Below are 72,089 nucleotides of genomic sequence, written 5' to 3'. Positions count from 1 at the left end.
TTCCTGCGTGGATAAAAATAAAAGGGGTGAGTTTGGGGAAACTCAGTGTGTAAGGAAAACCCATTCAAAGCCCAAGTCAGCTCAAGCCTATTGGGCTTAAGCCCATTCAGGTAATAGTGGTACTGGGCCAGAGCCCTTTTCAGATTACAATAAATTGGGCCTTAGCCCCTTATTCAGATAACAGTATGGCCCATAGGCCTATTTCAAAATACATGCAACATCAGTAAACATATGCAAGCCCATTTGGGGAGACTACTCAACCCACCAACCACTACACTCCACCCGTACCAGCCATACACTCCATGTGGGGAATAGCTCAACCCACCCAGCCCAACACTCCACAGTTGCAACCTTGCTGCTCAGTTAACAGTAAATTGAGGCAAAGCCTCCAGTACGTGGACAAGCCACTTTCAGTACTTCCTCAGTCAATATCCCAGTCCCATGCATCAGATAATAACAACATGGCATACAGTAAATAACAACAGTCAAACATGCATTTAGGTCAATTTAACCCTAGGGGTATTTCGGTAATTTATCTCCTAGGGGTAAAATTTTAAATTTTCCGCTTTTAAAGGTATTTCAGTAATTTATCTATTTTAGGGTTTTTCATGCATATTCCTACCCTTCACGTACTACAGAATCACATATCGAGTGTTCTTATCGAATTGGGCCCGTTGGCCCATCATTCCAATTTTAGCCCATTAAGCCCAAAAATATCGAGGGCACAGAAATCATGCACTTTGCAGTCCAAATATTGCAGCTTACCAAAAACATTAATCGATTTACCTCACGAGCATTCGCACACTCGCAAATCTACAAAATACCGATTTTCGGCATTTCGGCTTTTCGACTTTTGCCGATCCAGACTAAGAAAGAGGGTGTTAGTTACACACCTGTTTGCGACGATATGCTGACGAGATCCACACACGAACTGCCTACAATTGGATTACTAACACATTAATCTAACTATTCAAATACGAACTACGTATTAACCCCTTACAATATTCGGCCAACCAAACCTACAGATCATAGTAAGCTTATAAGAAAACAATAAGCAACTCATTAACAAATTTTTGTCAATGTTTACCACATAATCATAATTTCACTGCAAGCTGTCTTCCTGAGCAACAGTCACTAAATTATTTATAACTGGAGCTACAAAACTCCAAATCAAGTACCGTTAATTTTCCTTGAAAATAGACTCATATATCTTCTATCCATAAAATTTTAAGAATTTTTGGTTTAGCCAATCAATACCAGATTTTTCTCAAAGTTTCCCATGTTTCACTGTTTGACTAATCTGACCACTCTTCATTACGAATCAAATTTCTCATTTTACAGAATTCAAAATATGTTCTTGTTTATTTAATTAGAAACTAGACTGAATAAGCTTTAATTAAATAATTTATTCAGCTTCTAATTCATCTCCCACAATTTATGGTGATTTTCCAAAGTCACATTACTGCTGCTGTCCCAAGCAGATTTATTACCAAATCACTCTTTCATACACCTATCTTGCATGCATGTTATTTAAACATGTATATCACCAATCAATCATCACATATCGATGATTTTTACTTAAGCATAATCTCCATTTCATCATTTTAAAGCACAACATGTTAGCCGATTTTTCCCTTTAGCATCTAAGGCACATGCATGCTCATTTGTTTGGCTCAACTTCACATATCTTCCATTTTTCATCAAAAGAACATGAAACAACAACCATTTCCTTCATTTAATTCATGACCAAATGCTCACAACACAACCAAAAATCAAAATATACTTCAAGAGTTAAGGTAGAATCAAGAAGAACTCATGAACCTCAAAATAGAAGCCAACTACCATGAACTTACCTTCAATTTTCTTCCCCAAGTGACCGAACACTCAAGAGCTTTCTCCTCTCCTTTCTCTTCTCTAACTTTCAGCTATGATGAACAAAGATGGACAAAACTTTGTTCTTTTCACCCCTTTTTCTTTTAATAAAACTTCATATTTCATCCATTTAATTCTTTAATACAAAAGACATGAAATTCTTATCATGAAACATTTACCTAACCCATTATCATGAAACATTTACCTAACCCATTATCATGGAACATTTACCTAACCTATTATCATGGAACATTTACCTAACCTATTATCAATTTGTATCAATTTTTACCATAAATTATGGATATCAAGTGCACATTTTGTCTACAACAACATGATGGCTGGCCACTTCATGTAAAATGGGAGGTTTGTCATGCAAATCCTCTTATTTTGCACTCCTATTTATTTGGTCACTTCAATTTAGCCTATAGCATTTTCAAACATTTTCACATAGGTCCTATTTCATAATTTCACTCACAAATGACAAAATTAAAGCATGAAATTTTGCCAACATTCACAGAATTCCCGAAAATTGGGGCGTTACAGGTGCAAAATGGCCTCAAATTTTTTCAAAAAATGCAATTAAGCCCCTTTTTTTGCACTCATTTGGGTACTTGTTGTAACAGCCCGTTTTTTAGTCAAATCAGAACAGTAATTTCAGGACCAAAAATCTGACGTAAAAATTATTATTTTATTATTATTTTAATGTTTATAGTATGATATTATGTTGGTGTGAAAATTTCGTTAAGAAATTTCACTGTTTGAGTGCTCAATTCGATAAAAAGTACTAAATCGCATAAGGTGCAAAACTTGAGTTCTATAAGTTAAATGCACTAATTGGCTATAGAATGGAAATATATGAACACTTGCATGGTAATTAGACCATTCATATTGTAAGTGGACATTTATGTGCATGGTTAGGTGAATTTTAATGTTTTATTTACAAGGTTAAAATAGTAAATTAGAAATTAATGTTAAATTAAATAAAACAAACTTTAGTATCATCTTTCTTCTTCACTTTCTCAACTAAAAATAAGAAGAAAAGAACTCCATGGATGCTTGTTGATTCGATTAAGCTTGGTAGCTAAATTGGTGAGTGAATCTTGTTCTGATTTTAATGATTTTTATATTTTTGAGATCGTTGCAGCTGAGTCTAGCTAGCCTAGGGACTATTTTGCAAAACTGTTAAAGATTTTGAATGATGCCATTGTTGAAAACATGTGTATTTTGAAGTTTCTTGATAGATTATGAATGCTTGATAGATATACAAGTTTTGTTAAGTGTTTTTTAGTGAAAATGCAAAATAGGGATTAAATTGAGAAATGTTGAAACTTTATGGTTAAAATGTGAAATAAATGAAAAATATGGGCTTCTTGGGGCATATTGTTAATTCTAAAAGCATGGGTATATTTGTAATTTCATTAATTTGTGATTTTTTATGAAATAAGGACTAAATTGTAAAAATGTGAAAGTTTAGGGGCAAAAGTGTAAATGTGCCTTAAAGAGTGTTTTGGACTAAATTGAATGAATAGATGATTAAATAATTTAATTTTGAATATATTTAGATCAAGAAAGGAGGAATACGGACTTAGATCGGGGAAAAGATAAAGTACTCGATTAATCAAAAATTTCATTGTTTTTGAATCAAGGTAAGTTCATATGTAATAAGCATTGTTATAATTATGTTTTAAATGCTTTGATATTGCATAAATTGTGTTTACGAAACTACAGTCGTGTTTAATGATGATTCGGCAAATTATGGGCACTGCGTGTGCTAAATCAAGATAGCTTCGGCTATATAATTGCACTTAGTGTGCGAGATTGAGGTAGCTTCGGCTATATATATATATATTGGCACTTAGTGTGCGAGATTAATATAGCTTCGACTATTATTTAGCAATAAGTGTGCGGGTTTCCCAAGTATCCAAAAATATTATGAAAGATTCAACGGGTACATCAAAAATATGGATGTGTATGAATTGATACAGAATGGTACAAGTATGTATGTGAACCGTACAAGCATTGAAATAAGGAGACTATGAAAGGGATAAATAATTTTGTGATTGAAATTGGGATAGGATGATGATTTCATGTGATTTATATATTATGTTTTTCTTGTTTAAATTGTGTACATTTGATAAGTTGATTTTAAATGTTATACGAACTTACTAAGCTATAAAGCTTACTTTGTGTATTTCTCTATGTTTTATAGTGATTACAAAGCGAGCTCGGATTCAGGGATCGTCGGAGATCGTTTCAACTATCACCTATCACTTGGTACCTTTGAATTTTGGAATATTAAGTATATGGCATGTATAGGTATTTTGGTTCATTTTGGTTATAACTTGATAGTGATTTTGGCTATATGAATTGGCATTGTAAATTTTATGTTTGGTATGTGAATATTTGGCCATGGGTGATGGTTTATTTTGGTTTATTTGGTATGTTTGAACCTTGTACATATATATATGATTATGTCTTGTGAATTGAGTTGGTTGATGGTTGTGTGATGATTGATGATAATGGGCATTATGAATGTTAAATTGATGATTTGTGGATGTTGGTGTGCTAGTGAAAGTAGGCCAAATAATCCATATTTGTAAATGGTCATTTTGTTGATTTGGGAAGCTAATATTTGGTATGAATTTGCTTGGCATAATATGGTATAAGTTAAGCTTGATTGTAATTGAAATAGATGCCTATTGATGCTATGATTTGGTGTCATTTTTGGTTGTGCAGGTGAGCATAAGTTTGGGTGGAAAATTGGCTTGGTAAATAGCCTATTTATGTCCACACGGGCAAAAACACAGGCGTGTGTCTCAGTCGTGTGTGACACACGGTTATGTTACATGGCCATGTGTCCCCTGGTGTGGTTTTAGAAATCAAGCCACTATGCTCCACACAGCCTCACACACGGGTGTGTGACTTGGCTGTGTGGCATAAGTCAATATACCCTACAAGTTTGGCATGGCCTAGCACACGGTCTGGCACACGAGCGTGTGTGGCCACTTCAAAGGGCACACGGGCTAGACACATGGGTGTGTGGTTGGTTGTGTGACCCAAGTCAGTAAGCTCACTTGTTTGGACACGGGGTAGGACACGGGCTGGGACACGGTCATGTACTCTCATTCCGAATGTCCACACGGCCTGTGACACGGGGGTGTCTGGTGGTCGTGTGAGACACACGGCCTGGCCACACGGGCATGTGTCCCTTGTTTTGAGAAAATTTTTCCAAGTTTCGTAAAAGTTTTATAAGTTAATGGTTTAGTCCCGAACCACTCCCAAAGCATGTTTAAGGCATCATAGGCTCGTATTAGGGACAAAATGATTGAGATTGAATGATGAATACTTGAATTAAGAAAATGTTTATTAAGTGGATGTTTAATTGTTTTAAAAGTTCAGTAATGCTCCGTAACCCTATTCCGGCATTGAATACCGGTGAAGGTGTTACACTTGTACTTTCAAAATGCATAAAAAAGCCCTCAAACCTTTTCAAAAAAAAGCAATTAAGCCCCTACTTTTTTTTCACTCAATTGGGTACTTGAACTTTCAAAATGCATAAAAAAGACCTTCAAATTTTTTCAAACAAAAGTAATTAAGGCCCTACTTTTATTAAAAATTAAAAAAAATTAAAAATTAAAATCAATAAAAACTATAAATATTATTAAATTTGAATAAAAAAATTCAAAGGTTAACATTGTATTAACAATAGAAAAAATAAAAAATTGTAAAATTTTATAAAAATCGTAAAAAATAATAAATGTAACACCCTAAACCTAGCCTAGAAGTTTAGACCGAATCTCGGATGTTACATTGATCACCAAAGTGATCGTAGGTAAATTTTTACAAACAAGTTATCACGTCAAACCGAAACATTTAATCATTTAAATTCAGTCAGTAAAAGTTACAGTTAAGTTTATTATAAAACCAGATTTAAATGAACGAATAACAATTAAAGCAGGACTTGTACCACAATTTTATAAAACCTTACAATCCAAAACTAAATAACAGAATAGAAACTGAAAATACAAACTTATACTATGTTTTTCCCCAATACTGTCCGAGACCTCAGGATACAGAGTCCAGCATCAAAATTCGAAAAAGTTACCTGAAAGGAAACACAAAGAGGGAGTGAGCTACTCGAGCTCAGTGTGAGTCCGAATCAAGACTAAAAACACATTACAAAATTCAAATCATTATCGCATCAGATTTACAGATATTCACTGAGTCAGAAGGAAACTTGGAACTAACGTCCCAACATAACATAACACTCGTGCACACCAATTCGTTCTTACAGATAGATAGAGTACAGTCAAATAGTCAAACACCCAGAACAGATACAAATAGTTGTGTATGAAATGCAGTCAAATAAAACTCACCCATCCAGCCAACACACCTCTCTGTCCCCCGATCACACCCCATAAGAGCTGTTTAAGCTCATCCAACCGAAACACACCACATAGGACCTCGAGGGCCCATCCATCCCTACACACCATATATGTGGACTAAGCCACTCAGTTAATAATACGCAGCAGGGCTAGCGTATATTCTGTACAATGCAATGCGGTAGTCCGCTGTAGAGACGTGTTGTAGTTTAAACTGCCAGATCAGATAATAGTACGCAGCAAAGCTGACGCACATGTAGTACAGTGCGATAAATCGCTATATGTATAAGTTGCTGTAGAACTGTGATAAACCATAAATTATACATATTTTTACCCCGTGTTTAATGCATTTTATGGATGATTTCCCATTAGAATTGGTGAATTCAATGCTCTTAAAGCTTTAATTTCATGTTTTATACTTAGGAAAGTATAGAAAAGCGAAAGGAATGAGAAACGGGCCAAAAACAGAGAAAATGGGCCAAAGTACGAAATTAACACGGCCTGGACCTCCTCACGCAGGCAGACCACAAGGCCGAGTCAATTTGGCAGGCTCCAACACAGCCTGAAGTAATCGTACACGGGCGTGTCCTTGCTGAGCCCAAGTTGAGTCCAATTCAGAAAAGGCTAATTTTGAGGGTTTTTAGACATTCCAAAGCCTATAAATGCACCTTAGAGGAGGAGAAAAAGGGAGGCAAAAAAGAAGAAGTAAGAAATTACTCCTAGGAAGTTGATTGATCCATCTCAGAAACCGGATTCATCATCAAGACTGAAGATCTCTCCTCAATTTCCCTTCAGGAGTTTTGGGTTTTCTTTATGTTTTGTATTCTTTATTCTTCTGAGATGTTTTCTTATTTAGCTATGAACTAAAACCCCTAAATACCTAAGGGGAATGAAACCTAAGACGAATCTTATTATTATTTTCTGAATCGTATGATAAATATTTAACTTGTTCTTAATTATGTGTTCTTAATTCTTATTTTGATATCCCAGGATACTGATTCAAGACATGCTTTTATTCAGAGGAGGAATAGACCCTGTCTAAGAGTACATTTGTCATAATTAAGCGGAGTTGATTGCGTGCCTAGAAATAGGGTGATAAGATTTTGCTGGATTAGGGTGAAACCTAATAAGGGGATCCATAGATCGAGTTAATGCAACCCTAGAGTGTTAATTAGAGAAAAGTCTCGGTTATTCAATCTAGGGATTAGACGTTATTAGTCTTGAATAGGGATAATAACATAACTTAGGGATCTCTACGGAACAAGTTGAATGAATAAATTGTCCGGTTCAGAGCCAGAATAACAAGTAAAGTCTAGGTGGATTTTTCCTTAAGTATTGTCTTAATTTAATGGATTTTTCCCAAAATCAATTCCCCAATTCTTTTCTCTGTGCGTTCTTAGTTCAGATAATTAGTTAATTAAAACAAAACCTCTTTATTCTTAGGCTAGATAATAAAAAAACAGTCATACTAGTACTTTTAGTTCCTTTGGGTTCGACAATCCGGTCTTGCTAAAACTATACTACTGTTCAATAGGTACACTTTCCTACATCGCGATAATAGTTAGTTCAAGAATGAGTAATTATAAATTTTTAAAACCTATCACGAAATAACGCGATCAAACTGTCATATTAGATCAGAATCAGTCTCCCTTCTCTTTGCAAACCTACCAAAAACACTTTATACAAGTGCATGAATGCATTCAATCTCACAGAAATAAGGAACCCATCACAAACAATCAGACAGAAACAGGTAAGCACACATGCCCAACGGACCAAACTCAGAAACAAAAAATTCATTAAACAGTCGCAAAAACACATAAACAGTACACAAGGCCACGGCTATAGAAACTTAAATACCCCCAACCTAAGCCTAGCTAAGGGTCGAAATACACGGTCACATTTTCAGATCAAAACATGCACAAACTAAAAATTTTGTGACTTATCACTACACGGCCATGTGCTCTGGCCGTGTGGAAAATGCCTAGGTTGTATGGGAGGTCAAACGCCTATGTGAAGAGGGGCACACGGCCGTGTGACTGAGGCACACGCTCGTGTGAAGAGAAGTCCACAGCCATGTGACTGAGGCACACGTCCGTGTGGACCAGGAAGATGGCCGTCGGAACAAGCCATGTAACTCTTTGTCCATTTGCACTAAATTTAAGTACAGGGCTAACACGGTCATGTGAGTGTGCCCACCAGACATTGTCGTGTGTCCAAAACACACACCCATGTGGGACCCTAAATCCCCAAATCAGCTACATGGTCGTGTGGTCAGGCCGTGTGACACCAAATCACTTAAACTCTAATACCTAAACTCACATGCTCGTGTGCCCAGAGGACACGACCGTGTGAAAATCGACAAAATCCCCAAATCGACAGGATGTGTGGCACCAAATCTTGCCGAAAAACCTAATTCCTAAAAGCACACGGCCCTCTGAACTGGCACACGATTGTGTGGCAACCCCTGTGGCCACGAAACCACTTTGAAACAAGCCAAAATCATCGATTTAGCCATCAAAACAACCCCCATCCCTCGCAACGACAAAAGTATAACGAGATATGAAGTAATCCCCACAATATTTCAATTAATACCCAAACTGACAATTTAGAGAACACTCAAGAGAATGTCGAAACAATAATTCACAAAAATAGAAATAGTCAAGGTTTGAATCCCACACCTAATTCGTAATCAGAGACATTCAGATACTAACTTGACGAAAGAGGAATGAAATTCCCGAGATCAGCCCACAAAACCATTTTGTTTTGAGAGTTAATTAAAGGAAAAATTAGAAGAGAAACAAAAAGAGAGAAAGAAGAGGAGGAAACGTCCAGCAAAAAGAAAAATAAAAGATAAAAAACAATAAAACCAATTCTTAATTAAAACTTAAAAGTCAATTTACTACTTATCAAAATAAAGATATATTACTTAAAATGTACACCTAAAGACTCGAACCCAGAACCTAGAGGTTCACTAACACTATCAACCACCAGACCAGCAGGCCTATTCTGACACTTAAACACACGACTAAACATATTAGCACGCCCTTCTCCATGACTCTAACCACAAAACCCCAAAAATTCTAACCCCAAAATTCATGGTGTTACAGCTCTCCCCTCCTTAAAAAAATTTTGTCCCCAAAATTTCCAACGAATAGAACTACGGTACAACACAAGTTACACCACCACGCTCCTACTACGCACTCTAACCAAGCAAAACCAAATCAAACCTAAGACCTCATACACACACCCAGAACACTTAACCACTGAAGCAGATACACAGTAATCCTAACACACATAATTTTAATACTCTAATCTAAATGTTGAAACATTCACAATCTTACCTATCTCAAAAATGTTGAGGACACTCCCAGATCTGATGTTCTGTGGACCCGCATCGAAAACATGCTCCCGCCTTTCTCCAACAATTGCCCAGATGGCGTTTCTTACAGTGCTCACAAAATAGAATGTTCACACCACTACTAGCACCCTCTGCAGAACCGCTATTACCACTCAAATGCATTCTAACACGCTTCGCAGAATGAGGCTCCAACCTCGGAGGATTGCAATCTCTTTTCTTCCCACAATCTACATACCTACTTTGAAGCATTTCACTAGTCTCTCTTATCCTAGCCTTAAACACTCTCTCTAAAACATCCCTCACTACCCGAGTCAATGCCTCAATACCAAGCTTCGAGTTATCGCTACCTGAAATTGGCGGAATCACACTGACCTCCGACTCCTGAACAGACACATGCTCTAGAGAAGCAGACGACCCCTCACGATCTTGCCTACCTTTAGAATCCATATCAGTCTTGTCGCTAACTTAAAATATCTACATGTTCAGAAAGCAAACACAATTTAAATACAGAAATTTATATTTCTAATCTTACAGTTTCAAATTTCTACCTGGACCAGCATTGGAGTCTCAGACAGTTCCTTTCTGTAAAACTTTTCCTAAAACACAAATCGTTTCAGCTTACTGTGGTAAAGTTTTCTCAAAATTTCATTTTTAAAACAAACACATGTGCATACGGAAACATAAAGACACAGGCCGAGTTTTTGCAAACCTGGCTCTGATACCACTAAATGTAACAGCCCAAATCCAGCCTAGAAGTTTAGACCGAATCCCAGATGTTACATTAATCACCGAAGTGATTATAGGTAAATTTTTACAAACAAGTTATCACGTCAAACTGAAACATTTAATCGTTTAAATTAAGTCAGTAAAAGTTACAGTTAAGTTTATTATAAACCAGATGTAAATGAACAAATAACAATTAAAGCAGGATACCACAATTTTATAAAACCTTACAGTCCAAAACTAAATAACAAAACAAAAATTGAAAATTCAAACTTATACTATGTTTTTCCCCAAGGCTATCTGAGACCTCCGCACATCGAGTCCAGCGGCAAAATTCTGAAAAGGTACCTGAAAGAAAAAACACTAAGAGGGGGTGAGCTACTCGAGCTCAGTGTGAATCTGAATCAAGACTAAAAACACATTACAAAATTCAAATCATTATCGCATCAGATTTACAGATATTCACTGAGTCAGAAGGAAACTTGGAACTAACGTCCCAAAATAACATAACACTCGTGCACACTAATTCGTTCTTACAGAAAGACAGAATACAGTCAAATAGTCAAACACCCAGAACAGTTACAAATAGTTGCGTATGAAATACAGTCAAATAAAACCCACCCATCCAGCCAACACACCTCTCGTCCCCCGATCACACCCCATAAGAGTTGTTTAAGGTCATCCAACCGAAACACACCACATAGGTCCTTAAAAGGCTCATCCAACCCTACACACCGATTTTATATTTATTAAATATATAAAATTCTGTATAGTTTATATAAATGATATTTTGATATTTTCACATACACTAGAATTATATAGGAAATATTTAAATATTATTTCTTAAGAATTCATGAAACATGAAATCATATTGTCGAAACTTTTTTTTAAATTGACTTTTTATTTTAAAAAGAATCTAAATGGGAGTCACCACCAACCTTTTTTACGAGGTGTGATCGGATCACCTCGTAATTTGATCATTTTAATAGAAGTTTTGATTTATTAAAACAATTATTTTTGGTCTACAAAATCTAGGAAATGGGTTCGGGAGTCAATTACGTACGAGGAATGATTAACACCCTTGTGACTCCCAAAATTAGTACCTAGTTCATTATTTAATGTCTTAGTGTCGAGAATTGAAAATTTGAAGAGAATTTAAAACACAATCCCTTTTTGTATTAAGATATTACTTAGCTAAATTAAATTTAATAGAACAGGCTTTATTCCAAGTTAATTGAGAAGAAAGACCATGCCCCTTGAGTTAGGACACGATACTTCGAATTCTCGAAAATTAGAAAAAAATCGGCATTTAATCGCTTAAATCCTATGTGTTTCCATTTTAAATAAGATATTCAATTACTTAAGTTTAAGGAGAAAATCATACTCTGTAAGATGGGAGCACAATCTCTCGGATGCCCCAAATAAAGAATATTACCTCGGTTTTAAATTATTTCTTATGCGTTTGTGCAAAGAAACAGATGAACATATGTAGTAAATATTGAGAATACATGAGGATGACAAAATTATGACACTAACAAAATAAACAACATGAATAACAAAACAAAATGACAATCGTAACTCCTTGATTAATAGCTTATCCTTAGTGGGTTGGGTTATATTTTATCTTTAGTTAACTCATATCAGAATGAGCCTATTGGTTCAAGTGGTAAGGGGTTATTGTGTTGTAGATCCTATGTCCAAATCTCGATGTGAGCATGGGTGATATTTTTGCCTCGGTTGGCTGAGAGAGTTCGGATGGGATTTGAAGTCTGACTGAGTGGGTAGTTGAGATTGAGATGTTATTGGGGAGTTGGGATTTATCTAATTTGGTTTTTATTTTCTTTAATTTTTTTCTCTTTTCTCTCTTCTCAAGAAATCAGACATGAGTTTTCCCTTTCTCTGTATTTTTCTATCAATTGACAAATTCTTTTCCCTTGCTCTCTACTTTCTGTCACAATTTCATTATTCAATCTCAGTATTTCAGTTCTTCTGTGTTCTTGTGCGTTTTGGCAAGTGATGATAGAATGTTTTTGCTCGAGTTAGGGAGAATTTCCTCTAAATCCCTTTAGAATGATGTTGTTTTTCCTTTGGTATTGAATTTGTGTTTTGGCAGCAGAGAATCGGGAGCCGCGGGGTTCTTCTTTTGTGAAATCATAGTCGGAGTCGTTCGGGAAATTGGGTAACCTTTTTTAATTTCATTAGTTCAATTTAACTATGAGTTTAGATTGATTTTGGAAGATTTCTTGCATCGATTTTAGGTGCTAGTTGGCTTGGGAGTGATTTCGCATCAAACCGTACCATGTGTGTACTCCTAACATGAAAAACTAAGTTTTAGCAAATGATGAAAGTGTTGTATGTCGATGCCACACAGGCATGTACCTGGCCGTGTGGTTGGCCGGGTGCGAGACACGGCCATGTGGTTGACGAAGGTGTGGTCGTGCACAGGATACAGTCGTGTGATGGTGTGAGTGTAACTGTGCGGGCCACACGAGCTAGGCCAGATTAGGCGCGTCGGCCACACGGGTGTGTTGGCCCATACAAGTATGCCACATGGGCATGTGGGCCCATAATTCTGTAATTCTCCCTAGGGTTGCACGAGCCATTCTGATCGACCATGGGCCTACCGTAGGGTCGATAAAGGCTAACCAAATCCTATTTTATGTGATTTGAGATTTTGATAGACTGATCTGAGTAGGATACTGATACGTATGTCTGACTGTATTGTCTAAGTGTGTATTTATCTATATATGAGCATGTTAAGCACGTTACTCTAATGTATCTGCATCTGTATTTTGCATCTGTGTTTGGGGTGGAAATTGTATATACGGAGGAAGTGATCTGTATGGCAACTCTTCGCCTATATTCTGGCAACTTGACTGCATATTATTTGTTATGCGTCGCATCGACACTATATGGTGTGTAGGGATGGGTAGGTGTTTTTAACCCCACATGTGTGATGGGATGGTTAGAGATGGTGTGTAGAGGATGGGGGTAAGACTTTGTATATCTGTTCTATTTATCTAATTCTAATATATGTATCTGTTATGGACTTAAGTCCAAATCTGTATCTGATTGATCATGAAATTCTGTGTATGTTGCATGACTATTTATGTTGGGTTACACACTGAGTTTACGAAAATTCACATATGTTTGTCTGTTCTGTTCTCGTAATCCACAGACTTAGGTGGGCCAGTGCGACGGAAACTCAGCAGTGACCATTCGATTAAGGACTGGTTTTATTTAGTAATTAATGGTTAAATTTTAAAGTCTAGTTTTTCTTGAGAGTTTGTAATTTTTGGGACTCTCTGGATTGTTTGGAATTAACTTTTGGATTTGGATTTTGTTTTGCTACTTTTCCGCAACGCCAACAAAAACACTTAAATCAAACAAATGGTTTTTTCAAAAACACGAGCTTGGTTTTGATTTTAACGATTTTTCAAACTTCTGCTGCGAAATGATTTGGTTAACCTTGAAGGATAAAATGTAACGGTTTCAGTAATAAATATATAAATGAATACATTTTTTAACTTGGACGTTTTATCGAAGTATCATCGATTTTGAAACCCTTTTTCGTAACACACCCAGAATCGGCCATAACGTCTAGGCCAGGTTTGGGGTGTTACAACAATAATATAATGAGTGCAAATAAAAATAATGAAATAAATAAGAAAATATTCGATTAATAATATTCGTAATGATAATAATACTAATTGTGAAATAATATAAAAAAGTAATGTGATAATATAGTTATATTTATAAAATATTAATTCTTTGAGTAAATTCTAACAAAATTAATATTAATTAACAACAATGATTATTTAATAATGTTAATAATATTAATAATATTAATAATATCAATAATTAAAATAAAAAACCAAAATAAAATAATCAATAAATTCAAGAGCAAAAATGTAAATTAATGTGCTAGAAATTAAATAATAGTAAATTAAAGGTCTAAATTTAAGAAAAATAAATGACTAAATTAAAATTTAAAAATAAAAATAAAAATACAATTTGAATTGTAAAAAAAAATAAAGGACGAAAATATAATATGCGGAAAATAACAGGGGCCAAATAGGTAATTATGCCAAGCCCTGGGACACGTACCATCCTCTAAACAGCAGCAATTAATAAACACGTGGAAATAAAAAAATAAAAAAATAAACAATAGGATGAAAATGAAAAGTAGCAAAAAAAACGGAAGGGCCTAAGCAACAATTAGACCCCCTTTTAAAAAACACGCGGATCCTGCACTATTCGAGTCGAGTCATCGGGTCGGCTGTAACGACGTCGTTTCATGTACCCATTTCCTAAAATGTCCCATGGACCAAAATGAAAATAAAATTAAATTAAATGGAAAAATTAAAAAATAAAACAAGACTAAACTGAAACAAGCCGCAAAAGTGAAATGACCAAAGCACAAATAGACCCCTTATGCCAAAACGCGGGGATCATGCATGGTTCAGGGACTAAATTGAAAAAAAAAAACAAAACAAAAGGTGTGAAAATAAAAAAAATAATAATAGGATGAAATTGAAAAGCAGCAAAAAAAATGGAATGGCCTAAGCATCAATTAGACCCCCTTTAGAAAACACACGGATCCTGTACTGTGTAGGTTGGGTCTTCAGGTCAACTGAAACGATGTCGTTTCAGGTACCCATTTCCTAAAATGTCCCATGGACCAAAATGAAAATAAAATTAAATTAAATGGCAAAAAAAATAAAACAGGACTAAATTGAAACAAGCCGCAAAAGCGGAAGGACCAAAGGCACAAATAGACCCCTTATGCCAAAATGCGCGGATCCTACGTGATTCAGGTCAGGTCTTGGGTCGCGCCTCAAAACGATGCCATTTTGGGGCGTTTAGGCCCTGGACGAAACGTCACCATTTTACCAAGGCTATTTAAGTTAAAAAATTTTAAAAAATTTCATTTCAACCCCAGTTTAAAAAAGAAAACTGGAAAACACTTTTTTTCTCTGAAATAGTCTTTAAGCATGCGTTCAGGTCCGGCGAAACCCTACGACAGCCACTGGTCGCAAGCAATGTCGCCCACTGTATCCGGTGGCCAGAAAATTTCAAAAAATGGGTTTTTGTCCGTGCTTCCCGGGGAATCCGGACCTGAAGTCGAAATCCCTAGATCCGGTCAAAGTTCGATAACAACACAAATGACCTTTTTGGTTTCCAGTTGTCCTCGGTATGGCTCTTGGTGAACCTCCAAGGGTTCGTTAACCTTCTAGGCCAGACGAGTTTCCAGCAACGGTGATCGAGGTAAGACCCTTCATATTTTTACATATATCTATATATATAATATATTTAAAAAAATAAATATGTAAAAGAGAAAAATACCTTTGTTAAAAACTGTTGTGGGTTTTTTATATTTTTTTATTGTCAATGTCTGTGTAAAAAAATAAAATCTCTAATATCTAGCTTTTATAGCCGATTATACATATATTTTTCTTCTTTTCTGTTTTCTTTTATTGTTTCTGCCATCTTTATCATCTATTTTGTTGTTGTTTCTGTTGTCATTGTTTCTTTCTCTTTGCAGGTGGCGGTGCGCAGTCAACAGCGACGATGGGAGTTGCGCCTAGCCATTATGGTGCAAGGGCAGCAAGGGCGCGTCAGGCCTCAAGCGGCAAGCACGCTGAAGTGAAGTACGGCACAGAGGCTAGGGTTTTTTTTTCAATTTTCCTCAAAATAGTTTAGGTTATTGGGTCACTGGGCCATTAGGGATTTTTTATTTTGGGCCATTTGTAATTGGACTTGGACTTTATTAATGGATTCTGTTATTTTTTTATTTTTATTTTTATTTTTATTTTTATTTTTGGTTTCTGTTTGGGCCCAGGCAAAATTGGCCTGTTATAGCTGCCCCTCTTTGCTCGTTGACGTGTAACGGGAATGGATCAAAGACTTTAAGAAGGGCCAATTTTGTCTGGTCTTACCGAATCTCGACTTCTTTGGCGCTTCTCTTTTCCAAGTAGCCTCGTTCTAACCAACTGCAACTTCAGGGGTATAGGAATTTTAGTTTTAATCTACTCCACTACAACTTCAAGCAGATAAGACTTGTAGCTTTAATCTACTCCACTTCAACTTTAGGAAGATAAGATTTGTAACTTGTAGCTTTAATCTGTTCCACTGTAACTCTAGCGAAATAAGACTCGCTATGGTAGATTTAACCCGACCCACTACAATTTTAGAGGTATAGGATTTGTCGCTTCAATCTACTCTACTACAACTTCAGCAAGATAAGATTTGTAGCTTCAATCTACTCCATTGCAACTTCATGGAGATAAGATTTGTAGCTTCAATTTGTTCCACTACAACTTTAGGGATATAAGATTTGTGGCTTTAATCTGCTCCACTGTAACTTCAAGGAGATAAGATTTGTAGCTTCAATCTACTCCACTGCAACTTCAGGGAGATAAGATTTGCCATGATGACTTCAATCCATCCCACTGTAACTTCAGGGGTATAGGATTTGTGGTTTCACTGATCTGTTACACCGTTCTCTGGGGAACATGACCTGTAGAATCCATTTCATGGGCCTATATTTATGCTAAGATATTAGGATGTTATGATCAGAATGAATCAAATACTCTTAACTCAAAAACCCTCTTTTTTTCTCTAAAATATAATTAAAGCTAGCCTTCAGGTCTGACGAACCCCTACGACTGCCACCAGTGGCCAGCAACGATACCTACCATATTCGATAGCTGGAAAATTTCAAAAAAAGAGGGTTTTGTCCGTGCTTTCTAAGGAATTCGAATCTAGGGTCAAAATCCCTAGATCCGGTTAAAGTTCGACAATAATGCAAAAGGCTTTTTTGGTTTTCGGTTGTCCTCAACGCGGCTCTCGGTGAACCTTGAAGGGTTCAGCAGCCTTCTAGGCCAGAGGAGTCTCCGAAGACAGTGGGCGAGGTAAGACCCTTCGTATTTTTACATATATCTATATATATAATATTTAAAAAATAAATATGTAAAAGAGAAAAATACATTTGTTAAAAACTGTTGTGGGTTTTTTATATTTTTTTATTATATGTGTCTGTGTAAAAAAAATACAATCTCTAATCTCTAGCTTTTATAGCCGATTATACATATATTTTTCTTTTTCCTTTTGTTGTTTATGCCATCTTCATCATCTGTTTCGTTGTTGTTTTTGTTGTTCTTGTTTCTTTCTCTTTGCAGGTGGCGGTACGCGGTCAACAAATATGAGGCATGTGCAGGTGGCGGTGCCTGGCCACACGGCCATGTGGCTAATTTGGGGATTTAAGGATCCCACACAGGCATGTGTTTTGGACACACAATCATTTTTGGTGGACACACGGGCGTGTGAGACCCTCACACGACCATGTCATCCTTTTACTCTATTTTAGTACAAATGGACAATGAGTTACACGGCTTGTTCCCACGGCAATGCCCCTGGTTCACACAGGCGTGTTCCTCAATTATACGGCCGTGTGCCTCTCTCCACACAGGCGTGTGCCCCTCTTTACATAGGCGTTTGACCTCCCACACGGCCTAGGCATTTCCACACGGCTAGAGCACACTGGCGTGTGGGTCTAAGTTACTTGTTTTGGTTTTGTGTATGTTTTGATATGAAAGTGAGTCTGTGTATTCCGACCCTTGGCTAGACTTTAGTAAAGGTAGTTAAGTCACCGTATCTATGTCTATGTGATCATAGGTTATTTGTGACTGTTATGTGTGGGATGTTTGATTCTGAACCCGGTTAACTGGGTGTGTGTGCTTATTTGTTCTGTCTGACTGTCTATCAATATGTCATTGTTCTATGAGATTGTATGCATACATACACTTGCATAAAGTAAAGTTTTGGGTTAGTTGAGAAGAGAAGGGAGATGATTCTGATCTGATCTGGCAGTTTTACTGCAACTTATTCATACAGTGATTTATTGCACTATATTGCATATGCGTCAGCTTTGCTGTGTACTATTATCTGATCTGGCAGTTTAAACTATAACATATCTGTACAGCGGACTACTAGATTGCACTGTACTACATATACGCTAGCCCTGCTGCGTATTATTATTTGAGTGGGTTAAACCACATACATGGTGTGTAGGGTTGGATGGGTCTTTCGAGGTCCTATATGGTGTGTTTGGTTGGATGAGCTAAAATAGCTCTTTTAGGGTGTGATCGGGGGACGGAGAGGTGTTTTGGCTGGATGGGTGGGTTTTTATTACTTGTCTGCATTCATACGCATCTGATTGAGTGCTTTGGGTGTAAGATTATTTGATTGTGTTCTGCTGATCGAATAACACTTGTGATGGAGTGTGTGCGTGACATGATGTGTTTGGATTGTTACATTCTATTGGGACTTTGGTTCTTAGTTCACTTTCTGGTTCTGTGTATATCTGTAAGCTTGCTTTGCTTTTGAAATGTATTTTTGTAAACCTATTGTTATTCATTTGAACTTACACTGAGCTTATGTAGCTCACCCCCTTAGTGTTTCCCCTTTCAAGTACCTTTCTGAATTCTGACGTTGGACTCGGTATGCGGAGGTCTCGGACAGTCACGGTTAAAAAGAAAATAACTATTCTTCTTTTCAGTTCCTATTTTGTTATTCTGTTTCAAACTGTAAGATTTATAAAAACTGTGGTACAAGTTCGGTTTTTTATCTTTCTCGTAATCTTACTTTGCGCATAAACTAAACTTAACTGTAATATTTCTATTTGAAATCTAAAGGATTAAATGTTTTTGGTTCATAAAGAAATAAATATTTTTGGAAATGAAATTTAGGATGACTTTTTTTGTAAAATTTTCTCACGATCCCTTTGGTGATCAATGTAGCCTTCAAGATTTGGTCTAAACTTCTAGGCCGAGTTTGGGGCATTACATTCACTTTTTGAACCGAAGCTGAATCAACTTTAAGGGACGAATTTGTACTATCCCATATACTAGAGAGAGAGAAAATATTGCGTTGAGAGGTTTTTTGAGCGGGTTTGTAGCTCACGATTGTTTTGTTGGAGTAATTTATGGGCTAAAGCCAAAAAGGGTTTACTTTATCATGAAAAGAATCATGCTAATAAATGGTTCAAATGGAATTGTGGAAAGTGGGAAGGAAAAGGACCTTGGAAGGTAATTAAACCAAAAGTTGGAAGTAAAGAAAAAAAAAGAATGAAACATCATAATAGAAAGGTGATGCAGGAGGAAAGAAAAAAATAAAGAATTTATTAAATGCCAAAGGTAAAGTGTGTGTTCAATTGGTTGTAGCCACTAGGTATTTATACAGACTTTTAATGTTAAAATTTAGCTAGATTTTCCCTAAATATTATCACTAAATAATTCAAAATTTAAAAATCAAATTTAAACTAGAGATTAAATTTAAACTAATTACAAAGTTAAAACAATATAAAAAATCATTTAATCTTTATCCAACCACTTAAAAAAAATCTTCAACACTTCAATCTTTTTTCAATCATCTTTGAATCTTCAATCTTTCAATCAAGCCCTTCTCTTTGTTTTTTGTTCCAATTTAGTTACTTTTTGTAAGAGTTTGAATTTAGCACACCAACTTCATTCCTGATAAGAAAAATTCAAACTTAATAGTATTTTATTCGATAATTAGCCAAAAATAAATATATTAAAAATACGAATTTATCTTGCTATCAAATTCCCCCTACTTAGCCAATGTTTGTCCTCACCCATGATATCCACTAAAAATAATCTGCCAATCCTTTTCAAAATCAAAACCCTCTTTCCTAGTCAAGCATACTTCAAACAATTAGGTGAATAAAAAATAAACAATTGTTAAACTCAATCAATAAGTATTTTATAAAATCTTGAACATTATGTCAAATATAACTATTTCACTAAATTTAGGTTTAATCAAACATGCGAAATAATCATACCCAACATATACTTTTATCAATATTTTTTATTTTTTTTAATTTTTTAATTTTTTTCAAATGTAATGAAGTCTTTTGACGCGAAGTGAGATAACAACCTCACCCCAATTACTCAACCTGACACGTTCTCTTTATTTATTTTTAACGAATTCGAGACATAATCAAACCTTTTGACGCGAAACGAGATGACAACCCAAGCACCTCATCCCAATTACTCAATTTCATATGTCCCTAATCGATTTATTTCAAGGTAGCTCAGTTAGCGGAGTGTTACAAGCTTGGACTCATCACCAAACCTTTTGACGGAAATGAGATGACAACCCAAGCACCTCATCCCGGTTACTTAACTTGGTCACATTTCCGAATCTTCACTATTAACCAAGCTATTAGCAAACTTATTTATTTAAACAAGTCTTTCATCAGGCAAGTTCAACAAAACCAATAATTTTCATGAAATATTGACCAAGGGATCACATTTTCAATTCTACAAAATATTCATTGATCAAGCAAACAATAGTTATTCATGATTCACCCAGTTATTTAAGTAAACTAAACATAAGAATTAGAAGTTTATTTTTGAAACGAATTAAGAAATTATTCTTATCAAAACACATGCAAAGAAGAAAGTATGGCAAGATCCTCCTCCTTACTTAGCCCACATTGCCTTCAATGTGGAAATTAAAATAATAATAAATGGAAGGGTCAAGTGTACTCCTCGTGTATATTCAATGGGTCAGAGGAAGGTGGGAAGGATTTTTTTGTAGTATGTTAAGGATGCTTGAGATGTTTGCTACCATTGTTTTGGGGCAAGTTTCAATATGATGAAGCTGTTCATCTACAGTAGAAGGTGGTTGCTCCCCTTGTTTTCTAGTAGCTAGATCGTGTCTTCGTTTATTGCTTCGAGCGGTTCATGTACCTAAAATATAAAACAAGAAAATGGATTAAACAATATTTTATTTAATTCTCAAATTAGACTAGAATTCAAAATTAAATTAAATAAATAAAGATAAATATGGGTTGCCTCCTATAAAGTGATTTTGTTTAATGTCGTTAGCTCGACGACCTAAAAAATTTAATCGTTTGGCTCCTCGAAAAATAATTTCTCTACCACGTGTACTTAAAAAATCTTGTAAAAGGGTTTTAACCTTTGACCATTGACTTTAAAACACTTCCCGAATTCCTCTCTTTTAATTTCAACTGCACCATGAAGAAATATTTTAGTAATAACAAAAGGGCCAAGCCATTTAGTTCGGAGCTTACCTGAAAAAATTCTCATGTAGGATTGTAAAGTAACACTTTTTGGTCAACTGAAAATTGTTTACGAGATATTTTATAGACATGAAATGCCTTGGTTTTGTCTTTATAAATTTGGACATTTTCATATGCGTCTAGCTAGATCTCTTTGAGTTCTTGAATGTCTAAATTTTGATAATTACACATGACGTCCAATTCCATGTTTCATCTTTTCACCGCCCAAAATGCCTTATGTTCTAACTCTACCGAAAGGTGACATGATTTACCGAATATAAGTAGGTAATGGGACATTCCTATAGGTCCCTTATAAGCAGTACAGTATGCCCACAATACGTCGTTTAAACGTAATCTCCAGTCCTTCCTATTTGGTTTCACGGTCTTTTCCAAAATCGACTTTATTACGCAGTTTTGAAACTTCTGCTAGACCATTTGTTTGTGGGTGATAAGTTGTGGCCACACATTGTGTCATCCCATACTTTTTCAGTAAAGTATCAATTACTTTGTTGCAGAAATGAGTTCCTCGATCGCTGATTATTGCTCTCGATGAGTCAAACCTAGAAAAAATAGAACTCGTTAAAAAATCCGCTATAGTTTTAGCATCGGCATGTCAGGTAGCTTTAGCTTCTACCCATTTAGATACGTAATCTACAACTAGAATAATGTAAACATTATTAAATGATGAAATAAACGGTCCCATAAAATCGATGGCCCACACAGCAAAAATTTCACATACATGTATAGATGTTAGGGGCATCTCACTCTTTCAGCTTCTCCACTTTTTGACAACTCTCGCAAGTTTTGCAAAATAAATAAGCGTCATGAAATATGTGTAACCAAAAAAATCCACACTCAAGTACCTTATGTGAGGTGCGTTTAGAATTGAAATATCCTCTACAAGCATAAGAATGACAAAAAGAAAGGATGGATTGTACCTCTGTTTCTGCAACACATTGTCGAATTACCTAATTGAAACAATGTTTCCATAGGTATAGATCATCTCAAATATAATATCATGAGTCTTTTTTGAGTTTGTCCTTTTTCAAAACGTGATAAGTTGGAAGAAATAATACCTGTAGCGAGGTAATTTGCTGTATCTACAAACCATGGGTAAACTGTCTGAGCTGACAGAAGACTTTCATCTGGAAAGTCATTTTTAAGAGGTGTGTCATCTTTTGAAAAGGGAATTCGACTCAAATGATCAACTACTAAGTTCTTACTTCCTTTTCTGTCATTAATCTCGAGATTGAATTCTTGTAAGAGAAGAATCTATCGAATCAACCTAGGTTTTGCCTCTTTTTTCCCGATCAAATATTTCAATGCTGCATGGTAAAAAAAAAACTTTAGTGCCTAATAAATATGATCTAAAATTTTCCAAAGAAAAAACAATGGCTAATAATTCTTTTTCAGTAGTTGAGTAATAGCTCTAGGCAACATCTAGTGTTTAAGAGGCGTAGGATATGACATGAGGTTTCTTTCCAATTTTCTACCCAAGGACACCTCCTACATTTTGGTTGCTTACATCGCACATGAGCTCGAAAAGGTAGTCGCAATTTGGCCGTTGTACTGTAGGAGCTGAAACAAGCTTTTGTTTGAGAGTGTTGAACGTGTCTTTGCACGCTTGATCAAATTCAAACTCTTTATCTTTTTGCAAGAGATTGCAAAGCGGTGCAAAATCTTAGAAAAGTCCCTAATAAAGTGCCTGTAAAAACCTGTATGATCAAGAAAGGAACGAATTTCCCTCACAGTTGTAGGGTATGAAAGTGAGTTGATAACATCAGTTTTTGCCTTATCGACTGTGATCCCTTTAGGGCAAACAATATTCCCTAAAATTAATCACTTATCTACCATAAAATGGCATTTTTCATAAAATGGCATCCATAATCCATGAGCAATTCCAAAATTGAAATTGTTTATTCTATTTTATTTTCGAATTAGCTATTTATCATCTATTTTACTATCATTTTAGCTTTATTTTTTTAATTTCATAATACTTTAATTCCCACATTCTTTATTTTACACAAGACTGCAAAAATCGTGGCACGAAATTGCATTTCCCAATAAGTGCTCTGGTTGTAAGAAACTCAATTTTAGTCAGATCAATCTCTATGGGATCAACCCTACTTCTCTACCATGAATCTTAATTTTGTTTTAAGTGTAGGACATTTTATTTTTGGTGAACTCGACACCCATCAAATTTTGGCACTGTCGTCGAGGATTAGTACTCACTAATTTTGATTTCTCTTATGATCAAATCTAAAATTTTGAACCACCTCCCACTCCACCGATTGAAGAAGAAAAAGACATAAAAGCTAAGGAAGGCATCATGGCTAATTACCAAACTTTATGACAGCTTGCTAAGGTACCAATTGATCAACAACCACTATGCATCGCCTTTTCAAATGATGAGGCACCATTCAAACTAAAATCCAATTTGATCCATCTATTATCCATTTTCTGTGGATTACAAAATGAGATAATATATATGACACTTACACACCCAATTAACCATAATTAAAGGCCTTTAAACATTTGACTATCACTTCTTAACACTTACCATGTTCTGCAATCCTTTATCTCACACAAAGCCATTCAACTATGTACAAAAATAGCATGCAAAATCGGCCAACATGCATAATTACCAATACACCCAAAGTTAAGAACCACACTTGAAAACGCAATCTGAAACACTAAAACTAATCCACAACTCCTATGTCTTAGATCTAACTGAATCACATTTATATTTGTACCTAACACGAAGAAATTACACGCTAAAATCAACCATAAAACACCCCTATAGGGTTCGACCAAATCAGGGAAACAAACCAAAATTTCATATATGAGTTTCCAAGATCACTTACACTTCTACTGATCAAATGAAAGATGTGTACGACCTCAAACTTCATTGAAGATCTGAGGAAATTTAGGTATGGACCTTTGACAAAGAAAAATTCATGAAATTAGCACACAAGAAATTCGACCATAGATCCTGTAATATTTAGCCATCATAAGAAAAATAAAGAAAACAAATAGAGGGTGAGAGGTTTCTAATGGACGACAACAACAATGGTCGTTGTTTACTAGAGCAGCAGCAACAATGTAAGAAAGAAGAAGAGTATGGGAGAAAATTAGGACTTAGGGTTTTGGGAAAAAATATTGAAAATAAAAACTACCTGAGGGAAGAGAATCAAACTCGAGTTTCAAGGACAAATTCACTAACACTTAACCATTAGACCAGTAACTCATTTATGTTCAATTGTATAAAGTTATCAATAAAATTGGGGCATGACACGTAATGTAGAAAATATTAAGTTGATTTTACTTTATTAAAAAATTTAAAATAAATTATCTTTTTTTTTAAATGAGTTAACCAAATTACCATATTTATTTTTATCCAAAACTATCCAAAATAATATAAAATATTATATTAATAAAGTTAAAACTATGAAATAAATATTTTTTAAAGATTTTTATTTATTTTGATCAAACAATACAATTATATTCAGTACTAAACAATTTTCCAATATGAATTCAACACTTATCAGATTTAGTATTAAATATTCAATACTTAATTTTTCAGCACTTAAATTTTTAATTCATCAAACACACCTTAAGTCTAATTCAATTTATATAATTCTCTATTCGTATCTCTATGAATTTATAAAATCCTTCTCGCATTTAGTTGTTGGTATCTTTATATGAAGATAGATGTTTTTATTTTTGATTGGTTCCTTTTTAATAGTATTGATTTATTTAATTTTAATTTTGATTAATATATATGATTATTGTGGAATGGGAGTAAAAGTATTTAATTGTCATAAACTTTGAATATTGTAAAATTTGATTTGAAAGTATACCATAAAAGGTGGAGGTTAGAAAATCATTATGTTTAAACCTTTATACCTTCAAAGTTACTTTAATCTATTATTGTGACCTTATAATATTTTGTATTTTTTTTTTGTGTTATGGTATATAAATAAATATCTAACCATAGTGATTGATTAGTAATATGAATTTGTTATTTGTTATGTTTAATATATGTTTATTTATACTTATTCATTTTATTTTTATACGAGTAAATGAAGTTTTTGAAGATTCGAAATTTTTATCATCCATGTTGAAAATAAGTGCAAAAGTGTATATTATTTAAAATAAATGAAGCATTCATTAAGGTTATATGATAAAAAGCTCTTGAAGTGCTAATATTTTACCTCCTTGTAATGCAAAATCTTGTAAAGTAGAATATTATTTGTTAAATCGAGAAGATATATGTTGAAGGAAATCTTTATGTGTTTTACATTAAAACCATAGATAGAAATGACATGAGATACTCGTGTATTTGTATTATAAATATTCTTTGAAGCAATACACTTCACTTATATGATTTGCATATGAGATAGTGGCAAGAAGTTCATAGTGTTGCTATGACCAACTAGATCATCCCAAGTCAATGATGATGCAAAATAATTTGAAGAGAATTTATATGATTTTATTGAAGAATGAGAAGTTATCTTCATTTTAATAATTGTCATCAATACAAGTTCTTTGGGAAAAATATTGAACTAATAGCTAAAGTTAGAGGTTGGTTGCAATTTTGGATGATATCCAAATAATATATGAGCTCATGTATCACATGTATGCAACCCAAAGTTTGCAGTATTATTTCTTGAAATAATTTGATTGTGCACAATCTCTATAGTATGCAATTTGTGCTAACAACGCTGGTGCATTATATCCTAAGCTTGATTTTCGTAGTTTTAGCTGAGATAATATTAAGTTGTCTATGCCTATATATATTATACTTAATGGTTAGCAAAACTATACCTCCATTTAATTGCTTAACCATTAATATAAGAATAGCTTTAAAATAAGCATTTAATTTTATTTGCATAGAGCCAACATGCAAGAAACATTTGTCCCATGAGAATTCGTTTTCATTTATAAGCCAATAGATTTCATCTACGACTATTTGGATGTAAAATATTTATTTTATATTCCACCATAATGCACTAAGATGGACCATCAAGTATGAAATTTAGAAAATTTAGAATTTTTATTTGATGGTAAAAGTTGAAAAGAGATATATATTTATAAATTTGAAAAAAATTATCATGTTGCAAATTTTCTTCGTAATAGGGGGAGACAAGTAGGGCAAATAAGTATAATTATGTCATCACTTTTTATGATCCCCTACTAATATTATGTACACAAAGTTTGAAGGAAAAAAGTATTTGCTAGACATGTTTAGTGATGACATGTAGAGATTGCATATATTAGATGATACATATACGAACTAAAATGCTCCAAATAATTATGAGCCCTAGAAGGACAACGTGATAAAAATAATTTTTGGACACGCTAGAAGGATGACAAACTAGTTGGTTCTATAAATCAAAAAATTCTTAAAAGAAAAGAGTAAGAAATGAATATGATTACACGTTATAGGAGGCGAGAGTACTCATAAGAGGTTCAATACTTGAAATTATGAATATAATAATGGAGCTAACAAAAAGAAATTGTTGTTGACAACGATAATGTACGTAGAACATTTAAATATTATGGAAAAGTGAGTATCTTGAATGAAAATATACTTAAAAGCATTGAGATGAGAACAACTCATCAAAATAAATAGACGCTTCTATTATAACTTATAAAATGTGTCTCGGACATGAAGTCCAAACATTCGATAGTTGTAAAGCCAAATAGAATATATGTTAGCATAATAATAAAAAAATACAAGTCATAATATATAGAATTGACCTGTAATACAAACTTTCACAAGACACTTAATTTTGATTATAAAAAATGATTATTTATGATATTATCAATTCAACATACTTCGTATAATCAAAGCATTATCAATTAACCTCGCTTAACCAATTTCCTTTTTAAGATATTTCAAATCAAATTAATGTGTTCAACATGCCCTTAACCCTTGTTCTTGATTCATTGCATAGTCTATTTCCAAGTACCATAATCATCAACATTTTAATGTATAAAGTCATAACACAATGAATCATAGTTAGAATTTTTTTTTTTACCCTATTAACCAAGTATGGAACAAAAATAAAAACCTAATTTGTCAAGCTAGTTCAATCAAGTTATATTTTATAAGAACAACCCGAGTACAACTCCTATATTTAATTTCAAGCTCGACTACTTGTATTTGAGATTGAATTTAAAATTCATACTAAAATTATCGAATTAACTCGCAAGCTTTTCAAGCTAAACAGTAAGGTACTCGAATTCAAGTAGCTAGATATCCCAAACTCTAGTAGCTTGTAAAACTATTTCTAAGGGTCAGCCCAGAATCATGGTTGAGCCCAATATCTGATAACAAAAATTTAATTGAGCCATCGGCCTAAAACGAAAAAGGCTTAAAAGGTTGGCACCCGAACTATAAAGATAAACACCGCCATACGCCACTCCCCGTATCCGATACATACAATAACGGCCTTTACTAATCTTGTTCTTCTTTTCTTTAACCTCAATTTGGAAGGTCTATCCCTTTCTTTCTTTAGTGCTATCTAGGGTTTGGGTTTTAAGAATCCTCAGAGATGCAATTCATGGATCCCACCAAGAAACGCAAGCTTGATGAAAATGGTATTATTTCAGCGGTATCGGAACCTGACCCAATCACCAAACTAACCCCACAAGATGGCCGCAAGCTAATCGAGCGATTCACCGTCGATCAACTCCTTGACATCCTCCAAGACGCCGTTTGTCGTCACCTTGATGTTCTTTCCGCCGTACGCTCTATTGCCGATCAAGATCCATCTCAAAGGAAGCTCTTCATCCGTGGGTTGGGTTGGGATACTACAACCGACGGCCTTCGTTCGCTTTTTTCGGTCTATGGGGAACTCGAAGAGGCGGTCGTTATCCTCGACAAGGCTACTGGGAAATCCAAAGGGTATGGATTCGTTACCTTTAAGCACGTCGATGGTGCTTTGCTTGCTCTTAAAGAACCCAGTAAGAAAATCGACGGTAGAGTCACGGTGACTCAGCTGGCCGCAGCGGGGAATTCGGGGACGAATACTAACCCTGTGGATGTTCATATGAGGAAGATTTATGTAGCCAATGTGCCGTACGACATGCCAGCGGATAAGTTATTGGGTCATTTTGCACAGTATGGGGAAATTGAAGAGGGTCCTTTGGGCTTCGATAAGCAGACCGGGAAATCAAAGGGATTTGCTCTTTTTGTTTATAAGACGGCAGAAGGGGCTCAGTCGGCGTTGGTGGAGCCGGTGAAGAATATTGATGGGAGACAATTGAATTGTAAGCTTGCTATTGAAGGGAAAAAAGGGAAGCCAGGACAAGATGGGATGATGCAAAGTGGAGTTGGGGCTCCAGGAAATACAGAGATGGGGGTTGGAGGACATGGTGGAGGTTACGGTGGCCCTGTGGGGCCTGGTGGACCAGGTGGCATGGGTGGTTATGGTGGGTTTCCCGGTGGGTTGCAAGGGCCGCCCGGCCCAATGGGTCATCCTCATCACTTGAATTCTTCAGGAGGTGGGGTTGGGGCATTGAGTGGGAGTGGAGGCGCCGCTGGTGGTGGTTATGGTTCTGGCCTTAGTGGGCCGTATGGTGGTTATGGTGGACCAGGTTCAACTGGCTATGGTAGGTTGACTGGTGCTGGTGCAGGGGTTGGTTTGAGTGGTGCAGCTGCAGGGTCTTCTTTATATAGAATGCCACCAAACTCTGTTGGGATGCCATCTGGGGGATATCCGGAGACTGCTCATTACAGCTTGTCTTCTGCAGCTGCTTTCCCCAGTCAGCATCACCAAGGAGCTGGGACATCCCCTGTGCCGAGAGTTCCACCTGGTGGAATGTATCCCAATGGACCACCTTTCTACTGAGGTAGTTCTCCTTGTTTTGGTATTCTGTAAATTCATTTATGCTACACTAGGTGTTATGCGGTTTTTACTCTTTGCTGATTAGTGACTTGATTTCTGTCTTTGTGCTTGCTTGCTTGCTTGTTTTGTTGTACATATTTGTTCCTTGTGTGCTGTTGCTTGAAACTTTTTGGTTCTTTTCCAGCTTTTTTCTGAGTTGTGTTACTTCTGTGCTATATAGTTGCTTGATTGTCTGTATGTAGTGGTTTTTCCTTTGTTGAAGATACCATATATTGCTGCATTTTGTTGCATTTTCAAATGGATTTTTTCTGTTGCAGATTTTAAATCTTCTATTATATACCCAAAATTTCAAAATTTTATGCCCATATATTGAGACATAAGTATAAATAAACTTATCTATGTGTGGCTGATTATCTTTAATATTAGTAAAGCCTCTTATTGTTTGTCATGAATCAAGTGACTGACACCACTTGTTAGTGAATTTTTTTTTTAAAAAAAAGCATGTTAAATCTTAGTAAATATAAGAAATACTTTATATACCTTTTAACTTCAGGTGTTGAAAGGCATGTTATGATCTTAGGTTTAATCATGTGTACAGAACTGTCTTCTGCAGATTGTGGGTTTTAGTGAATGGATATTGTCTTGATGAGAACAAGCTCTCTTCTAAATTTTGTGAGATTGAAATGTTTCTAACAGTGAGCACGCATACAGTTCTTTTTGGTAAACATTTTTAACTAAGATGCATACAAGTCCTTTGTGTACACATTTTTAACTATCTGGGTTGATTTTATTTTACCAATGTCCATTATTTAAATGATGTTGAGATAAGATGATATGTCCATCTGTAGTCAGTTTTCCAAATATAATAGCAGTTTTCTTATGTTTGAGTTTTCTGTCTCCTTTTATGTTTATGGAGTATTTAATCTTCTAAATTTGTACTCCAGAATGCACACTTCATTTGATTCGCAGCAAGGGGCAAAAATAGAATAGCTAATTTCAATCTAAAATGCTTCTTCCTACTTAGCTGATATTTCATGTTCAACTTGCCATAACATGCCAGCTTTGCATAGCATATTATAATTTTGATATTCTTCTTTCTTTGCTTCTTATAAACTAGTGAGGTGGTCAGACTTTGTGCAGAAGCCAAGATATCCTTTATGCTGCCTTAATCTTTCTAATTGTTGATTCCCATTTGCTATGTACCAAAAAGAAAAATCTCTCTTTGCTTCTTATAATCTAGTGTATTTTATTTAGTTGATTACCTAATTTCCATTAACTACTCTGAGGAAATTTTATCCTCAAATGGGATCTAGCTTTGCATTATTTCATGTTTCAAAATGTTTTTGATCATTGTGGAGTTGTATGACTTCTTTTTCCTGTTTTATTGCGTGATTGTTTGTGCTGCTGTTTAAAATTTTCTATTTATTTGATTGGATATGATGGCTGCAATTGCTTTGCTTCTATTTGATCTTTTGTTTGTTTGAAAACTGAAGAAAGTTTGAGCTGATCCATTCAAGTAAGTGCAGTGTTTGTTTCTATTCCACTAATTTTGCTTTATACACTGCTTTTCAATTAGCTTTGACATTTGTTTTGCTTGGTGATGTGGAATGATGAATTGAGTTGTCAATGGGTTTGATTCAGGTTTATGACAGCTTGTTGGGCGCAGATGCTTTTTGTGGTTCTGGTGATTGCGTGAATGCAAGACTATATATACTCTGGCTTGATGAATGTATTTGCTTGGCTCTTACAGCCACTTCTCTTGATCTGCACCTTTAAGATGTTTATTTCTGATTGCTGGTTAGCAAAACTTGTGACATAGACTAGCTTTTCTATGTTAGGAACTTCTGTTCCAGTGGCCCTTTTAATCATTAGTATAGTTTTTTAATAATAAAAGTAGTGAGCTAATGTTTTTTCCCCTATTCTTGCCGGTATCTACAGTTGCTACCACATCTCCCTTACTTGGAAGTTTGTTTCTTTGTTGGTTGATGTTGCTATAATTTTGACTTTTCTATCTTGTACGCATATTCAAGTTGAATGTAGTTCTTTATTTTTCTATATAGATTATTTGGGGTGTAATGAACCTACACTGGGAAGTTGTTACTATGTTGTTAAATAAATGATTTCTTTTAGCACTTAGCTAAACAAAGCCATTTTCTAATGTAATTTATTGTGTTCCTTAACTACTTTGATGTACCCAGTATATCTAAATGACAAAGTTTCCACCCTAAGATGTCTTCAAGACTTTTGTGTTTGCATTTTATTATTTAGTTGCAAGAGTTTTGGTTGCCTTCTTGTGATACTTGCCTATATTCCTTTTATTGAGGAGAGGTAATTCTGGTTTCCTGAATGTGTTCAAATTTGTAGTGTACCCTCAAAACATGGACCTTTTGAGTGGGTTCTTGTTTCACTGAAGAATCTAAAAATGTGAAAGTAGCAAGTACTTATAAGTGTATGTGCTGCTGCCAGTTTTTGATGTTGTGGTGCTTGTATAATCTGTGGTTGTCATTGGGTTCTGTTGGATTTGTAACTGAGCACATGCTGTGTACCAATTTATTGGTGACAATATATCTCTTTCTCCCATGAGCTGCAACTGTCTCTGGCAGTCATCTTTGTTGGTTGACTTACTGTTTTGTGCACGGTGGAGTAATGGACTGTTGTCTGTGCGGTTAAGTATCTTGTAGGTTTTGCAGGAAACCATTTGAAAGGCTAGTGTTTAGTTTCCCTTTATCTTTCCTGGTGGTGGCGGTTCCTGCAGCTAATAATGATATTCTATGCATTATGAAATTTTTTTAGTCTACTTGCTGAAACCAAGGTCAATATCCTGTTGGAATGGAGTTGTTCATTCCATGGATCTAAATATGCCTTTCTCCAAGAAGAAAATATACGTTTCTAATGGCTGTTTTTGGCTAATGGAGTGAGACTAAGAAGGCTTTTCCCTAGTCTTTCCATCGAGCTTCAGTTGGCAACTTTTCACATTAATGTATGATGATATTCTTGGATGCATAACATGCAAGATTTCTCTATAGATGAATTTTTGAAAGAATTTCCCTGTTTGATATGCTTGTGGTGGCTGATTTTGATACCTGCTCCTCTTAAATTATCTTGGCTTGTTTCTCTGAAGAGGGGTTCATGTTATGAATGATGCGTTTTGTTTTAAGGAGTTGGAAACCATTTGATCGTGATTTGTTTTTGCTTGCCAAATTTGCAGACTGAATTGTGTCAAGTCTTTTAACCATGATATTTGGATACCCTGTTGACTTTAAATATCTTATCCTAGATGCTAAATTTGGCTTTTATTGGAAATTAGGATTCTTTTCCATGGTGTCATTATCTGATGAAAAATTAGGCAATTTGAACTGACCATTTACCTAGTTATGTTGTCGTCCTCTTTCGATATTCTCATTTATCTATCTAGGTTGCTTTCAAGAATATTTTTTCCCCATTTTGAAGAAACAGGAGCATATATTTTCACTTTGTTTGACTATTGGCTAGGGGAGTTGAATTGTCTAACATCCTTTTATGGTGTTGAGTGGAGAATTGATGCTCTGTTTTTATGCTAACCGGCATTGGTATCTTCTTTGTTCTCTGCCCTTTTTTTGGCCATTTCCTGTGGAACAACATTGAGCATAAACCAACCTCAAAGATAAAGATGGAAGGCCGGATGAGGCTGCACCCGTAAGCACTCAAATGAAGCAAGTAATGCGCGCTCTCAATACAAAAAGAAAACATCAGCAACCATCAGTCCCCAGGAGCCAATCGAAGACCAGATGATATTGCAACCTAACCTTGTGATTGCTGGAGAGAAAGTGGTTAAGTGGTGGGCTCATTGGTGATGTATTAGAGTGTACAGTTTTGTATACCTAACCGGAGGAAGTTGTCATGAAATTTCCTTAACTCCACTCTTTGTATATCTTTGTCCTTAATTTGAAGTTTCAGAGGATCCAACAAATGGTCTTATCTTTTCATTAGAAAGATGTGAAGTAGATTTTATTCAAAGTGTAACCAACAAGTTCAAAGAGCAACTGGTTTAAGAAATATCTCAGGATTTCAATTGTGATCGGTCTGAATAGTTTTGATAAAATAAAATTAATATATATTAAACATAAAAAAGAAATTAGTTCCAAGTTATTCAAGTATTAGTATAATCAGTTTTTTGGTGGGTGCAGTGGTTATTCCCTATTCTATTTTCTAAGTCTTTGATGGTCTCCATGGTTTTAGTTTAATTGAAAATTTAACGAGAAAATTTTTATATAAAAATATATATACCCTTTTTTATCATTTTGATCTTCTTGTCCTAATGTAGGTGTAATAGAAAGTCACTAACAGTGATTACAAAATTTTAAATTAAAATGAGAAGTTTTTATTTACTCCTAAAAACTATAAACATTTATGTCAATAAATTGAAAATTTTGCACCTCAGTATATTTTAATTTTATAATTAGAGTTGAAAGATTATGAAGTATTTTCAATCGAAATTCCAAAATTAAAAAAAAAACAAATAATAAAGGAGATATATCATAATCCATAAAAACCCACAATTAATTATTTATTATTTACTGTTTCATCACAATGTATAAGTATGATTAAAATGATAGTGATGATGGTGACATGGGTTAATTCCTTAAGATTATGAAGTTGATATTATAAATGCAAAGCTGTTTCCTTCCCTCATTCCTTAGTCTCAAAGCATTATCTTTATATACCATATAAAAATTGTACTTCAATTCTATCAAACTTCTTAGGTTATCCATTACACGTTTTCTCACATTAAATTAAATCATACTTTCCCTTAATCATTAATATACTTATAGATTTTTCATTAATTAATTGTTTTTTATTTTTTAATAAAAAATAAAATTAGTTATAATTTTCCATTTAATGATAACAACGGGGTGGTTTACCCATTAAAGACCACTAAAAACCCCTCCGCTTTGTCCACATAAAACCCCTTTCTCCTCTCTCAATAAAACTCTGTTGATCAACGGTATCCGCCGTCCACCACCGGCCACGGCCACCAGTAAGCCAACCCATCTTCTCTTTCTTCTTTGTATTGTTCTGGGTTTTTTCTTATATTCCTTAGTCTTTGTAATTCTCATAAGTTTTTCTAAAATTGTTTTAACTTTTAATGAATTTGGACTCTTTGTGATGGAAAGATCTATGTCCCTTCGTATATGTTGATGTAAAGCGAATTTTATTTATGGAAAACAGCAGATGATTGTGCAAAACACAATTTTTAGATGATTTTCGTGGTTTCTATTTTTGTGCATGCTGCATGCATGCATGTATGTATGTATGTATGATGGTGATGAAGTGATGTGTTATACATTGTCAGGGAAAATAATAAAACGAAAAATACTTCTTTTATGTAATGTTTCAAAGCAATAATGGGAAAAGAAGATTTCTATTTTTTCTTCTTTTTAGTGCGATTATATTTATGGATGGTTAAATCGGTGAAAACTGGGGGCATAACGCAATGTTAATTCTTAGTTTCCTTGAAATTTGATTTTTTGAGATGGTTAGTCATGGAGGATATTGTCGGTTTCAAGTGCTACAAGCTGTTAATTTGTGAAGTGGATGAATTAAAATGGGTTTAGTTGCATATTATCACATAACTGTACTTTGATTGATATGATAGTAATTGGGAAGACAATTAAATGTATGTCTCAATCTATTTGCATCTTTGAATTGATGCTTTCCTGATTTAGATGTTGGCGGTATCACTCATCTGGGTGTTTTTATTTTCATCAAGTTTTTTAAGTGTTCACTACAATTCTGCAATTTTTTTCAGGCTAAATTAAAGACTCGGGGGGCAGGAATAAGGCCATATACCTGTTGTTAATACTGAGGTATGTGTGGCATTGACTTTAACAATCTGACACTCTGTGATGGATTCTAGATTTAAAGGTATTGGCTGGGTGGGGGGCATTTACCAGAAGTTTGAAACGTTGTGCCATGAGATGGATAATATCGTGAATCAGGTATTAATTCTTTGATCCCATTATGAGGGAATTGCTTCCTCCCATCTTCAGCCATGTTGTGGTATCAGTTGGCTGAATGAACTTATGGTGATTAGTAGTGTTTGATGCAACCGAGAATATATATGCTTTGGCTTTCTTTCATAATGTTGTAAATGGCTTTATCTGCAGGACACTGTCAAATATGTTGAGAATCAGGCACAAAGTGTGGGTAAAAGCATGAAGCGATTTTATTCTGATGTTATGCTTCCTCTAAAACATGATGCCAAAGGAGTGGCTTTAAAAAGAAGCACTACAATTGGTACCTCTTTTGAATCAAAAGTTGCTGAAGTTGATCCCATTGAAAAACAGCCTGATCATGCTTCTAATGAACTTTTCCGTTCAGTTCAATTAAGTATTCCGGCTTCTGTTGATGCCTTTGATGGGGCAGAGTCGGACAAAATGTCCCCACTAGTTAGTGATGTTATGAAAATTACAAGCTCTGATGTTAGCAGAGAAGAAAATGGCATAAGGAAAATGGCATCCAGGTCTGATGTACCGGAGCTGATATCTCAGAGTGAGGATAAATTCATTGATATGGAGTTGCAATCCCCTAAAAGGGAGACAAGAGTTAGTGATAATACTACAGTTGATGAGGTAAACAAGCAGCTTGAGTGTGAGTTTGGTGAGATTTGCCTTGTAGACCAACCAGGTAACCTTAATTCTGTGGATTCCCTTTTGGGGAAACAATATGTAACTTCAGAACAAGTTGCTGGCTTTTTGAATGATACAAAACCTGAAGTGAACCCAGAGGAACATGCCACAATGGAAAAGCATTCGGCAACCATGGTGTCAGGTTTACTATCTCCTTTTGAGAAGGAATCCTCTGGATCTTCAATGTTGAGCAAGTTCATTGATTGTAATGAGAAAGAAATGCCTTTCGAAGCTGAGGTTCCTCCTTCAACTTCAGTTCAGGATGTGAGAAAGCCATCTGCATCTGATGTTTCAGAGTCGACCTTTCCTGGTGAGGAAGAATCATTTGGAGCTTCAATGGTGAATGAGATTGTTAATTGTGATGATGAAATTCCATCTGTTGTTCAATCTGATGTTTCTTCTGCAACTTTAGTTCAGGGTGACCAAAACGAAAGAAAAGATAAAAATGACAGTGCAGGTGTCTCTGACTGTGTCTCAGATGCTTCAGGTGATGTTACTTCTTACAAAATGACATCTTCAGGCATTCGCTCTGAGGAAGTTATGGCAGAGGTTGGAGTCGTTTCTTCTTGTGGTTCAGTGTTAAAGGAATTTTATTTTCCGGAGAAGAATTCGCTTGAACATTCACCTGCAAAAGCATTAATTTCCCATGACCCCATTAACGTGGCTGAATTGGCAGTACCCATTTCGTCTGGGAATGACTTGTCCATGGCATCTCCTGGTTAACATCTTGTTCTTACGTTATGATAAGCATATATTTTCTCTCTTGTGGAATTGATTTTCATCTTGTGATATCGCAGAAAATGATGCCTACAGAACTGCTAATAGTCCCAAGTCCCTGACTGAAATATCAGGAAACAAAAATGTTTACTTTGGTGGTGAACCTGCTCAAATTCAGGCTTTATCCTCTTCTAATATTGGTAAGCAAGCAAAATATATAGCTTGATTGCTTTCTTCTCTGCCTTCCTTTTAAGTGTGTTTCTCCATCCTCATTTTTGTTAATTTCAAATATCAATAGCAGTTTTTGTAATTGTGATATCAATAATGAGGATGATGATAATGCAAACTGTACAGTTCCGACCTTGCTTGACATAATAATAATGACAAGAACTTTGTACCAAAAAACTGTTAGAAACTTCAGAAACCAAGCTTACTTTAATTGTGTCTAGTTTTTTTTTTTTTTTTCTGCCAATTGGGATACAAGCCACTATTGTTCAATAATGAAATAATAGTGACGTTAAAAAGGAGGTTTCTTCAAGCGATATGATGGTTATATATTTTAACGGTTAGGTCAGTCAGCAACATGATCAAAATGACTTTCAAATTAATCAATTTGTGTTTGTGTGTACTTCTAAGGTATGAAGTCACTAGTCTTTGTGAGTGATGAATGGTTCTTTATATTATGCATTTTTGGTTATTGGTTTGCACCATATCATAGAAACTTTGTTTTACGTTACCTTTTGGTAGAACTGTTGAATGCAGAAGCTTAATAACTGTAATTTTATTTTCTCTAATTCTGAGAACCATAAACAGGACCTATAGATGATCCCACTGATGATATCAATATTTCTTCCATGGAGACCATTGAATTGTACGATGAGGTGAAGCTCGAGGATAGCTGTCATATTCCCGATGTTACTGCACTTAATGCCGTCTCTCATATAATGAATAAACACAAATCATACAAGGTCGTTCTCTCTCTCTCTCTCATGCGCACACACACACACACACACAGAGTCAGGTGCATTGGAGATCTTTGCAACATGAGAAATAGCTTTCTCCAATACAATTTTCTGTTTTCAGTAAATTCTTATGAGAAAATCATATGTTCGCAATGCAAATACAGTTGATATTATGAATATCTCTGCACACGAGTCATTTATCATGCAAAGTACTGGCAATTTAATAGTCAGTTTTGCTTTATTCATCTTGAGACATGCATTACTATACAAATGAAAACGAACTTTAAGCTACTTTCAGTGTGATGCTTTAGGCAACTGGGACTGAATTGGAATGTATGCCTTATCTGATAGGAGCTTCTTTTACTTCCAAAATAATCCTTAGCTAATTTGCTGATTTGTCATTTGCTTTCAATAGAAAAGAATCAAGGATGCTTTAACTTCGAAAAAGAGGCTGGTGAAGGAGTATGAGCAGCTAGCAATATGGTTTGGAGATGCGGACATGGGGTCAGACCACAATCATTTCCAAACTCCACGTCCCTCATCCTCTACTGCAACCTCAAAGTCCAAAAATACGCAAACGGAACTTGTATGTGAGTCTGACTGGGAACTCCTTTAACCACTTAAACAAATTATGTTGATTAGATTAGCTTCAACCGGGTTCATTCTCAAGCCTTTTCCTTGTGCCATAAGAATGAGATACACTGTGAATATTCATGAATATGCAGGTAATCGGTCTGTCTTGTAAATCAAATTTCTATCATAAATGGCACACATTTCAAATTTTAACAGTATATACCTATTTCTTTTATATATTTTCCTTATACATATTCAGTGGACATGAACCATTTCTTCACACTCAAGCTTGATAGCTGAGACACTTTTTTGCATCATCATTTTGACGTTCATCTCCAATTTTTTGACAAGCAATACTGTTGAATTTACAAAAAATTTTGATAACTCTGCAACAAATATGCATACAAAATCTCATTCCATGTATCAGGTACTCCTGGTAAGCACCAATGAATGCAATCAGCAAAATTCAGTGGGTCAGCTCTTTGTTCCTTTGTCAAGAGCTTGCCTCTTCGTTCTCCGAAAACTGTCGTATGAGCATCTTTCCTATATTCTGATAACTGGGTAATGTTCAAAAATGTGACATTGATTTTAAGGTCTTGTAAAACTTCATGAAGTATCTCCATGATAGCTAGGTTAGACCCCGTGCCCCAATATGAACCTTGGATGGGGTAAGACTCATTGAAGCAGTTTCCACGGCTGCCTGGCTTCCATTCCCAGCTCCTGGAATGGAAAATTTCACAACAATTATAAGCTTTTCTTCCCATTGTAAATGAAAGATTTTCTAGTTAAATAACCAGTAGAACTCACCACAAGTGTGTTGGGGACATACTCATGAAAAAAACCTTTTGAAGATGAGGATTAATGGTGGATTCTAACCAATTCCCCCAAGTTTCCATTGCAATTCTATAGGCAGTTGTGACATTATATTCTTGAACATCCTCCATGGATCCGTAGCTGAAACCAATGACCAAAATGAGTGTCAAATATGGATATGATTTTATAGCAGATTTGTGGATTCTGATTTAGATGGATATGTTCAATTTAGATTTGTGATTCCGATTGATTTTATAGCAGATTTGTGGATTCCGATTTAGATTGTACGTCGTACTTACGTAGCGTTGATCTGAGGCCTATACATCCACCATACATAGCTCTCAAATACTAACACATCCACTCCTTCCCAGCTCTTGCCATGTTTAGATATGGAGTCAAGGTTGACCAGACGTTTTAATACAGTATGATTTGTCGCATGGTCTGAGATAGATTCCACAATGAATGGAGCCCAATAGTACTCAATAGTTGCATTGTACTCCTGTATTATAATCACCAACAAGCAAATCATATCACATAAATCTTGGAAAAATACACTGCAATTGTAAGTGTTATGGTCAATGAAGATGCAGGTTTAAGTACCTTGGCTTTGAAGACCTTCCTAGGAGGATCTCTTTTAAAAGATTTCTTCCCTTTGGGAATCACAGATTGTACCAGGCAAACCATTGATTCAAATTGGGCTCTTTGAACTGAATCCCCTATGAACATCAATCTTTTGTCCCTCAAAATGTCCAATAGCTTCAATGGATCAAACCTGCAAGTCACTGCATACTTTAAGTAATTCCCTATTTACTTTCATGTATATATATGCATATATATATATGTATGTATGTATACCTTGGTAGGTTGCATGCATGAGGCTGCCATCTCCAGTTTTGGTAAAAAGAATCAGGCCTGCCATTTTTTAGACAAGTTGTTTGTTTAACCAAGTAAGGGCAGCTATTTTCTTCATAAAGAGGATATGAGACATTGTCCCAAACCCATTGCCCTTCAAACAGGTTTCAACTTTCATCCATCCGATCTTCCGGTAAAACAAAAACCGATTTCCTCAGCTTCTCCGGTTTGCCATGGTACTGAAATACATAGCTTTTGCCACTCTTCAAGCTATCAAACACTAATTGTGCTGTTCCTAAAACAAGAAGGGAAGCTAATAAAACAGGAAACAATGATTGGATCCTCTCTGCAGATTGCCCCTTCATTGAGCTCAAGAGGATTAGGGGGACAAAGGGTTTTTCTTTTAGTTCATTTGTTGTTACAGTTTTTTTTTTCAATGTATTTGAAGACTTATCTTCAAACTTAAGCTCTCAAAAAAAAATAGCACCTACCAGCTGTTAGGATCAAGTTTAGATAGCAAGTTAAAGATGCTCAATGCAACCTGTAACAAGTTAGTCATCATGAATGAAAATGAACCAACATTCGGAAATTAAATTGAAAATCATATGATCTGTTGGTAGAATATCGGACTTGGTCATAGTAACCAGATTGGTATCTTAAAAGTACCCCAAAGAAAAAAAAATTGAGAAAAGGTGCAACATCAAATTCCCAGAACTAAACAGTGAACATCAATGGTTGGTAGCTTTGAATTTGCTGTTGTTGGTTCATCTTTGACTTCTTTTGAACTTCATATGTGCTTTAGATTGTGACACTTTGGGGGTTTAGAAAACTGATCCATGTGGAAACTTGAATCATAGATTACGGCTAATAATTGTTGTTGGTCTTCATTTAGAATCCATGGAATTGAACTTAGTTTCTTTTTGGTCAGTTTGGTGACATGTTTGATTTTATTTTTATTTGTCAATAAATATATAACAACTATTTTTGTTTTAAGAATTAAATGAGAAATTGGCACCTCAACATCTTCGTAATTAAATTTTTGTTGACTTAGAAATCATACTTAAATTACTTTTTTATGTTATAAAATTAAGTACCAATTAAGTACAAATTATGAAGTTTAAGGGTTAAAATATGTATTAACCCATTATATATTTATATATATTTTTATTTTATATAATTTATATATTATAAAAATAGAATTCGTGTTAAATAAGTGTTTAACAAAAATGTTAACTATCAATCCATATAAGTTAAGACTAACATTATATATATTTGATTTAATATTATTAAATATATTAACAAAAAATAATAAGGCATTGAACTACTTCATTTTCACGTGCATTTTTAGGCAATTATTATAAATTTGTATAAAGCTTTTAATCTATTAATAATTTATTTATATAGATTTTAATATAATTATGTTGGGTTTATATTTTATTTCATATTATGTTTTAATTATTTTTCACATGTGTTGTGTTGTCTCTCAATTATATAATATTAGAATTCATCACAGTGAAAAATATTTCTTTTAAACAATAAAATTTATATAATTTAAAGATAAATTAATTAAAATTAAAAATATTTTTACGTAAATAGTTATTTTCAAGAGAAATTATTTATTAGTATAAATAAAATAAATTAATAAATTAGTGGATTATTTTCTTTTAATATCTATGGTATATGTTTGGGATTTGTGGTTGTCCCTCTCAATAATATTGTCTTCAAGATTCAAACTTATATTCTCAAGAGAATGTGCAATCTATCTTATCACTACATCCAACATTTATTGGTGAATGATTTTTATTATGGTAAATAAGATATTTAAAATAAAGAAAAAGTAGGTTTTAGAAAAGTAGTAAAAAAAAAGTAAAAACTAATGCAAAAGTTACCAATATTTAAAAATATATATGATTTATTTTATATTTTAAGATTATATAATATTTTTTATTGGTGCTACTAAGTAGAGTAATTTCAAACACTTAATAGTCAGGGTGAAATAAAAAAAAATTAAGGTTCAAAATTAAATTGTAATTTTTATGATAATAAAAATGTAATTTTACCATTTTAATAACTTATATTTTTATAATTTTAAATGATTAAATCAAATTTTTATCACCAAAATACAATTTTACCTTTATAGATTTAAATTTTTAAAAATTTTAAAGAGCCTAAGGGGTCGATCCCTGCCAACGCCTTAGCTACACCCCTGTTAATACCTATATAATAGTATAATTTTTTTATTTCTTTTTTTTCTTTAGAATAGATTTTGTATGATTTATTTTGTAGTTTAAGATTATGTATTTTTTTTTTATAATTGGTGCTACCAAAATGAGTAATCCCATACACACTTAAGAGCTATATATTAGTATTAGGGTTGTGTGACCTGAATTTCATCATTTGTTAAAGAAATAAAATATGGACTATGCCGCACAGGTAAAATCTATATAGAACTTTACTTCTTTTATTTGACATTGATTAGAATAAGGTTTTTCAACCTTTAAATAGATGTAATCGAAACTATTCTTGTATCATTCGTTTTTCAACATTAGTTAATTTATTCTCCTCAGCCCGTAATTTTTTCCTGAAAAGGTTTCCACATAAAATCTGTGTATTCTTATATTTCTTATTTTGTGATTATTCTATTGCCATTACCAATGTCTATTATAACAATTAGTATAGATTTTGTATTATTTATCATAATAATTATATTTTAAGATTAAATTATTTTCCTTAGAAAAAAAGTCTCAATTCATTTACTTTCAATGGTAATAGATGTGATGAAGATTTCTTGAAATGTTTTTTTTTGCAATATATAATAAATCCTGTTAAAATTATTTTCGTGTTATGTATTAATTAAATTAAAAAATATATCTTCTTTTGAACTCTTATGTGTCATGTTTTAAATTATTACACGTTTTTATAATTGATTATAATTGTTCAATTTTAAAGATATTATATGTGAGCTTTATTTTTTCTTTTTTTAAGTATTATGAATTTATAAATTTATTTGGTTGATTGAGTCTTAACTCGAATGATATCGGCATTGTTATTAATGTAGGAGGATCTGAGTTCGAGTGCGCTGAAGGGTGATATCTTCTTATTTAAGGGTTAAAGAGGGGCTTTGAGTAGTTCTAGACATTGTATCAAAAAGAATAGATAATAAGAATCTACAATGAAATTAATATTCAATTCTATTTTTATTTATTATTTTTAAATGATGGCTAAAGTAGCCCCTGATAATACAGTTATTATACCTATCAAAGATATTAAATTCAATATGTAAGATATAACTATAAAAAGAAGAAGTAGGCGGGGTACAAGAAAAATTCCAGCAACTACCATAGTGGCAACATGTATAAGAGTCGAAATAGGAGTAGGCCCCTCCATGGCATCATGTAACCATACATGAAAATGAAATTGTGCAGATTTAGTAACTGTGCCGGCAAATAATAATGAGGCACAATATTGGCAAGTTAAATTAAAATTCATATCAATTTGCTCTAAAAAGGTTTTCTTTTCTAATTTTTAATTTATTTTAAAATGTCGTATGTAAGAGAACTACTCGTACATCATTTCAATATTCTTAATTGACTCATATAGAGATCCAATTACACCGTGTAAAAATTACTTCTGTAATTATTTATATGTTTAATATTTTAATGATTCAACTGCTAAGTTTATTAATATAGTTATTTTTGTCATGCATATAAATTTTTTAACTCATCCGATATCTCTATCATATCGATTTAAAATATTCTATGTGTTAAAATATATTCAACGCTTAAAACATATCCAATAGTTAAAAATTTTAAATTTACGTCAAATTTGACATGCAAGGTCTACATGAGTAGGCCGTGAAATAGAACGGTTGGATCATTAAAATATTAATCATATGAATAATTACAAAAGTATTAAAAACTACTTTAGTTTTTACAGTGAAAGTGGATCCCCGTGAACCTAAACCTAAACAATTAACATAAATTTAATTTCCATAAATAATCAAATATCAAATATTAATATTACTATAACCAAAAGATAAAAATTAAAAACCTTATATGTCAAAAACGCCCCTTGGAAAATGTAAAAAAGTCAATTAAGCCCTTATGTTAAATTCACACCCAATTAAGCCCCTACTGTTAACTAAAATAACTAATTAAGCCCCTCCATTAACAGATTATGTTATTGACCATGTTGACCGTTAAAATAAATTGATAGACAAATTAGATAGTAACACAAGGCAACTTTTGGTTTAATTTAATGTTTTTCCCATAAAAATGAAAAAAATTATAAAAAAATAAAAATATTAAATATTAAAAATTATTTGAATTGTTAAAATTGATACAAACTTATTAAAATTATATAAATTATAAAAACTTATAAATATTATAAAAATTATAAAAACTTATAAATATTATAAAAATATAAAAAATCTAATAAATTATTAAAAAATTATAATTAGAATTCTTAAAAGATAATAAACATTGTATAAAATTATTAAAAAAATTAAAATTATTAAAATTGATATAAACTTATAAAAATTAAAAAAAAACTAAAAAACTTGAACTAGACCAATTAGCCTAAATTCAGCAAGGGTACCGGTCCAGGAAAAGCCATTAGACTGATTGACCTGAGAATCGGGTAGTTGAATTGATTTTTTATTTTTAATATTTTTATTAAACCAAATTTCATTATCCAACTATTAGCATATATCATAATGAAATACCCTAACCAAGGTTTTCAGAACTGGATTGGTGATCAAACCAATCAATCCACTAGTTTGCCAATTTGATTGATCTATCCAGCTAAGTTAAATAAAACATTACAAATTAAATATTTAAAAAATATTTAAAAATTAAAAAAATCAATTCAATTGTCTCAAGTCAACCGATCTAATGGTTTTCTTCGGACTAATACCCTTATCAAGTTCGATCTAATCAATCCAATCGATTAATCCGATCCAGTTCAAGTTTTTATGATTTTTTATATATTTATAAATTTATATCTCCATTTTTATATTTTTTATAAATTAATCCGATCTAGTTCGGATTTCGGGGTTTAGTTTTATCTTCATCTTTATACTCTTCGTTATTTTGCCATTATAGTAAAATTATCTTTGTCCGTAGTTTTTTATCCTCTTTGAAGGGGCTTTTCCATGTTAAATTTGTTTGTTCAATTTCTCAATTTCTTTCGTTATTTTTTCTTGTTCATTGCTTAATCAAGTCAATCCTTAATAAGTGGTATCAGAGCTAGTTCAATTTTTACAGATCAGTCTGTTCAAAGATGGCAACAACAAGGTTTAACATTGAGAAATTCAATGGTGTCAAAAATATCAATTTGTGGCAAGTTTGGATAATGACAATTCTAGTTCAGACCAACCAGAAAAAGGTCATTACCGAGAAAAAGCCCTAGAATTAGATCAGTCAAAATGAGAAGAGCTTGATGAAAATGTCTTATCTGTAATCCAGTTGTGCCTTTCTAATAAGGTATTGTAGGAGGTATTGATGGAGAAAACCTCATTCACCTTGTGGAAAATGTTAAAAACTCTTTATGCAATTAAGTCTCTAGCTAACCGTTTAGTGTTAAAACAACGTATATTTACGTTTTGCATGAACGAAGGTGAGCTTCTTAGAGATCACATCAGTCAATTCATTACCCTTTTAAATAATTTAAATAACATTGAGGTTCAAATTGACGATAAAGATCAAGCTATGCTATTATTGTGTTATTTACCCACCTTCATACAAGTCTTTCAGGGAGACCCTAATTTCTGGTAGAGATAAACTCTCGTTTAAGGATGTGAAAGATCATTTATTGAGTAAATACAAACTCGATAATGAGTTTAGTTCGAATAGCAAGACAGATAGGCAAGCTTCCGTTTTGGTAGCATAAAAAAAGCGAGACAAAAGGTGTCGCTATTGTAAGAAGTTAGGTCACGTCAAAATAGATTGTTATAAACTGCGAAATAAAAGGGTTGCTGAGAGTAACGAGGAAGATGTAACGATAATTTCTTGTTAGTATCAACGGGCGAAAGCTCCGAGCTTATGTCCTAGTGGATCTTAGATTCGGGATGTTCTTTCCACATGTATCCCAATAGAGAATGATTCTCCAAATACAGTTCGGTTGAATGTGGAGTTGTAAGCATGGGAAACGATTCATTAAGTAAGGTAATTAGTATTGGTACTGTTAAAATTAGGATGCACGATGAGACTATTAAGACACTCTCAGATGTTAAGTATGTACCTGATTTATGAAAGAATCTCATCTTTTTAAGTATTTTAGACTCAAAAGGCTACAGAATCAATATCGAGTCGAGCGGCATGGAGGTGTCTCGTAGGGCTTTTGTTTTGCTAAAAGGTAAAAGGACCGATAGCCTTTATATTCTGGAAGGTTTTACAGTGACCGGTAAAATCGGACGTCCCTCGTCCATCACGAAGTTGAAGTCAACTCGTTTAGAGCGGAGGTAATTTAGTCATATGAGGGAAAAATGTATGATCGTTTCGTTGAATAGAGGTTCTCTTTTGGATGCAAGTTTTGAAAAGTTAGGGCACTATGTTCGTAAAATCAGACCTAGATTAGTTTTGATTTAGCAGTGCACCAGTCGAAGGCTAGAAGTCTTCCAGCTTCTAAGCACAAATTCGACCCAGTTAATTCCCTGCATAGTTCGAGATAGACCCGTGGCGGGATTTTGGCAAAGATGGCATTTTTGAGAATTCGTGTCAAAGTGGATATTGTTAGAGTTGTGTGACCCAGATTGATAATACTCTAGAATGACATATTTCTATATGCTAATCGCATGTTTATTTTGAGTATGATCCTACTAATTTGGGCTATTTTATGGTCTTTTATCTTTTAAGGACTAAATTGTAGGCAAAAGTAAATTTAAGGGCAAAAAATGTGAATTTGAAGATAAAATGGGCCAACATGCGAAGTAGGAAAGAAGTGGTGCCGAAAATGCAAAGTATGGAAGACTTTTGGGGCAAAAATGCAAAAGAAGAGATTTTATAGCATAATGTTCTATTTAATGTTTAATTATATTAGGATAATTATTAAGAATAATTATTTAGATTTAATTTTAGGATTTATTTTTATTTATCTTTATTTATTTGTATTTATCTTTTAGAATTTAATTAGGAATATACTAGGTTTTCTAGTACTATAAATAGGGAATGGAGTGGTACATATTGGCCATCTCTTTTTTCTGTAAATACTCCTCTCCCAAAAACTCTGTCTTTTTGTTATCTTCATATTTTCTTCAATAAAAATCTCATTTCTATTATATTTATTTCTTTCCCAAAAATCATAAGCCACTAAACCAATTAGCCGAAGGTTGTCAAAATTCCCCAAAAAGGTTCATGAGGCTTAGAATCCACGCTTAGCCTTCTCAACAGGGTATTCATCGTTTCTCTGCATTACGGGGCTGACGCTTCCGTCATGTCCCTTAATAGGTGATCTTTTCAAATTGTGCAAAGAACGGTCGCTTTGTACGTTTTGGGAAGGTTGTATAGTCGGTTCGTTGGCTTTCTGCCTCAGATGTTGGCGAATCCAAGAGATAAAACAGCGTGGTATTCGCCGTTGGGAAGTGATGATCTAGTAAAAGATAGTCCTACAAAAGCGATTATCGGCTAGAGTCAGGTTTCGCCAAATTTTAAGTCTAAATCCTTGGAGCTGGTGGTCGTAGGCATCATTTTCCACTATAACTGGCTTATCCTGCTCGAGAAGGGTTAATTAAAAGCCAATGATTGAACCCAAGGCGGATTGAGACAACCGGAGGCTGGAATCTCGCCACATAAGAAACTCTCTATTTTCAAACTTTGTTTATTTTTATATTCTCCATTTTAATTTTTGCAATTTATTTAATTTCGCAATTTCAATTCAACTTTAAATTCTGTTTTTATTTTTTCCAGATTGAAATTCTTAATTCTGTTTTTTTTTTCAAGAACGCAAGTTTTCTTGGCCAAAAAATTGTCCAAGGTTTCAAGAAACGAGCATTCGTACAATCTGGTCCTTGAGGATTCGACCCTACTTCCCCTTTACTATTATTTTTACTATTTTATAGGGAATAAGATATTTTTTGTGCTCTCAACGATTCATCACAAATTCTAAGAAATTGCCTGCAAGTCAAGTTAAATAAAATATATTTTCTTTCTAGAAGATTTAGTATTTATTAGTATAATATATTTAGCATTTATTAGCATAATTTATTTAACTTACGAATTTAGCCTATAAATAAGCTCTTTTACAACATTAGAAAAAACACCCCTTAAATATTAGAACTCATAACATTTTTGAAGAATTTTGTGTTTACGTTTTAAAAGTTCTTTGTTTTTCGGGGTTTAATTTTTATCTCTATCTTTGTACTCTTCGTTCTTTCGTCATTATAGTAAAATTATCTTTACCCGTGGTTTTTTATTCTCTTTGGATAAGTTTTATCACGTTAAATTTGTATATTCAATTTCTTAATTTCTTCCATATTTTTACTTGTTCGTTGCTTAATTAGGTCAATCTGTAAAATAAGCTTAAATGTCTGCAAGTGTTAAGGTTTCCAATTGAGTGGGGTAACTCTTTTCAAAACCTTTTCCGTGAAACATCTAGCAAACTAGAGGGACTACTCCAATTTGTTTCAGGTAAAGTACAAAATGATATTTTTAAGATATGGAAGAGGGAAAACTTGGGTTGGAAATTTTCCTTGCAGATAACAGGAAGTGAGACTCATATGCTTCATTGAGACAGTCAAGTTAAGGAGGTACAACCAAAGACAAATTCATATAGTGAAGGAACATATTTTCTAATTTTGTAATGTTATGGACAAGCATATTAAAATCATGGTTCCCAAAAGTTAAAAATCTATTCTTACTAAGATCAAGTGAAACTAGTTGTGACAAAAGAGAGATTTCAAGTGGCACAAAACCAGTGAGTCCCATGGCAGAGAGATTGAGACACGTTAAAACTCTTGAACTTACTAAACTCATATGGGATTTCATAGTTGTCGAAATCATTGCCGGCAAGGTTGAGACATCGGAGGTTTTGAAGTGAGAAGAGGTCACTATTTGATTGGAGAGAACCATTTAAGCCACTACAACTGAGATCAAGGCCGACCACATTGCCATCCTTGTTATCACACATCACACCCTCCCGTTTGCAGCAGTCAATTCCTTCATCCCAAGAATCCGCCTTAAAAGAAGAATCAAGAGTATGAACAGTATGTTGCCGAACTATGTTCTGGAGGACATAAATGTGGTGGTGGAAGAGACGAAGAAAGGGATAGCAGCAATGAAGAATTCAACAAGACAAGAAGGAAGCAGGTTGACCAACAGCCCATCTTTACTTTACAAATTGAAACCAAAAAGATAAATAAGAGTTTGGTTGTGGAGTTGCTTATATATAAGTTTCAACCGGAAACAATTACCATCAGAGGAAACCACTACCAAGTACCAACCTTTGCCATTTCTCAACTCACTGATTTACCCTTTTTTTTTTATCTTTTGCTTGGACATATCCAGCAATGGCCGGAGACTTTGAAATAGTGAAGAACAACAATTATTAAGACCAACCCATCATTGTATAGTCTCCGTTTGTCATTATCACAGTGACGTTTCCTTAAAAAGGTGCAGGGTCAAACTCCCAAAGTTAGACAACGAACCATCAATAGTTGGTGGTAGCTTAAATTTTTGCTGTTGCTTCATGTTTTACTTCTTCTTGACTTTATATTTGCTTTAGATTGTGACACTTTAGGGGTCTGGAAAACAGATTTGAACAGTAGATTACGACTAATAGCTGCTGATGTTCTGCTGTTTTAGAAGCCATGGAATTGAGCTTAATTGCTTTTTGGCCAGTTTGGTCATAAATCCATGTTGGGTTTTTTTCATTCTTTCTCAATAAATAATTAAGATAAATCTCAAAATTATACATTAACTTTGATTTGATGTGTATTTTAATATATGAATGTTGATTTGGTGCAATTATACACATAAAAATTTTATTAAATAAGTACTCACTATATAAATTTAAAATGGTGCTATATTAATAATTTTGTTAATAGTTTATAAAAATTGAATCAAATTAAATTTTAATATATAAAATTGCAAGAAATCAAAATTCATGTATAATATTACTAACATGACACTATTTATTTTATATGTCATGTTAACAAATAATTTAAAAATATTCAAAATAAAAAAATTATGAACTAGAAATTATACAAATTAAAAAAAACATGAAGAGAAACATGGGCAAAGTCAGAAAATTTTTTTAGGGGAGGCCGAAATGTAATTTTAATTTTTAATAGTCTATATCTTTATAATTTTTAAAAGATTAAATCAACTTTTTATAATTTTAAGGGGATCAAAGTGTAATTTTACTTTTACTAATTTAAAATTTTAAAAATTTCTAAAAAATTTAAACAACAATTTTTCATTTTATTAGGAAGGACCAGAGCTATCAACCCCTAAATTCGCGTCTGAAGATAAATACACATAAATTACCGTTGCGAAAATCTAAATCGCCACAAAAACCAAATAAATGAGCCAAAGTTTAGTCAAGGATAAGCAAACGTATCCTTCACTCATTTCCTACCAAATGATTTTAATTTCATGTTCTCGTTAGAAATTTTAAAAGCATGTCAAATTAAATAATTTCTTTTATAGAAAGAAACACAAATATAGAATACTAACTGTAGGTGGAATGACTCGTGCTCATCAGCATTATCTTGTAGCAACGGCAAAAGGCTAGCCCTAATCTAACCTTATAAATTTTAAAATTTATGAAAATCATCTAACTTTAAGATTAATTATAGGAATAATCTAATTTCTACTGTAAAGTTGAATATAGCCACTTTTCTAGATGGTATACTCCTAAAAATTCCTTCAATCATACTTTAATCATTACAAAAAATTAAAGAAAAAACAATTTTTTTAGTGTTGCTTAACAAATTGGCAGTACTAGACTGAAGCGTGGAGAGTCAAAACTTTCAGAAACCTAATGAATTAATTATCCTTTTCAGAATATACCGCCTGATACTGGGTGGGCGTTCGATCGAATCGAGTAAATATTTTTCGAGATCGAGTTTACGAGTCCTATTTTATCATCTTAACTCAATTTAAATTTTTTTTAATCGAGTCGAGTTGAGTCGAATCAAGAATTATTTGAATTTAATTAAAAAAATTAAACATGTTGAATAAAAATGTTGTTACAGTATAACTAATTCAATGTCATAACACATAAATTTGAAATTATATATATTTAAAAAAATTCAAAGCAAAATAATAAAAAAGATAATTGAGTATCATAAATTTGAATCATTAATTAGGTCTCAAAATTATTATTTTAGAAAATTTTTAAAATCTTAACTTTTTTATATATTTTTTAGAATTTTTTAGAATTTTTATATTTTTTAAAATATAAATTTTTAAATTTTTATAAATATTTTGAATTTTAAAAATTATTTTGAAATTTTTTCATAATTTTTGTTGGAAGAGAGATGAATTTGTTTATTTTCAAAGTTGATAGAGCCAAAAGGGTATTTACACCAATCTGTTATTTGAATTATTTGAATTTTTTGAGATATTCGAATTGTGAAATTCAACTTGACTCAAACTTGAAACTTGAACTGATTTATTCGAGTTGACTCAAACAATTCAAATAACTTGATTCGATTAACTCAAAATTAAAAAAAAAAATCGAATCGAAACGAGTTTTGCTCACCCTACCTGATAGTATGGCAACACCAAATTAAACTTTTGATTTATTTGCAAGTTAGGTCTATCTCCTTTTGAAATTAAATTTAAATAACCCTTAAAAGATATAATAATAACAAAAATAAAATTTTCTCATTTTTTTTAAATAATAAACTTAAAAAACTATATAAAATTCTTATTTAAATTACCCAATATGTCCCTCAAAAAATTTTCTCAAGTTTATCTAAATTCAAATGTGCTAGGGAATGAATTGAAAATGTTTAAATTTAGATAAACTTAGGAAATTTTTTGAGGGATATATTTGGGTAATTTAAATAAGAATTATATATATTTTTTAAATTTTGCTGCTTTTAAAAAAAATGAGAATGGTTTACTTTTGTTATTTTATATCTTTTAAGGCTATTTAAATTTAATTTTAAAAGGTACAAACCTAACATGCAAAAAGATCAAAAGTGTAATTTTGTACCCTCGGACTCACAAGTGGCACCTATTCAGCCAATCTAAAAAGGATAATTAATTTATCATATCCCTGGACGTTTTGCCCTTACACACTTCAGTTCGATACTGCCAATTTGTTAGGCGGCACTAGAAAATTTTTTTATTTTATTTTTTATAATGATTAAAGCATGATTGGAGGGATTTTTAGGGTTGTGCCGCCTGCGAAAGTGGCGGCATCCAACTCTACTATAGAAATCAAGATATTCCCATAATTAATCTTGATGTTAGGTCATTTTCATAATTTTTAAAATTTATAGGGTAAGATTCCTAAAAAAGCCGCTAACCAGAGGATCCTCCAATCGAGCAAATGCCTCTGCCTTTCCCCGAGCCATAACAACAAAATGATTTGCACAACAATTACCCTCTAGCAAGATATGGTGCACCCCAACGACCCAACCTTCACTCATGAGAGCCAAACAATCTGCAACAAAGGTCCCCATCGGGTGGCTCGCGTCAAACGACCGTGAAAGCATCTGAACAATAAGAAACGCATCTAATTCGATTATTAACTGAGTGACACCAAGTTCCCGAGCTAAACACAACCCTTCACGTACCCCCCACAATTCCACTTGAAGACTGTTAGTACATCTGATTTTAAACACGAAGCCACGGATCCACGCTCCTCTTTCATCGCGCACCAGATCGTTAGTTGAAGCCACTTGTATCGTTGCGCTAAACGCGCCATTTGTGTTCAGAATGCAGCAACCCAAACGGAGGTGGTCTGCTGTTTTAGAAGCCATGGAATTGAGCTTAATTGCTTTTCGGCCAGTTTGGTCATAAATCCATGTTTGGTTTTTTTTCCATTCTTTCTCAATAAATAATTAAGATAAATCTCAAAATTATACACTAATTTTGATTCAATGTGTAATTTAAAATATAAATTTTGATTTGGTGCAATTATACACATGCAATATTTATTGTAATTCAAAAGTGTACATGAAATTTGATTTTGATTCAATCGTGTATATTTAAAGAAATAAATATTTTATTTTTATTTTTATATTAAATAAGTACTCACTATATAAACTTAAAATGGTGCTATATTAATAATTTTGTTAGTAGTTTATGAAAATTAAATCAAATTAAAATTTAATGTATAAAATTACAAGAAATCAAAATTCATGTATAATATTACTAATATGACACTATTTATTTTATATGTCATGTTAACAAATAATTTAAAAATATTCAAAATAATAAAAAATATGAACTAGAAATTATACAAATTCAAAAAAAAATAACATGAAGAGAAATAGGGAAAAGCTAGAATTTTTTTTAGGGGGGCCGAAATGAAATTTTAATTTTTAATAGTCTATATCTTTATAATTTTTAAAAGATCAAACCAAATTTTTATAATTTTAGAGGGGCTAAAGTATAATTTTAATTTTACTAATTTAAAATTTTAAAAACTTTTTAAAGAGTCTAAACAACAATTTTTCATTTTATGGGGAGGTTCCTGAATTTGCCTCTAAAGAAAAATACGCATAAATTACCATACAGGATGCCAAAATCTAAATCCCAAAAACCAATTAAAGCCAAAGTTGACTCAAGGATAAGCAAAGTTATCCTTTACTCATTTCCTACCAAATGATTTTAATTTCATGCTCTTGTTAGAACTTTTAAAAGCATGTCAAATTAAGTAATTTTTTTTATAGAAAGAAACACAAATATAGAATACTAACTGTACGTGGAATGATCCATGACCATCAGCATTATCTTGTAGCAACGGCAAAAAGGGCTAGGGCTTTTTTAGGAGTCTAACCTTATAAATTTTAAAAATTATGAAAATGATCTAACTTTAAGATCAATTATAAGAATGATCAGATTTCTATCGTAAAGTTGGGTGTCGTCATTTTTTTAGGTGGTATCACCCTAAAAATCCTTCCCAATCATACTTTAATCATTATAATAAAAAAAACATTTTTTTTGGTGTCGCCTAATAAATTGGTGGCACTGGATTGAAGCGTGTAGGGGCAAAACTTTCAGAGACCTGATGAAATGGTTACTCTTTCTAGAATATGTCGTCTGATAGTAGGGTGAGCGTTCGATCGAATCAAGTGAAAATTTTTCAAGTTAATCGAGTTCACGAGTCCTATTTTACCATCTTAACTCAATTTGAACTTTTTTCTAATCGAGTGAAATGAAATTCGCGTCGAGTCAAGTCGAATCAAGAATTATTTTAGTTAAATTAAAAAAAATTAAACATGTTGAATAAAAATATTGTTACAGTGTAAATGTAACAGCCTAATTTTCAGTGGTATTGAGAATAGAGATTTGAGATCACTAAATCTGACGGTTGAGTTGAAAATTTAATAAATTAATACCTATGAGTCAAATGTGAATATAAAAACATTTTTGAATTAGTGAATTTGATGATTTAAAAGAATTAATTAGGTAAATTGGGTTGAGAATGAGGTATCGAGACCTTGACTTCATAAATCGAGCCATAAATATTTTTAGAAATATTTATGGAGTGTTGGTGAGGTAATAATAAAATTTAGTCAGAAAATTTTGACGTTTAGGTGGTTAATTAAATAAAAAGGACTAAATTGAAAAGGGTGTAAAAGTTGCTAAAAGGATTAAATAGCTCAATTGTCAAATGAGGAAGGACCTAAAGTGCAAATAAGCCCAAAGGGGATATTTTGGGTGGCAATAGCTGAGAAAAAATCAGGAAATGGGTGAAATAAGGGCAAAATTGGAAAATTGCCAAAATTGGCTAAATAAAAATTGGACTAAATTGGAGGGTTCAAGTTGGTTTTCATACTCTAGCTTCATGTAAGTTTAATTCTTGCTTTCTCCTTGAATTTTTTATGTTTTTGGACTTTTACAATTGGGTCCAACTTACTATTTCATTAGTTTTTTATTCCATGTCTAATTTTTGAAGTTGTTATGGATGAGTTTTGGAAGTATATGATGATTTGGCATGTAATTAGAGCTTTAAATTATTTATATTCTGATTTTATTGAAAGAATTGAATAGAAAGTGAATGCTTGGGACCTAATTGTAAAAGAGTTTGAAGATAGAGTTTCATGTGGAAATTATGAATTTAAATAGTTATGAAATAACTTATAATGTCTAGAAAAAGTATTAATTGATAAAATTATCTTAATTGAGGGGTTAATTGAGCAAGGACTGAATTGTATGAATTGTGAAATTTGGGGTAAAATGGAAATCAACATTTTGCACTAAAACTGTTTTGGGCAGCAGCAGCAGTAGTTTAACTTTGAAAAATCACCAAAAATTTTAGAAATCGAATTAGAGGATGGATAAAATATGAAATTAAAGCTTATTGAGTCTGGTTTCTTATAAAAGAAATTATGTAAGCAATGAAATTGTAAATCATGAGATACAATAACTTTTGTGAGACAAGGTCAGAATGATTTCGGGTTCCCCTGTTCTGAATTTGGAAAATCATCAAAAATTGGATAAAAATAATTATAGTCTTAAATTTATATGTTTAGAATCCTGAATGAGTCTATTTTCAATAGAAACAAACAAAGACATCATTCAATCCTATACGAGAAGATAATTAATTTTTAGTGAAGAAGGGTCGGAACTGTCAGACAGCAGAACAGGTGAGACTTCAATGAATAAACTGTATTAATTGGCCCAACCAAAAATTATGAATTTTTTATGGTAATAAGAAATATGAGTCTAGTTTCTGGGAAAATTTATGAATATTAATTTGGAGTTCTGTAGCTCAAGATTAAAATAATTTAGTGACTATGACACAGATGGACAGCTTGAATATTCACATAAGTAGATAGTGAAAATTATGGATAATGTTACCTACAAGTGTGTTGTTTATACTAAGGATGTGGATGGAGAGGAGGAGGAGGAAAATATACAAAAATATATGAATGACTCGTGTATAAATTGATCACATGCCCGATTATAATCGATAAGTGTTGGATTAGAAATGATATAATGTTTTATTTGGAATATTTATTATGAAATTATGATTATCGTTATAATACAAAAATTGAACTTGTGAGTTTATATGGATAAATTTTAGTGTTTATTTGTTAATTTTATGAATTTCATGATGTGTTATTTCATATGTATTGATGATAAAATTGTGAATAATATAAAAGCATGAAAATTAAATAAATGATCAAATTGAGCATTTCAGCTCAGTGACAAGATGAATTGAAGGAAAAGACCATGGTTGGACCATGGCAACAAGTGATAAGTGATAGCTTCGGCTACACTTATCTGATCAAGGACAAATGAAAGTGATAAGTAGTAGCTTCAGCTACACTTATCTGATCAAGGACAAGTGAAAGTGATAAGTGATAGCTTCGGCTACACTTATCTGATCAAGGACAAATGACAAGTGAAAAGTGGTAGCTTCTGCTACCCGATCAGTGAAAAGTGGTAGCTCCGGCTACTTGATCAGTGAAAAATGGTCGCTTCGGCTACCTGATCAGTGAAAAGTGGTAGTGAAAAGTGGTAGCTTCTGCTTCCTGATCAGTGAAAAGTGGTAGCTCTGGCTACCTGATCAGTGAAAAATGGTAGCTCTGGCTACCTGATCTTGATCAGTGAATAGTGGTAGCTTCGGCTACAAGTAACAAGTGATTTCCTTATAAGACCATATCTGGGATATGGCATCGGTGTGATATATGCTACTGTATAAGACCATATCTGGGATATGGCATTAGTGAGATATGTGATTCGTGTAAGACCATAGCTGGGCTATGGCATCGATATATGAATATGTGTAAGACCATAGCTGGACTATGTCATCATTATGTGAAGATGTGTAAGATCATAGTTGAACTATGGCATCGAGAAAACGAAGTACTCAATTCCGTAAGATGTTCACTAACTTGACAAAGTTTGGTAAGTGTTACATGGAATTATGTGATACAAGGAAGTACGAGTTGATAAGATATGAGTATAGAACTTGGTTGATAAATGAATTCATTTGTTATTATATAGTTGTTCATCTTGAATGTACTGTCCATATGTATTGATAATTCAAATGTTTTAATGAATAAAGTTCCGACATGGAATAAATTGAACACGAGACAAATAATTATGAAATTAAACTCGAAATTCATGAAAATGACGGTTATTGATATATGGAGACATGAGACATTGATATATAAATATGGAAAATGTTTGATAAATGTGTTTATTCATAATTATGGAATTATATACCTCATGTGTACTATTTGCATAAAGATGATATTTTAAATACTTTGGTTATTTAAGCTTAAATATGAAATAATATGAAATCAAGATAAGTTGTTATGAAAATATATTTAGATTACAGAGATATGGCTGATATATGTTGTATGATTACATAACGTGAAATTGTGTATATATATGAGAAATTTAATGAGAATTGAGCTCGTACACGTTTCTTATTATTTATATGAAGTGTACGATTAACAAGGGTGATGAAGTTATAAACAGAGAGTTACACGGGTTGAAAACACGAGCGTGTGACTCTCCAAAGTGTGAAAATTTTCTAAGTGTTGCAAAAGTTTCATATGTTTACGGTTTGGTCCCGAACCACCCTAAATGTATGTTTTGGGCCCTGTAGGCCCATATAAGGGACGTTAAACATATGTATGAAAGTTTTTTTAATTTAGAAGAAATTTTATGGCTGATTTTTACATGATTGATCATATTAAGTTTGGTAATGCCTCGTACCCTATTCTAGGCTCTGAATACGGGTAGGGGTGTTACAGTAAATAATTCTATGTTAGAGTACATGAATTTGAAACTATATATATTTGAAATAAAATTCAAAGCAAAATAATAATAATAATAAAAGTAAAAGATAATTGAGTACCGTGAATTTGAATCATTAATTAGGTCTAAAAATTATTATTTTAGAAAATTTTTAAAATCTTAAATTTTTTATATAATTTTTAGAATTTTTATAAAATTTTAAAATATAATTTTTGAAATTTTTATAAATATTTTAAATTTTAAAAATCATTTTGAATTTTTTTCATAATTTTTGTTGAGAGAGAGACCAATTTGTTTATTTTCAAAGTTGATAGGGACTAAAAGGGTATTAATACCAATCTGTTATTTGAATTATTCAAATTATTTGAGATATTCGAATTGTGAAATTTAACTCGACTCAAACTTGAAACTCAAATCGAATAATTCGAATAACTTGTTTCGATTAACTCAAAATTCGAAAAAAATTAATTTAAACATATTTATTTTCTACGTAATATTATATGAGAACAGTCTAATCAACATACCAAGTTGACAGATTTTAGCGACTTAATTTTAAATTTTTTAAATACAGTGATTAAATTTTAGATTTTGAAAAATTACAGACTTTATGCAAATTTGACCAAATTTTTATTAACCAAATTGTAACAAAGGGGCAATATCAAAAAAAAAAGAAGCAAATGGATATCTTCTGAGTTCCCGTAGAAAATCTAATCTAAAACCCTTGATAAAACCTTACCCACTCCACCAGTTTAGCCCCTAAGACAAACCACACCAAATCAAATCCTTTGAACACCCAAAAAAGAAAGAAAGAAAAGTAGTCATAACACATTCATTTTGAAGAGATGATATCGAGTGGAATTTACAGCCTTCGAAGCATCCGATTGCCTCAAAGACCCATTTTTCCTTCACTTTGTAATGGTAGAAAAACCTTAGTTACAAGCTCAACTTCTGTTTCTGTCAACCAGAAGAAAGAGAAGGTGATTGTAATATCAGGGCCAACTGGGGCAGGCAAAACTAGGCTTGCTTTGGAACTTGCTAAGCGTCTCAATGGTGAAATCATCAGTGCTGACTCTGTTCAGGTTACTTCCTTCATTGAACAATACTGCTGTTGTTGTGTTTTTGGAAATAAAATGATAAAGGAAAATTGGGTTTTTGTTTTGGTGAGGTTTGAGTTTGGTTTTTTGTTGTGCTCCATTTGGTTGCTGATAAAATTTCTGGGTTTTAGTTGTTTCTTAAGCATTGCTTGTTTTCTTAAGTGGATTCTCGGATGTTATTAATTGCAGGTTTATCGAGGTCTTGATGTGGGATCTGCAAAGCCTTCTCCAGCTGATAGACAGGTGCCTAATTGTAGTAGATTGCTACATATTTTGCATTTTTTTTTCACTAAGATTTCCATTTTCTGGCTGATAAAATTGAGTATGTTTGTGATGTTCTTTGAAGCTTTATGTATATATATAAAGGGGCGGGGGTTGTCCAGAGATGGAATCCATGAGTGGTGTCAATTGAAGATTCGAATACAAGTTTTTTTCCATTCTACCCGCGGTTCAATCAACATGTTTTTTGAAGCTTTTGCAGTTTTCTATATTGTTGTTCTTTGACATTTCAGTGCTTTAATGCCATTCTATATGGACACACGTTCAGATTTTTCAAAAATAATTTTCTCATCAGTTCAGAGTTTAGTAAAAGATATATGTATTTTTTTGGCGAAATATGTACCTAGTCTTAGGGCGGCATTAAGTTTTTTCTCTCTTTTAAAGTTATCCAGAAAAAGACTACTATGTATTGTTTACAAGTTAGTTGCCATTCACATCATGTATTGTTTTGTATAGGATGAACTTCTTTGAAAGTTTCTCAAAACTTTGATTCATTTAAAGGGAAGGCTTTATTACTTCAAATCTTTTTGCAGGAAGTGCCACATCATCTGATTGATATTTTGCACCCATCTGAAGGTGAGTTTCCAGTGATCCCAGCTATTGTCAATAAGGCATATTAAGTCATTCTCTTTGTTTTTAGGCGACATTTAGTTCTGCATTTCTGATTTACTTCACTGATTAAATATATATTTATTCGAATGCAGACTATTCTGTAGGACAATTTTTTGAGGATGCTAGGCAAGCGACAAAAGATATTCTTCGTAGTGGCCGTGTTCCCATTGTTACTGGTGGGACTGGATTGTATTTGCGATGGTATGTTACGACATATCCTTTTGTATAGGTGAGCTGTGATTTATCCTGAAAAGCAATCTGGATTTTTTGTCTTGATTTTCTTCTTCCAGCTTTATATACGTCTCTTATTAGAACACCTAGGGTAGCGTTGGTTCACAATATGGTTTAGTTGCAGAATTTTTATTGGTACCTCATAAGTAGTTGGCTTTCCTTGCTCAAAAGGTGCTGAAAAACAACATAAATGGAGATATTTACTATTTTCATTTTTTTTTTATATATGATAGGTATATATATGGAAAGCCAGATGTTCCAAAGGCCTCTCGAGAAGTTGCAGCTCAAGTATATTCTGAGGTTGCCGATTTTGAGAGAGATGGAGACTGGGAGGCTGCCGTGCAATTGGTGGTTGACGCAGGTGATCCGAAGGCGCAGTCTTTGGCTGCCAATGATTGGTATCGCTTAAGACGTAGCCTTGAGATAATCAGGGTATGAATATTGAGTTGTTTTAACCTACATAAATAATTGGACTTTCTGTTCTGTGTCCGTGTCTATTACCAGACTTGAGAACTGGTATTCATCTTTATTTGGTCTCTCTTTTGGTTTGACAGTCTAGTGGATCACCTCCATCTGCTTTTCAAGTACCATATGATTCTTTTCGAAATCAAAATGACCCAAGTGAAACAATTGACACTTGTCACTTAAAGCCTTCTGCTGACGAACTCGAGCAACATAAAGTAAAGGATTTGGACTATGAGTTCATTTGTTTTTTCCTCTCAAGTCCCAGACTTGATCTCTATAGGCTTATTGATCTGCGGTGTGAACATATGCTTTCGGGTAGGTCATATTGCTCTGGTCTATATTTTATACAATTCTCAAATATTGTATTTATTTAACTTTGAGTGACATATAAGATTATCTTTGTGTGAAATATGTCATAGATTTCCAACAGATTTGGGTTTTGTTGTCTGAATAGAATGTTGTATTTGATCAAATTTTCAACAATTGGCCGGATTATTAGTTTGTAGTATTTTTCTTCCTTTGCGAAAAACAAAAATTCTTTAGTGGTATTCATTCAAGTTGCTTGGCTTCAATGATGTAACAGATGGTATTTTGTCCGAGGCTAGATGGCTTCTGGACACAGGTCTTCTTCCAAATTCAAACTCTGCAACTCGAGCAATTGGTTATAGACAGGTATAATTTTATACCCCCTCATTTTACATAATAATTTATTTTACGATGTGCAAACAAATTGTACCTTTTCATTTCTTCTGCCATAGAATAAGTTTTGTGAATCTATCCGGTGTCCTGCACCATTCCTTATAATTTAACAAGACAAAATCTATCGGTTTTCTTCTAATTGATTTCATGTGAAATTAAATTAAAATTAGTGAAAAAGGAAAAGACAATCAAAGTTGAAGCCAAATTTTTTGAAACTAGCAGTCCAGACAAGGCAAATGCTTGTAGTTACCAACTCAATGGTTGCGAATGCATCCTTCCTAGTGTTCCAACTTCCAACAATTAACTCTGTCTCGCATTTATGTCTTCAAGTCATGAATGTATTTGCTTGTAATATAGCTGCAGCTTTGCAACTTTAATATCTTAATGGATTTCTGGTTAAGTCTCCATATATGAATGCTGATTTTTAAAAATGATGATGCCCTTATTCAGTTCTTTACTTGTTTTGCTGAAATTTTTTTTCCTTTTTTGTTTGATAAAATGATTTCAGGCAATGGAATACCTACTGTACTGTAGGGAACAAGGGGGCATGAGTTCCACTAGAGACTTCTATTATTTTTTATCCGAATTTCAGAAAGCGTCTAGGTATCATATTTATAACTTCTGAAGCTACATTTATTTACTTTGCTTTGCAAATTCGAATTTGTTTTGGAATGCCGTATTCTACTTTTTGGTTTTCCAACGTTTAAGTTGTTGCGACATTAAATTAGGTAAAACTAATTAGATTTATCTTTTCATGGATTGAAACTAGTTTGCTTCATCTATTCATACATCAAACAGCCATCTTATATTACTTACTTTTAAAAATGCATCCTGCAAATTTGAATCCAGCTTCCCTTAATTTGTTTTGCAGGAATTTTGCGAAAAGACAACTAACTTGGTTTCGAAACGAGCATATTTATCACTGGCTGAATGCTTCTAGACCACTGGTATCTCACTTCTACCTTTCTTTCTTTATGTTGTTTAATGAAGTCTTACTTTGTAATGATTATCGTAGATGGTTAAACAATTATGCTAAGCAATTTCTTTGAAACTCCTAATCTACCCTTTACCTCCTGGTGCTTGTCTACTTAACTCACCTAAAAAAGCTCATGACATGCCTATGACCTCTAGGAGCCGCTCCAGCATTCATGCCATTGAGCGGCATCATCATGCTAAGTGATTCACAAAGATGTTCTATTTTTCCTTTCCAGAATGCCTTTTAGAATCAAATTTTCTGATGTATGATTTTTCCCCGTATTTATGCAACTCTAGATTGCATCTTCCGAGCACTGAACATTATGCTTAAATGGTTTAGTTGAAATACTTTTGAGCCCTACAATACTAAATTCTTAGAGGTCAATTTTCAGGATAAGGTGCTTAACTTCATTTACAATGCATACAACGACCAAAGTGGAACTTTACATGTGCCTGAATCACTTCAAATGAAGAAAGATATGTCAAACAAACGAGAAGCTGCTGAACTAAAGGCTTATCGTGCTAAAAACAGGTATCGTTCAAGAACATTAAGCTGTGTATGTATCTCTCAATTTACATGTTTGTATTCGTACACAAGTGACGTGTAACACGCACCTGCATTTTTTATCTTATATAACCTTATATAACATATCCGTGATTTACGAATCGGCTATAACTGTTTTCATTTCCTTCTTTTTTAATAAATACGAAGGCATTTTGTCCACCGCGAAGATTGTTCAGATATTCTAGACTGGATAAGGAGTACTCAAGAGGTGAAGAGCTAAATTCTTTCTTTCAATTTGATGTGATTCCATTTTGTTCTTTTAGAACTGGACATCAGACATCCTTATCATCCAACTTATTTGCTATAAGGTGTGGTTTTTTGGACTATTTGCTTTCCAAAAATGTCTTGAATCTTTCTTTCACTATTCACTTCAAGGCTTACTGATATTTTCATGCATCGATCCCGCCAGCTAATCGTTGTTTAAAAAGTCATCTTCGGATTGGAAGAATACCAATATATTCTGCCCCCCCGGAGATGGAAGGAATTGTATGTAATTATCCGAATATAGTGTTACCGAACTGGTCGCATCGTTTTTTTCTTCTTTGCCTAATCTTTTTTTGGTAAGTTCTGGAACTGATTACTTCTTGTAATATGAGATCAAGTGCATTAAGTGATTGATGATGTTCATAAAGTTTAAAAGCAATTGTTTTTAATTGTGTTTTACTGGTAATGTAAAATTTTGTTGGTTAAGACATTGATATTATCATAGGAGGGAGCTGGCCCTAGTGTTACAAGTTCTTTTGTCAAACCAAAAAAAAAAAAACACACTGTTGTCAATACTTGGTTGTGTTCTATCTGATGAAACGAGAGACAGCTTTTAGATGATGACAAAGACCTATCATCAAAATTATTCCCCATGATTGTTTTGATCAAAAAAAGAAAAAAATGAACTTTGCCAGCCAGACATCTATTTCCCAATCCAATGTTTAGAACAATGATCATAAAAAAAAAATTGCAAAAGGTTCAATGTTTAGGCATAAATTCAGGAGGTTCAACGTTTAAATTTTGTTCAACGTTTAAATTTTGTTACAAACAGGGAAAAAATATGCAGTGTTAATACACGTCATGGATCACTTTTAAATTTTTATTTTGAATAATTTAATCATTTAATTTATTAATATTATCTATATTTAAAGGGTTAATTGAGTTAATGTCACTTATCAATCAGTTTTCAAAAAATGTATCAACTTTACAAAGTAAAATTTTTATATAAAAATTAAAAATTAGGTACACATCATGTTCGAGATATCATAATTTTTATTATCTCAACTTTAAGGTGATAAATTGGTATACAAATTTAATGTGACAAGTCACTTCTCCATTTAAGGCGATAAATTGGTATAAAAATTTAATGTGACAAGTCAATTTTTTTAAAAATTTAGGTGGCCATTATAATATATCATGTCACTTATTTGTTAAGACCATAACGACTATTAATAAGTAAGTTATCATAATGTTATGATTTAATAATGTTTGACCAAAACATAATAAATTATAGTTGAGTGGTAAAAAGAGAAATTTAACTAAAGTTTAGTGATTATTTATATAGTTTACCCTAAATTATATACTTTTTTAACTAAAGAATTCATGGGCAAACCCGAGCCAGGCTTAAGCATGATATTAATACACTTTATACTTACCTAAACCTGACCAGATCTGAAATATCGGTTTAAAATTTTAAACAAGTCTACTTATGTTTACAAATGACTAATTTAAATTCCATTTTAAGGCCCAATTGTATTATTCTTTATTTTTTTATAAATATATTTATATTATTTTTATTTGCTATTTAACAATTAATATATTTCTATTTATTAAAATTTTATATATAAATATCTTAACATTTTCTCGATCTTTATATTAAAACATTGTACATTACTATAAATTTGATTTTTATGTAATAAATGGTATAACATAAAAAATAAATATAATATAGTATATTAGAAATTTAGAAATTAGGCAAGCTCGAGCTTAATTTAAACTTTAAATATTCAAACTCAAATTCAATTCATATTTTAAATAAATATATTTTTTATGGAACATTTTAAATGCTACATGTCTACATCTTAACCTATTAAATGTTCATGTTTTAAGATTTTTTTGAAATAATAAAAAGACGCTTTTATTTTTTATTAGTATTTTTATTTTATTTTATTTTCAACTTGACTCATAAATACACAATAAAACCCAGATACTACTCCTCGAAGCCATCAAACCAGACTCCCGCAAAACCCTCACGACAAAAGAATTCTCTTTTCTATTTTTCACCACTCTCCTGCAAAAATGTTTCGATCCGTTGCTAGATCGGCCGCCGGTAAGAACCTCCTCCGACGAGGATATGCAACCGCCGTACCTGAACGGAAAGTCGCTGTCTTGGGCGCAGCTGGAGGGATCGGCCAACCCTTGGCTCTCCTCATGAAGCTTAACCCTCTTGTTTCTCAACTGGCTCTCTATGATATCGCTAACACTCCCGGTGTTGCCGCTGATGTCAGCCACATCAACTCTAGATCTGAGGTCCATATAAAAAAAAACTCTTCATTTCTTTTCTTGATTTAAAAATGTATGCTTATGAGATTGAAATTTCCTTGTTTTTAGTTCACAACGTTAGTTTAAGCTATTTACGATATGGGTTTTGTCTTGGTTTTGGTGTTTTATGTTTGGTTTTCATTTTTATTTTATGTATTTACCTGATAATAGAACTTATTTTTTGCTTTTAAAATGTGATATTCTGTATGGATGTGTATCTATGGTGAAGTTTTGAATAGATCTAATATTTTGTGTATGTGGTTTAAGTATAACGATTTAGTTCTTTGATTCCTTTCAATCTGACTTTGCTATACGTTTTTCTTCTGTATCAAAGTGTATATGCTAATCTATTTGTGACTTCATCAATTTACCCATTTGTCTTTGATAACTGATCATGCACCTTATCTTTAGTTTGATTCAAATAAGCTACTCTGTTTTTTTACATGGTCATTCTTCCTTCAGGATTATGATCTGCATTCTAATTGATAATATTATGTGCCTTAATTTGTATATTTATTTGCTCTTTTGTTAATTTAATTATTTCTTGTATTTGCTTTAGGTTGCCGGATACGTTGGTGAAGAGCAATTGGGGAAAGCTTTGGAGGGATGTGATGTTGTCATCATTCCAGCTGGGGTGCCTAGAAAGCCCGGTATGACTCGTGATGATCTTTTCAACATTAATGCCGGAATCGTCAAGGGTCTATGTTCTGCAATTGCTAAGTATTGCCCCAATGTGAGTGTTTGTCCTTTTCTTTTAATTTGAAAACTTATTTTATCAGGGTCCTTGATGCTTCTAAGGATTTAACTAGTGTTGGCTCTAGTTCTTGTATAATGACTATTAAAAGTCTTGTCTTACCAAGGTGGGGTAACCATAGAAATGATCGGAGAATCTAAAACTGAACTTTGGAATCTGATTTAGTAATGAGTTATGTTTGATCTATCAACTTCCCTCATTTTTCTTTGATTTGTAAAATGTAATAAACAACTTTGATAATTGAAAGATATTGCTTACTTTCAAAGATATACATGTATATATATTTTTTTCAAAGATATACATGTATATATATTTTTCTTTCTGTTGTGAGCTTCTATAAGGCTAGAATATTTTAATGAAACAAATTTGTGGCACAGGCACTTGTCAATATGATCAGCAACCCTGTCAATTCAACTGTTCCTATCGCAGCTGAGGTTTTTAAGAAGGCAAGGACATATGATGAGAGAAAGTTGTTTGGCGTAACCACCCTTGATGTGGTTCGGGCTAAGACTTTCTATGCTGGGAAGGCTAAAGTAAATGTTGCAGGTTTGTTTAATACATCTCCTTTCCTGACCTCACCTCTCTTATTTTCTTTAAAAAAGAGAGCAAATTCTGAGGCTTATCAATGATTTCTGGGATTCAGAATTTATGTTTTAGAAGTAGATATTGTCACTCTTTCATGCAAAGTATAGCCATAGCATAAGAGTATTTTGATTATATGAGGGATCTGCTGGTTGATTAAGTTGCTTCACTTGCTTGCAGATGTTAATGTCCCTGTTGTCGGTGGTCATGCTGGAATTACCATTCTCCCGCTATTTTCTCAAGTATTTCCTTGTTCCTTTATGCCTTTAATCATGGATTTTATTTCATATCAACTATTTTTCTCATTTCAGTTTCTTGTTGATCAGTCACCTTTGCTGATTTTTAGTGGTATTTTTAACTTTTTAGGCCACACCAAAAGCCAATTTACCCGAAGAGGATATCAAGGCTCTCACAAAGAGGACACAAGATGGAGGCACTGAAGTTGTGGAAGCCAAGGCCGGAAAGGGTTCAGCAACATTATCAATGGCGTAAGTATCGGTTATTGCTTCACTGAACGGTTTTCTCCTAATCTAAAGATGGAAGTGTATAATTTTAGTTTCTTATTAGCCTGATGAATTTGTGTTGTTTCTTTGCACAGCTATGCTGGAGCCATTTTTGCTGATGCTTGCCTTAAGGGACTGAATGGCGTTCCTGATGTAGTGGAGTGCTCATTTGTGCAGTCAACTGTCACTGAACTCCCTTTCTTTGCTTCCAAGGTAATATTCCCCGGCTCATATAGTTGATTTGTTCAATGGTACCTGTGCTCTACTTTGTTAACCTTCATGGAAAGGAAAGCTCCGAGTTTTGAATTTATGATCTCTACTGAAACTTGCTCCCACCATACAGCCACTGCAAGGCGTTATACATTTTGCCATCCTATTAGGCTATTCCCACAACTTGCATGCTATTAGGCTTTTAAAGGGTTCCATTTTATTTTGATCACTTACACACACTGTCTGGCTCGCAGGTGAGGCTCGGAAAGAATGGTGTGGAGGAAGTTTTGGGGTTAGGCCCTCTCTCTGAGTACGAGAAAGAAGGGTTGGAGAGCCTCAAACCAGAACTTAAATCATCTATTGAGAAGGGAATCAAGTTCGCCAACCAGAGTTGAACCTGAACTACTTATGATTTCTTCCATTAGACCAATCCAAAATTCTTATAAAGGTTTTTTGTGCTACTGTTGTATTTCATGCTGCAAGCAGCATCGGCTTTACTGAATAGGATAGGCCCTACATACCATCAAGTTTTCAAGTAATAATTCCCAGTGACCTGTTACAAAGGAGGGTTTGGTTTAAAAAAAAATCTATTTTTCCAGTTTAGTTGGGGTGTTCCATTCATTAACTACATAAATTGTGAAATCACATTTGCTCTGGGGAAACTGTTTTTTGGCTTGTGTTTTTATTTATTCTGCAGCCCATCCTTTTTTACAGTCAAATCACCCGGATTTGAACACACCTTAACCTCATATTGGCTTATAACATGTTTAATAAGAGAAATTGATGCTTTATCTTTAAAAACTTAGTGTTATATGCTAAAGGAATGGAGGCTAGCCAAAAAGAAAAACAAAAGTAGCCATAATTAGTACTACAATTTGTTTGAGAAGAGGATTACCATTGGATAAGGTTTGTATGATCCAGCTTTGGTAACTTCAGTGATGGAAAACAAATGTATTGCTTGACATCCATCCCTTTCAATATGCTAGAACAAACAGGATTTGTTCATGCATTTCGATAGGGTACTCTTGTCGCAGTTTTAGAAGTTCTTGGTTTCTACTTGGTAATGATCTTGAGTCAGCTTCCCTTCTTAAAATGATCTACAAAAGCAACACGAAGCTCATTGGCTGGGGAACTAGGAGCAAATAGGTTAAAAACGAGGAGCAAATAGGTTAACTCCGACGCATGTCAAACTCTGAGAAGCATGCACACAATGGTTAAAAACAAATGATTCATCGTATCTTAAGAGTTCCTTTTCATCTCTTATAACAAGGGAAAGCAATTAAAGGCTCTACATAGAAGCAAATAACTAATTTTCAGAAACCAAGTGCTCTGGTGTCTTGGTATATATTTCAAATGCAACTCAAATTAGCACCATCAAGAAATTGCACAACTTTTTGTGGGAAATAAGAACTGAAAAGTTAGTTCATTAGCCAAGAAATTATCCCCTACCTTAGTCAAGTCCATCAAAGACAGGGTCACCTTATCCGGATGAACTATCACTGTCAGAGTCTGCACAAAGTTTTAGCGTTAGATCCTAACAAGAAAGCATTAGCGTGAAAAATCTGGCATATATGCAGTATACACTCATAAGTAGTAAGAGCAAAACAAAAGGAAAAACTTTAGTATTTACCATTTGCTGAGGAACCAGAGCCACTACTAGAACTGCTTGAACTACTTGATCCACTCTGATTATTTTGTAGCCTTTCTCCATGAACTGAAGGTGATGTGGGAACAATCCTCTCCACTGCTTAACAATCAAACCAGTTCGATAATGGATGCAAGAACATTTCATCTTCTTCAGAACCAAACAAGTGAAGAATAGACCAAAGCGAGCAAATTCTTGTAGGTCGTGGTAATTACCTGTTTCAGCTACTTTTGGTACCTCTTTAGTAGGTGGTTCTGGATTCTGCAAAAAGAATAACAACAACATGTTCCAGTGAGCAACAATTCAAAACAGGGAGAACAGTTAGGTGTTTCAAAATCACTTGTTCATCATCTTACAATCTCCTGAATATCATGATCATTTTCAGCATTTGCTTGATGTGCAACTTCAGCTTTTCTCTTGTGTTTGCTCAAACTATTCTTATAGTTGGTCACAAATCTATCAAGTTCCCAAAGTGTTTCTGGATCAAAACTGTCAATATCCACCTCGATCTCATCTTCTTGCTGGAAAAGTGCTGGGTTCCTCTTCTTAATAATCTGGACAATGCTATCAAGTTTCTCCGAAGGCAAGTTCTGGAGGTTTACACTGAGTCTCTGTTTTTCATCATAAGTCATATCCCTCTTATCAGGATCCTTTGCCTTGGGTTCCTTTGGTACTGCAATCCTACCAGTAGGAGTCAAGTCAACATCTCTGGACTTGGGATCATCCAGCATTGCCTTGGATCCTGGTCTCTCCAAAGTCCTAGCTTCTAATGATAGCGATGAAGTAGGAGGAGCTTGAATCGGAGCTGAAGCTGGAGCCAGAGCAGGAATTTTCTTTGAAGGGGGAGTTGGCAAACTATAATCGTGAGTCCTTTCAAAACTCCTATTAAGATTATACTCGGACTCTATAGCTGCCCAGTTTTCTTCAAATATCTCCAACAATTTTTCTAGCATAAAATGTACATCCTGTCCTTTTGGGTTATAAAGCATTGCATTATTGAAAGTTAGTCTCACATCCTCTGCAAACTCATAGGTGACTTGTACCAATTCTTGTTTCAACCTAGTCTTCACCGTGCCCAAATCCATAGGATGCTTAACAATTGTATAATAATCATGCAACCCAAGTCCCTTCACATCCACCGGTTTATTAAACACCCAACCAAACTTATGTTTCATTAACTTCCCCAACAAATTACTACATCTCTTCAACAACCGATTTGAAAACTTCTCCGATGCAATCCCACCTCCCATTTGATCACCGTTACTCTTCGCAACGGTCGGCTTCATCTTCTTATTACTCTCCCTAGGCTTCAACTTCTTTATCCCTAAAGCAAACTCTGGATTCTTATAATACGGATTTGCCTTCGGGTTTCTCTTCTTTATCCCCGCAAACTCGCTTCCACCACCATCATCATCGTTACAAAGATCATGCTCTGCCATTGACATAGGTAACCCATGAAAAGACCTGGAACTAGGCAATCCTACAGAACCGACATCCGAGTTCACTCTAACTAAACACCCACCACCTCTATCAACATTCTCATTCCCCGAAACCCGAGAATTCGCATATCCCCCACTAAGCCTACTTTCTTTACCTTCAAATTTCTTAACTAAATCCCGAACTTGTTCAAGTTCACTAGCTTCCCCTTCAAACCTCTCACCTCATTCTTTGACAAAACATTCAAGCTAATCGAAACAAGATTATCATATTTTACATACCCAGATGTTGAAACCCCATTGGTAACATTCCGTACACCCTGCTGCAACCTACTATGACTAGAAGAATCATCTGACGCCACGGCATCGAAGGGTTGGAGGGGCAACTGCTGAGAGTTGTTATCATCAGTTGTAGTAGTGGTAGCAAGAGTTTGCTGAGGGATGAAAGTGGAATTTTTGGGTTTATTGTGGTTTTTCCTGGTATAAACCTTATTGTTCTTTGCTTCTTCACCTTCAATTTGCCCTGTAGCCATTCATATAAGATTAAAAAATTGGTAAAACCCTAATTGAGATAGGTTAAAGGCTTAAAAAAAGGGGGGTTTATGTTGGGATTATACGGAAATATTAGGGTTTATGAGAGTGATAAAAGGTAATTTGATAATTAGGGTTTGGGGTTTTTTTCCTAACAACGTTGAAAATAGGGAATTTTGGAGGGTGATTGGATCCGTACGATTTTCGGGGTTCTTTTTGTTTGTTTTCAGAGTGGAGAAGACTCGAGAGAGTGAGAGGCTGAGACTGGGAGAAGAGTCTGCACGTGCTGAAGAGCGAGTGGGATAAAAGGGAAAGAATGTTTAGGGGGTATTGCCACGTCAGATGGGACCCATAATGCAATTTGGCTAATAATAACAGGGTTATCCTGAATTTAATTTTAGGTCGAAAATCGTGGATTTAATTTCATATTATAGTCCCTAAACTTTTCAAATTTTAAAATTTCAGTCCTTACTAAACTATAATTATTAAATTCACTAAGTTAAGTTTTGTTATTTTCAAAATCCGATATGGTAAACATTTTATCCTATGTGCAATACCATGTTAGCTGATTATTTTCCTATATTACTTACTAAAAATTCAATTGATAGATTAACAACTAATATTTATGTCAAAATTAATATTTTAAAATTCGAAAAATATAGAGATTTAGAATGATCCAATTAAAGAAAATAAATTAGGTCTATAACTATACGCATAAGACAAAACTAATAATTTAACTGCCATTGTTTGTGTTAGGACTTCAATTTCAAAATATGAAATGTATTAGGGATTAAAATTGGCCAATTTGAAAAGTACGTGGACTAAAATTGATCAAATTAAAGTACAATGACTAAATCTATTAATTTCACAAAGCACAATTACTAATACTAGAATTTAACCTTAATTTTATTTTTTTAGAATAGTTAGTATGCTATGTTTGACAAACTGAAAAATTAAGTATTGAATTTAAGTTATAATCTCTATTTAATATTTTAAAATAAAAAAGAATGAAATTTATTCTCTATTAAGGGATAAAATATGTCTTTATTTACTTTTATCACTTTTTACATTTTTTCAAGAAAAAAAATTATCTAATAGCTTTTATTTTTATTTTGGGTTCTTGACGTGTTTAAAAAATTAAGTTAGTGAAAATTAAAAGGGGTTTTTATTTAAAAAATTAAAATATTTTTTTATACAATGCCTAA

General features: G+C 33.5%; 4 protein-coding genes and 2 pseudogenes across 6 annotated transcripts; 4 read left to right on the top strand and 2 right to left on the bottom strand.

Annotated features, from left to right (window-relative positions):
• Positions 1-27,857: 27,857 nt before the first annotated feature.
• On the top strand, positions 27,858-33,243 carry LOC107948717 (UBP1-associated protein 2C). The gene is made up of 2 exons (XM_016883346.2): positions 27,858-29,302; positions 30,940-33,243. Exon 1 carries the CDS (start codon positions 28,003-28,005, stop codon positions 29,299-29,301), a length of 1,299 nt encoding a protein of 432 aa, XP_016738835.2. The 5' UTR covers positions 27,858-28,002; the 3' UTR covers position 29,302; positions 30,940-33,243.
• An 830-nt stretch (positions 33,244-34,073) lies between these two features.
• Positions 34,074-38,436, top strand: LOC107948718 (uncharacterized). 3 transcript variants are annotated; one of them, XM_016883349.2, is made up of 7 exons: positions 34,087-34,315; positions 35,087-35,276; positions 35,445-36,276; positions 36,379-36,684; positions 36,764-36,883; positions 37,497-37,651; positions 38,061-38,436. In XM_016883349.2, the coding sequence occupies exons 2-7, from the start codon at positions 35,184-35,186 to the stop codon at positions 38,259-38,261; spliced, it is 1,707 nt and encodes a 568-aa protein (XP_016738838.2). In that variant the 5' UTR covers positions 34,087-34,315; positions 35,087-35,183; the 3' UTR covers positions 38,262-38,436. The 3 variants fall into 3 exon arrangements, with proteins under 3 accessions (XP_040966806.1, XP_016738838.2, XP_016738837.2); XM_016883348.2 differs by having other exon boundaries at positions 35,445-36,684; XM_041110872.1 differs by lacking the exon at positions 38,061-38,436 and having other exon boundaries at positions 34,074-34,315; positions 35,445-36,684; positions 37,485-37,651.
• Positions 38,437-38,568: 132 nt separating this feature from the next.
• On the bottom strand, positions 38,569-40,457 carry LOC107948719 (protein trichome birefringence-like 31; annotated as a pseudogene).
• An 18,000-nt stretch (positions 40,458-58,457) lies between these two features.
• On the top strand, positions 58,458-63,387 carry LOC107948721 (tRNA dimethylallyltransferase 9). Its single transcript, XM_016883352.2, has 12 exons — positions 58,458-58,856; positions 59,061-59,114; positions 59,684-59,726; positions 59,855-59,963; positions 60,227-60,425; positions 60,548-60,773; positions 61,042-61,130; positions 61,666-61,760; positions 62,029-62,104; positions 62,525-62,664; positions 62,845-62,905; positions 63,107-63,387. The coding sequence occupies exons 1-12, from the start codon at positions 58,620-58,622 to the stop codon at positions 63,119-63,121; spliced, it is 1,344 nt and encodes a 447-aa protein (XP_016738841.1). The 5' UTR covers positions 58,458-58,619; the 3' UTR covers positions 63,122-63,387.
• A 1,401-nt stretch (positions 63,388-64,788) lies between these two features.
• On the top strand, positions 64,789-67,934 carry LOC107948725 (malate dehydrogenase, mitochondrial). The gene is made up of 7 exons (XM_016883358.2): positions 64,789-65,211; positions 65,783-65,956; positions 66,355-66,523; positions 66,740-66,801; positions 66,926-67,047; positions 67,158-67,275; positions 67,527-67,934. The coding sequence occupies exons 1-7, from the start codon at positions 64,981-64,983 to the stop codon at positions 67,665-67,667; spliced, it is 1,017 nt and encodes a 338-aa protein (XP_016738847.2). The 5' UTR covers positions 64,789-64,980; the 3' UTR covers positions 67,668-67,934.
• A 180-nt stretch (positions 67,935-68,114) lies between these two features.
• On the bottom strand, positions 68,115-71,176 carry LOC107948722 (transcription factor GTE4-like; annotated as a pseudogene).
• Positions 71,177-72,089: the final 913 nt, after the last annotated feature.

Source organism: Gossypium hirsutum, chromosome A04 (genome assembly GCF_007990345.1).
Source record: "Gossypium hirsutum isolate 1008001.06 chromosome A04, Gossypium_hirsutum_v2.1, whole genome shotgun sequence".
Classification (NCBI taxonomy): Eukaryota; Viridiplantae; Streptophyta; class Magnoliopsida; order Malvales; family Malvaceae; genus Gossypium; species Gossypium hirsutum.
The sequence above is the reverse complement of the archived record's forward strand: the minus strand, read 5'-3'. Positions and strand labels throughout refer to the sequence as shown.

Bases quoted from the DNA above. Each gene is read 5' to 3' on its own strand.
- LOC107948721 (XM_016883352.2), top strand. From the start codon at position 58,620: ATGATATCGAGTGGAATTTACAGCCTTCGAAGCATCCGATTGCCTCAA. The intron at 60,774-61,041 runs GTAGGTCATATT...ATGATGTAACAG, and splicing joins GTGTGAACATATGCTTTCGG to ATGGTATTTTGTCCGAGGCT. The intron at 62,105-62,524 runs GTATCTCACTTC...GTCAATTTTCAG, and splicing joins TGAATGCTTCTAGACCACTG to GATAAGGTGCTTAACTTCAT.
- LOC107948725 (XM_016883358.2), top strand. From the start codon at position 64,981: ATGTTTCGATCCGTTGCTAGATCGGCCGCCGGTAAGAACCTCCTCCGA. The intron at 65,957-66,354 runs GTGAGTGTTTGT...TTTGTGGCACAG, and splicing joins TTGCTAAGTATTGCCCCAAT to GCACTTGTCAATATGATCAG. The intron at 66,524-66,739 runs GTTTGTTTAATA...ACTTGCTTGCAG, and splicing joins GGCTAAAGTAAATGTTGCAG to ATGTTAATGTCCCTGTTGTC.
- LOC107948718 (XM_016883348.2), top strand. From the start codon at position 35,184: ATGGATTCTAGATTTAAAGGTATTGGCTGGGTGGGGGGCATTTACCAG. The intron at 35,277-35,444 runs GTATTAATTCTT...CTTTATCTGCAG, and splicing joins TGGATAATATCGTGAATCAG to GACACTGTCAAATATGTTGA. The intron at 37,652-38,060 runs GTCGTTCTCTCT...TGCTTTCAATAG, and splicing joins ATAAACACAAATCATACAAG to AAAAGAATCAAGGATGCTTT.
- LOC107948717 (XM_016883346.2), top strand. From the start codon at position 28,003: ATGCAATTCATGGATCCCACCAAGAAACGCAAGCTTGATGAAAATGGT.